The 59,920-nt window shown below is 37.6% G+C and overlaps 2 protein-coding genes across 2 annotated transcripts; one reads left to right on the forward strand and one right to left on the reverse strand.

Annotated features, from left to right (window-relative positions):
- Positions 1 to 5,397: 5,397 nt before the first annotated feature.
- LOC131930163 (involucrin-like) lies at positions 5,398 to 6,144 on the reverse strand. The gene has a single exon (XM_059286582.1). It carries the CDS (start codon positions 6,142 to 6,144, stop codon positions 5,398 to 5,400), a length of 747 nt encoding a protein of 248 aa, XP_059142565.1.
- Positions 6,145 to 12,704: 6,560 nt separating this feature from the next.
- LOC131930278 (retinal-specific phospholipid-transporting ATPase ABCA4) lies at positions 12,705 to 54,850 on the forward strand. Its single transcript, XM_059286694.1, has 28 exons — positions 12,705 to 12,788; positions 13,600 to 13,834; positions 15,320 to 15,490; positions 16,742 to 16,920; positions 18,426 to 18,554; positions 21,398 to 21,515; positions 21,673 to 21,827; positions 22,634 to 22,789; positions 23,410 to 23,620; positions 23,970 to 24,067; positions 24,525 to 24,676; positions 24,782 to 24,844; positions 26,224 to 26,277; positions 26,860 to 26,889; positions 29,384 to 29,419; positions 29,930 to 29,973; positions 30,605 to 30,939; positions 33,291 to 33,437; positions 35,807 to 35,992; positions 38,294 to 38,579; positions 39,115 to 39,273; positions 41,041 to 41,170; positions 44,691 to 44,824; positions 49,943 to 50,172; positions 52,080 to 52,267; positions 53,703 to 53,873; positions 54,092 to 54,296; positions 54,626 to 54,850. The coding sequence occupies exons 1-28, from the start codon at positions 12,708 to 12,710 to the stop codon at positions 54,797 to 54,799; spliced, it is 4,257 nt and encodes a 1,418-aa protein (XP_059142677.1). The 5' UTR covers positions 12,705 to 12,707; the 3' UTR covers positions 54,800 to 54,850.
- Positions 54,851 to 59,920: the final 5,070 nt, after the last annotated feature.

Here is a 59,920-nt window from a genome sequence, read left to right on the forward strand (position 1 = left end):
ATAAAATAGCAAGAAAATAAAAATAAAATTAGCGTCAGAGAAAAACATTACCACAGTCAAAATAGATGAAACAAAAACCAGGAACAAGAAGTGTTGTATGGTACAGAAAGGGCAGATACTGCCTAGTGTTTACATAGGGCAGATACTGCCAGGTGTTTACATCGGGCAGATACTGCCTTGTGTTTACATAGAGCAGATACTGCCAAGTGTTTACATAGGGCAGATACTGCCTAGCGTTTACATAGACTTACACAGTTCTGCTACTAAAGTCCCCCAAGATCGTGTTTTGATGATTAAGTTTTTCCATAGTAAGGCGTTGAGTTGATGCTTGACTCCCATTTTTTGTCAATCAATGACGCACCGTTATGACACTTATTAATTGACCTATAGATCTATATACTGACTCTCATTGACGGACCATCATATAACTAATTATAATTTTCTATTTTTAAAAAAAAATGGGAATTTGATTTCAAATTTGCTTTATTTTTTAAAGATGCAAACTTTTTAATGAAATAATGCAGGCGCATTATTTGTGTTTAGTGCTGAATCCGAACAATGCAAAACAAACGGTAAAACGCGAATGTTTGTGTAAATAAAGTATGTTTTTCTATATAAGCTACTAGCTGCATAACCGTGCTCCGCCAGGGATAATCTTTTTTTAAAATGTACCATCCTGCGAACAGAAAAAACCAAACGCAAACACAAAAGAACCCAATAACACAACCAAAAGAAAAAAAAAAACGCTAAAGCAAACGTAACACGCAAGCACAAACACAAAAGAAAAAAAAACTAAAAAAAAACACAAACACAACGCAAACGCTAGCACAAACACAATGCAAACACAAATGCAAAAAAAACAGCAAAAAAGCACAAACACAAACAAAAAATCAAAAACAAACGCAAACGCAATGCGTAAAACAAATACAAACATAAAAAAACACAAACGCAAACAAAAACACAAACGCAAACACAAACACAATGCAAACACAAAAGCAAACACAAACGAAAATGAAAACGCAAATACAAACACAAACGCTAACGCAAACGCAACTCACAAACACAAACAGAAACAAAAACATTTCTTTTCTAGAAATATAAGCGAAAATATTTGACATTGATCTGTTTAAGATGTTTTAGCAAAGTGCGTGTATTTTATTTTTTCTTCCTGTTGTTTATTTAAGTCGTTACATAAATAGACCCTACTCCACTCCTTATAATAAGACGCTGCGATGCAAGTAAAATGCACGGCTTGCGTTGTTTACTTTTATAGTTCTAGAATCTCTAGCGATGACGGAATGACTGACAGACACACTACCAGCAGCCTTTTATTATAGATGCTAGTTTTTAACTAAGTCGCAAGACAGGCGCAAAACAACTTGTTTTGTTAGGTTGTCAGCTTTTTCTAGGTCAGCTAATAAGGAAATTATTCGATTTAAAAAAAAAAATTTAAAATTTAACGATTTTTGTGTCAATTTTTTACTACAAAATAAAACATGCACATTCTTGTTTAGAGGAAGTATTGTAATCGCGCACAATAATCATATGAAATTGTTACAGTTTTAAGCGTTTTACACCCAGTACTCCACATATATGGATTATAGGGGACTTATTTTAATCGGGCAAAAATTATAAATCCAGATTAATCAAAATCTCGGCATTTTACGCGCAGAGGCGTAGCGATGGTGGGGGGGGGGGGGGGGGGCAGGGGGTACATATGTCCCCGGGCGCCAACCTTAGGGGGTGCCAAAATGGGTTGTAAAAACAAATTAAAATGTCATTTTAGCTGCATTTTTGCAATTTAAGGGGGGGGGGGGGGGTGAAAATCGAAAGTATGAGGGGAGAGGGTGCAAATCGAAAATTTGCTCCCGAGGGGGGCGCCAAATTGAAAGTTTGTACCCGGGCGCCGGGAAGGGTCGCTACGCCTCTATTTACGCGTCATCAATTCGGAAAAACTGGGCCTTGTGTGTGTCTGTGAACACGATACATTTAGTTTGACGAAATTTTATATATAAGTGTTACATAAAATACGTAACTTTGTATCAACTTTTCATATATTTCAAGTAACCTTCAATTTTTTTGCGTATATTGCAAAGCTCATTTCTCTGTGAAAAAAAGTTGACCGGGTCTTCCCGATATCCGCACCAAACTAGATCGTTTTTGACCTTTGTATTTTGGTATGCAATCCCGCTAATGTTTTCTAGATTTACTTTAAAAACGACAGAAAACTAGACTAGTTGTGTTCAAAGTAGGTGAATGTCGGTCTAGATTTTTCAGAACATGGGATTGTCGCAGCAGTTCTTCGCTTTGTTATGGAAAAATTGGAAAATAAAGTATCGCTCTTGGGGCAGTATTTTGGCTGAGCTTAGTAAGTGTTTATGTTGGCCCACACATAACAAAATGTGAATTATAATGATGGATGGCCAACGTTTCAAACAGTTGGCAATGTTGGCCCACACATAACAAAATGTGAATTATAATGATGGATGGCCATGTTTCAAACAGTTGATAATGTTGGCCCACACATCACGAAAATCGTATTATTTGTCGAAATTATTAACATGACATACTAAATGTTACTTAAAATATCGTGAACATCCTGAACTGAATGTTATTTATAATATCATGAACATCCTGAACTGAATGTTATTTATAATATAATGAACATCCTGAACTGAATGTTATTTATAATATCATGAACATCCTGAACTGAATGTTATTTATAATATCATGAACATCCTGAACTGAATGTTATTTATAATATCATGAACATCCTGAACTGAATTTTATTTATAATATCATGAACTTCCTGAACTGAATGTTATTTATAATATCATGAACATCCTTAACTGGATGTTATTTATAATATCATGAACATCCTGAACTGGATGTTATTTATAATATCATGAACATCCTGAACTGGATGTTATTTATAATATCATGAAAATGAATGTTATTTATAATATCATGAACATCCTGAACTGAATGTTATTTATAATATCATGAACATCCTGAACTCAATTTTATTTATATAATCATGAACATCCTGAACTGAATTTTATTTATAATATCATGAACATCCTGAACTGAATTTTATTTATAATATCATGAACTTCCTGAACTGAATGTTATTTATAATATCATGAACATCCTGAACTGAATGTTATTTATAATATTATGAACATCCTGAACTGGATGTTATTTATAATATCATGAACATCCTGAACTGGATGTTATTTATAATATCATGAACATCCTGAACTGGAAGTTATTTATAATATCATGAACATCCTGAACTGGATGTTATTTATAATATCATGAACATCCTGAACTGAATGTTATTTATAATATCATGAACATCCTGAACTGGATGTTATTTATAATATCATGAACATCCTGAACTGAAAGTTATTTATAATATCATGAACATCCTGAACTGGATGTTATATATAATATCATGAGCATCCTGAACTGGAAGTTATTTATAATATCATGAACGTCCTGAACTGGATGTTATTTATAATATCATGAACATCCTGAACTGAATGTTATTTTTAATATCATGAACATCCTGAACTGAATGTTATTTATAATATCATGAACGTCCTGAACTGAATGTTATTTATAATATCATGAACATCCCGAACTGAATGTTATTTATAATATCATGAACGTCCGGAACTGGATGTTATTTATAATATCATGATTATCCTGAACTGAAAAGTTATTTATAATATCATGAACGTCCTGAACTGGATGCTATTTATAATATCATGAACATCCTGAACTGAATGTTATTTATAATATCATGAACGTCCTGAACTGAATGTTATTTATAATATGAACATCCTGAACCGAATTTTATTTATAATATCATGATTATCCTGAACTGAAAAGTTATTTATAATATCATGAACGTCCTGAACTGGATGCTATTTATAATATCATGAACATCCTGAACTGAATGTTATTTATAATATCATGAACGTCCTGAACTGAATGTTATTTATAATATGAACATCCTGAACCGAATTTTATTTATAATATCATGAACATCCTGAACTGGATGTTATTTTTAATATCATGAACATCCTGAACTGGATGTTATTTATAATATCATGAACATCCTGAACTGGATGTTATTTATAATATCATGAACATCCTGAACTGGATGTTATTTATAATATCATGAACATCCTGAACTGGATGTTATTTATAATATCATGAACATCCTGAACTGGATGTTATTTATAATATCATGAACATCCTGAACTGGATGTTATTTATAATATCATGAACATCCTGAACTGGATGTTATTTATAATATCATGAACATCCTGAACTGGATGTTATTTATAATATCATGAACATCCTGAACTGGATGTTATTTATAATATCATGAACATCCTGAACTGGATGTTATTTATAATATCATGAACATCCTGAACTGGATGTTATTTATAATATCATGAACATCCTGAACTGGATGTTATTTATAATATCATGAACATCCTGAACTGGATGTTATTTATAATATCATGAAGATCCTGAACTGGATGTTATTTATAATATCATGAATATCCTGAACTTGATGTTATTTATAATACCATGAACATCCTGAACTGGATGTTATTTATAATATCATTAACATCCTGAACTGGATGTTATTTATAATATCATGAACATCCTGAACTGGATGTTATTTATAATATAATGAACATCCTGAACTGGATGTTATTTATAATATCATGAACATCCTGAACTGGATGTTATTTATAATATCATGAACATCCTGAACTGAATGTTATTTATAATATCATGAACATCCTGAACTGAATGTTATTTATAATATCATGAACATCCTGAACTGGATGTTATTTATAATATCATGAACATCCTGTACTGGATGTTATTTATAATATCATGAACATCCTGAACTGGATGTTATTTATAATATCATGAACATCCTGAACTGGATGTTATTTATAATATCATGAACATATTGAACTGGATGTTATTTATAATATCGTGAACATCCTGAACTGGATGTTATTTATAATATCATGAACATGCTGAACTGGATGTTATTTATAATATCATGAACATCCTGAACTGGATGTTATTTATAATATCATGAACATCCTGAACTGGATGTTATTTATCACTACATAGTTGACGCGTGCGTTCTTTACTTTTGCAAGAGTAGATAATTGATTAATTACCTAGTCAGATCTTATGACCCTCCGCGATTTCCCGACGGTGAGAACGTTGTTTTTTTTTTTTTGTTACCTTCTGGGGTCGGTGTACGACAAGGCGGCATAGGGTGTCGTCCGGTAAATGTTTATTCTGATACACAAGATGACTTTGGCTCGCGGTCACGTTTTTCCATCCGAGGGCCTAGAGTCTGACCAACAAGTGTTCCATACGACCTGTTTGTTGTTCTAGGTGCATGCGAACATAAGCCAGATTGACCAACAAGTGTTCCATACGACCTATCCATTGTTCTAGGTGCATGCGAACATAAGCCAGATTGACCAACAAGTGTTCCATACGACCTATCCGTTGTTCTAGGTGCATGCGAACATAAGCCAGATTGACCAACAAGTGTTCCATACGACCTATCCGTTGTTCTAGGTGCATGCGAACATAAGCCAGATTGACCAACAATTGTTCCATACGACCTATCCGTTGTTCTAGGTGCATGCGAACATAAGCCAGATTGACCAACAATTGTTCCATACGACCTATCCGTTGTTCTAGGTGCATGCGAACATAAGCCAGATTGACCAACAATTGTTCCATACGACCTATCCGTTGTTCTAGGTGCATGCGAACATAAGCCAGATTGACCAACAAGTGTTCCATACGACCTATCCGTTGTTCTAGGTGCATGCGAACATAAGCCAGATTGACCAACAATTGTTCCATACGACCTATCCGTTGTTCTAGGTGCATGCGAACATAAGCCAGATTGACCAACAATTGTTCCATACGACCTATCCGTTGTTCTAGGTGCATGCGAACATAAGCCAGATTGACCAACAATTGTTCCATACGACCTATCCGTTTTTCTAGGTGCATGCGAACATTAGCCAGATTGACCAACAATTGTTCCATACGACCTATCCGTTGTTCTAGGTGCATGCGAACATAAGCCAGATGCACATAGGGTTGGTACCCCGTTTTTCTAGGTGCATGCGAACATAAGCCAGATGCACATAGGGTTGGTACCCCGTTTTTCTAGGTGCATGCGAACATAAGCCAGATGCACATAGGGTTGGTACCCGGTTTTTCTAGGTGCTTGCGAACATAAGCCAGATGCACATAGGGTTGGTACCCCGTTTTTCTAGGTGCATGCGAACATAAGCCAGATGCACATAGGGTTGGTACCCCGTTTGTCGCAGAAATTAAAATCATTATATAGGACAATATGACTAGTCAGCTTTGGCCACTGTAACAATTTTTCCATATGGCCGATTCATTTACCCAGGTATATGGAACAATCAACCAGTCAGTCGAGGTCAGTTTTTTATCCCTTGTAGTTGGCTTGGTGGCCAATCGGCAGTTAAGTGCTCAAAATTTGAAACGCTAACCGGCACCCAATCATTTGTCCTTATGGATATATATATATATATATATATATATATATATATATATATATATATATATATATATATATATATATATATATATATATATATATATATATATATATATATACTAGCGTACCCGTCCCCGCTCGTTGCCGCGGGGATAGAAGAAGGCTTTCATCCATACTTTACCATTCCTATATTCTTAGATGCGTAACCTTTTTTTCTAAAAGGGAGTTATTTAAATGTAAACAATGCCTGCGCTTGGATCATAAATACCGGGACACGGGTTTACCTACACTACCGTATGAAAACCTTTAGTGTACATTAATCACTCACCGAAATAATCAGGTAGAACACACTTCGGTGACCACCCATGTGTCAGGGACGTAGAGGGGCGCTCTCAGGAGTACCCCCCCCCCTCGATTACACTACCGCATAGGCGCCACGTACGGCCCCTGGCTCCTTAAAACAAACTGGCGCCATTGTGCCAAATAGCATCCTGTTAATAATGATGCAGATTGCGTCATTCGCTAAAGTGACACAAACGAACAGGATTTTTTTCTTTAGCACGTAAAAAATTATTTGACGTGTTTTAAACATCAGTGTGACTGATGCAATATGTTAGCATTACTAATGGTCTATTATTACATGCTCGATCTCAATTTCTGATTGTATTGTCTAAAAATAGATGCTAATATATATATATATATATATATATATATATATATATATATATATATATATATATATATATATATATATATATACAGTGGCGTAGCGAGGTCGGGTGTCACCCGGTGCGGCACTTAATGGTGTCACCCCCCCCCAGAGGCGTTGCGACCCTTCCCGGGGACAAACTTTCATGTTTTCGATTTGCACCCCCCCCCCCCCTCAAACTTTCGATTTGCACTCCCCCCCCCCCGCAAACTTTCGATTTGCACCCCCTCCCCTTAAGTTTCTCTCTATATATTTTGCTATTTTTTGCCTTGGTGTCACCCCCCTAATTGGTGTCTCACCCGGTGCGGTCCGCACCCCCCGCCCCCCCCTTCGCTACGCCCTGTATATATATATATATATATATATATATATATATATGTATATATATATATATATATATATATATATATATATATATATCTATATATATATATATATATATATATATATATATATATATATATATATATATATATATATATATATATATATATATATATATATATATATATATATATATATATATATATATATATATATATATATATATATATATATATATATATATATATCTATATATATCTATATATATCTATCTATATATATCTATATATATCTATATATATATATATCTATCTATATATATCTATATATATCTATATATATATATATCTATATATATCTATATCTCTCTCTCTCTCTCTCTATATATATATATATATATATATATATATATACACTTCTTACTAACTCATAGACCCCCTTTTCTCAGTTTTCCCGTTGCTGCTGAGCATCCTTATCTTTTATACTCACTACGATCAAACTGTCGACCATACGGAGCGGACAGTAACATTCGACCCCTTGTGGTCAAACTACCGACAGGAACCAATATTTGTCGGCACGCCAAGTTCATCCGCCATTGAAACACTTGTTCGATCACAGATGACCGGAAAATGTAAGTCAAATTTGTTTGACTTCAGATGGTCGGCAAATGCAAGTCCAGTTGATCACAGATTATATATATATATATATATATATATATATATATATATATATATATAAATATATATATATATATATATATTTATATATATACATGTATAAGAAAAAGTATTGAACTGCCCCATGGGTCTGTCATTGTGACCAATGCACTAAACCTAAACCACACATAACACATTTCACAATGTACACACGTGCCCTCAGTTTATACCTAATTAGCTCTAACTTTCACTTCAAACACGTGAGCAGTAAGATGTTTGCAACAGCTAGAATGGCCTTTATAAATTAACATGGTTTTTCTAAACATGGCTTTCAGATTCAGCTGTTCACATGTTCCCGACGGTGGAACAGGCTACGGAATTTTCCCGAACCTTACGTTGGCCAAACATCAGCACACCGGTCGTGAGCTTTGAGCTGGATGACGTCACCACGGTTCCACATCACCTCAAGTTTAAACTCAATGTGGCATTTAATTACTATCCCAACGAGATCTATGGAGAGGCATTGTGTGAGTTATAAAGCCGTGGCCGTCTGTATAGACCGGCATGACGTGAGTTATAAACCGGCTGTATAGACCGGCTGTATAAACCGGCATGACGTGAGTTATAAACCGCCAGTATAGACCGGCTGTATAGACCGGCATGACGTGAGTTATAGACCGGCTGTATAGACCGGCTGTATAGACCGGCATGACGTGAGTTATAGACAGTCTGTATAGACCGGCTGTATAGACCGGTTGTATAAACCGGCATGACGTGAGTTATAGACAGTCTGTATAGACCGGCTGTATAGACCGGCTGTATAGACCGGTTGTATAAACCGGCATGACGTGAGTTATAGACAGTCTGTATAGACCGGCTGTATAGACAGTCTGTATAGACAGTCTGTATAGACCGGCATGACGTGAGTTATAGACAGTCTGTATAGACCGGCTGTATAGACAGTCTGTATAGACCGGCATGACGTGAGTTATAGACCGGCTGTATAGACAGTCTGTATAGACCGGCTGTATAGACAGTCTGTATAGACCGGCATGACGTGAGTTATAGACAGTCTGTATAAACCGCCAGTATAGACCGGCTGTATAGACCGGCATGACGTGAGTTATAGACAGTCTGTATAGACCGGCTGTATAGACAGTCTGTATAGACCGGCATGACGTGAGTTATAGACCGGCTGTATAGACAGTCTGTATAGACCGGCTGTATAGACCGGCATGACGTGTGTTATAGACAGTCTTTATAGACCGGCATGACGTGAGTTATAGACCGTCTGTATAGACCGGCTGTATAGACCGGCATGACGTGTGTTATAGACAGTCTTTATAGACCGGCATGACGTGAGTTATAGACTGTCTGTATAGACCGGCATGACGTGAGTTATAGACCGGCTCTATAGACCGGCTGTATAGACCGGCTTGACGTGAGTTATAGACAGTCTGTATAGACCGGCATGACGTGAGTTATAGACCGGCTGTATAGACCGGCTGTATAGACCGGCTTGACGTGAGTTATAGACCGGCTGTATAGACCGGCTGTATAGACCGGCTTGACGTGAGTTATAGACTGTCTGTATAGACCGGCATGACGTGAGTTATAGACCGGCTGTATAGACCGGCTGTATAGACCGGCTTGACGTGAGTTATAGATCGGCTGTATAGACCGGCTGTATAGACCGGCATGACGTGAGTTATAGACCGTCTGTATAGACCGGCTGTATAGACCGGCATGACGTGAGTTATAAACCGCCTGTATAGACCGGCTTGACGTGAGTTATAGACCGTCTGTATAGACTTGCATGACGTGAGTTATAAACCGCCTGTATAGACCGGCTGTATAAACCGCCTGTATAGACTTGCATGACGTGAGTTATAAACCGCCTGTTTAGACCGGCTTGACGTGAGTTATAAAACCGCGACCTAAAGCCAAAATAATTTCTTCACAATGATAATGACGTCGATATCAAAAACTAAAAACCAACCCGGAAGAAAATGTGTAACATGTGTGCTTAGTTGATCACAGGGGCGTAGCAAGGGGGGGGGGGGAGCGGGGGTGCGGATCGCACCGGGTGACAGCATTTAGGAGGGTGGCAAAAATAGCAAAACATATAGAGAAAAATGACATGATTAATCCGAGTGTTAAATAGTCTTTTAAGAGGTGCAAATCGAATTTTTCTTTTGGGGGGGGGGGGGGGGTGGGGGGGGGTGGGGGGGGGGGGAAGGTGCAAATCGAAAGTTTGAGGGGGGATGCAAATCGAAAATTGAAAGTTTGTCCCCGGAAAGGATCTCTACGCCTCTGGGGGTGACACCATTAAGTGCCGCACCGGGTGACACCCGACCTCGCTACGCCACTGGTTGATCAGTGACGGAGGTTTCAATGTCGGGGATGTGTTAAATCTATAAAGACTAATTCTCGGGTTCTTCAATAATACAGGACGGATGTGTTCATACCCGTTAAATCTATAAAGACTAATTCTCGGGTTCTTCAATAATACAGGACGGATGTGTTCATACCCGTTAAATCTATAAAGACTAATTCTCGGGTTCTTCAATAATACAGGACGGATGTGTTCATACCCGTTAAATCTATAAAGACTAATTCTCGGGTTCTTCAATAATACAGGACGGATAATTTTAGATACCGATGTCCGATAGTAGACTATTACATAAAAAAGGGTTGTTGGGTTGTAGTATTGTAATCTCGTCTAATTTTATGGTTTTATTAGGGTTAGGCGTATGTTAGGACTAGGGTTGGGTTTAAGGTTAGGGACAGGGTAAGCATTGCCATGAGACAGGCATGCGTGTATTTAGTTAACTACCAGTTACCTAACACCCTTTTTTATAAGAAGATTTTATCATCGAACACTGGTATAAAAATTGGCCCAATACAAGCGATAGATAATACAAAAACAAAGGATCCAACAGTACTTACAGTAGTTACAGCACCCTCGTCCTCAACACGTCCTCTTGATGTCCACACACCCTAGCACACGTCATCCCGTCAACTGACACACCTCACGTGAACACACCCTAGCACACGTCATCCGTCAACTGACACACCTCACGTGAACACACCCTAGCACACGCCATCCCGTCAACTGACACACCTCACGTGAACACTTCTCGCTCCATGTAAACACACTCCACCAAGGGCTACAACTCCATACAAAAAGAAGGTACTTGTCGTCTTATCAAACAACACTAACACAATCAGGGGAAGCTAGATATACATATAGAAAGAGTTTCTTCCAGGCATATTTTCGGGGAGGGGGGGGGGGGCTAACAGTATGCTATATACTTTTAACATTTTTAGACCGCCCCCTAAACTCCCCCTCCCCGGAGAAAAGAGTCTGGAAGAAACACTGCATATAGATATAACACTTATTCAATTTGGGCAGTACAATCACTCTCCCCTCTCTTTCTCTTTATCAATATATATATATATATATATATATATATATATATATATATATATATATATATATATATATGTAAATATCATATAATTATAATTTTATAATATTATATATATATATATGTAAATATCATATAATTATAATTTTATAATATTATATAATATTAATATAATTATAATTTTAATTACACCGTGCGATATTTTAAAAATATTTCATGAGTCTCTCGAATAGTTTCGAGACTATTCTCGGGTCCATTAGCCGACGTGACCAGAATTTTTGGACTGCCTGTGTCATGTCTGGGTCATGTCTGGGTCAAGCCTGGGTCATGTCTGGGTCATGCCTGGGTCATGTCTGGGTCATGCCTGGGTCATGTCTGGGTCAAGCCTGGGTCATGGCTGGGTCATGCCTGGGTCATCTCTGGGTCAAGCCTGGGTCATGTCTGGGTTATGCCTGGGTCATGTCTGGGTCATGCCTGGGTCATGTCTGGGTCAAGCCTGGGTCATGTCTGGGTTATGCCTGGGTCAAGCCCACTATGCCGGAAACAGTTGTATGCATAGGTGAGGGTGTATGCTATAGAAGTATGAACAGTTGTATGTGTGTGTTACAGTTTTATGTACAGTTGTTAATGTATGTTATAGTTGTATGTACATTTGTATGTGTATGTTACAGACTTATGTACATTTGTATGTGTATGTTACATCCTTATGTACATGTGTATGTGTTACAGACGTATGTACAATGATATATTTATGTGCGGCAACCGTTGTTTGTTGCGAGCTCTGCAGCGCGCTGCCATTTTGTTGATCTTCCCGAGCAGGGCTGAACTTATACAGCGTGCCAGAGACCATGCACGGGGTCACCATGATGTTCATCAACCACTGGCAGACCCAGAAAGGCGGCCCACCCAGCCATCTGCGCCTGGAGCTCGTCGAGATGCCCAAGCTGGTCACTAAGCAAAGTAACTCGAGTTTGGTACACCTCTCGATGACCTACGGCCTGCTCTTCATGGCTTTGTTCTGTTTCACAACAATCACCATCGTGGACGAACGCGAATCTAAGATCAAGGTCAATTCAAAATTAAATTATTTAGTTAACGGTAAACTAAAAGTTTAAATCTTTTCTTTACCTAGTTTTATACAAAACAAATAAGCGAAACAAGTCTAATGCATTTTCTTCACGGATGTTTGAATATAACAGATTTCCGGCATGTTCAACTGTCCCCACCATCGCTTAACTCCCGTGGGTTAAAATATTAAACTCCACCTGCCCGTGGTTTAACTCCCCTGGTCTGTCATGTTAAACTCACCTGCCCGTGGTTTAACTCCCCTAGTCTGTCATGTTAAACTCACCTGCCCGTGGTTTAACTCCCCTGGTCTATTATATTAAACTCACCTGCCCGTGGTTTAACTCACCTGGTCTATCATGTTAAACTCACCTGCCCGTGGTTTAACTCCCCTAGTCTGTCATGTTAAACTCACCTGCCCGTGGTTTAACTCCCCTAGTCTGTCATGTTAAACTCACCTGCCCGTGGTTTAACTCCCCTAGTCTGTCAACTTCCCCCTGCCCGTGGTTTAACTCCCCTGGTCTGTCATGTTAAACTCACCTGCCCGTGGTTTAACTCACCTGGTCTATCATGTTAAACTCACCTGCCCGTGGTTTAACTTCCCTGGTCTGTCATGTTAAACACACCTGCCCGTGGTTTAACTCTCCTGGTCTGATATGTTCAACTTCCCCCTGCCCGTGGGTTAACTCTCCTGGTCTGATATGTTCAACTTCCCCCTGCCCGTGGGTTAACTCTCCTAGTCCGATATGTTCAACTTCCCCCTGCCCGTGGGTTAACTCTCCTGGTCTGATATGTTCAACTTCCCCTCCCCAGGAGTCCATGAAGCTGATGGGACTGGGCGAGTTGATCTACTGGATGTCCTGGTTTGTCATGAACTTCATCTACGGCCTGTACATCTGCATCCTGGGTTGGGTGGTCATGTGTGTCGACTACTCGCCGGTCGGTCGGCTCTTGAAGTCATCCAGTCTGCTGTTCGCCATCTTTGAACTGGTGTTTACGGTCAACACAATCAGCGCGGCCTTTCTGCTCGGCACATTTTTTAAGAGAGGTAATGTAGCATTACATACAAGGGTAGCACGCTTAATGTAGCATTACAGACAAGGGTAGCACGCTTAATGTAGTGTAGCCTTACAGACAAATATGTTTTTCCTGTAGAAAACTTTAGGGATTTTAAGGATTAAAGATATAATTTTGCTGCACGTGTTTGAAAATAAGTTGTGTGCAGCGAACAAATGTTGCAGGGATTTTAATGATACGTTGAGTGTAGGCCAAGCCATGATCTGCTGTGTAGACCATGACATGTTCGACTACCTAAATCATGACATGTTAGAGTACCTAAATCATGACATGAGCTCATGTATTGAATGTCTTGTGTACACCATGATATGTTCGAGTACCTAAATCATGACATGTTCGAGTACCTAAATCAGGACATGTTCGAGTACCTAAATCAGGACATGTTCGAGTACCTAAATCAGGACATGAGCTCATGTATTGAATGTCTTGTGTAGACCATGACATGTTCGAGTACCTAAATCAGGACATGTTCGAGTACCTAAATCAGGACATGAGCTCATGTATTGAATGTCTTGTGTAGACCATGACATGTTCGAGTACCTAAATCATGACATGTTCGAGTACCTAAATCATGACATGTTCGAGTACCTAAATCATGACATGTTCGAGTACCTAAATCAGGACATGTTCGAGTACCTAAATCAGGACATGAGCTCATGTATTGAATGTCTTGTGTAGACCATGACATGTTCGAGTACCTAAATCATGACATGTTCGAGTACCTAAATCAGGACATGTTCGAGTACCTAAATCAGGACACGAGCTCATGTATTGAATGTCTTGTGTAGACCATGACATGTTCGAGTACCTAAATCATGACATGTTCGAGTACCTAAATCATGACATGTTCGAGTACCTAAATCAGGACATGTTCGAGTACCTAAATCAGGACATGTTCGAGTACCTAAATCAGGACATGTTCGAGTACCTAAATCAGGACATGAGCTCATGTATTGAATGTCTTGTGTAGACCATGACATGTTCGAGTACCTAAATCATGACATGTTCGAGTACCTAAATCAGGACATGTTCGAGTACCTAAATCAGGACATGTTCGAGTACCTAAATCAGGACATGTTCGAGTACCTAAATCAGGACATGAGCTCATGTATTGAATGTCTTGTGTAGACCATGACATGTTCGAGTACCTAAATCATGACATGTTCGAGTACCTAAATCATGACATGTTCGAGTACCTAAATCAGGACATGTTCGAGTACCTAAATCAGGACATGTTCGAGTACCTAAATCAGGACATGAGCTCATGTATTGAATGTCTTGTGTAGACCATGACATGTTCGAGTACCTAAATCATGACATGTTCGAGTACCTAAATCAGGACATGTTCGAGTGCCTAAATCAGGACATGAGCTCATGTATTGAATGTCTTGTGTAGACCATGACATGTTCGAGTACCTAAATCAGGACATGAGCTCATGTATTGAATGTCTTTCAGGCCGACTTGCTGGAATCATATCTATAATCGTGTATTTCGCCATCCCCATGGCTACCTCCAGTCTCATCGAACAGAAAACTGCTCGCATTTTGCTGTACGGGGTTGGTGTTTTCTTGTACAGGTTTGGCTTTGAAGTAGCCAGGCAAGTTCTATATGACAACGAAAACGCTGGTAAATATGTGTAAATATGTGTAAATATGTGTAAATATGTGTAAATATGTGTAAATATTGCTGTCTTTCAAGGGAGGTGGTGCTAGCATTGCTGTCTGTGATGGGGGTGGTGCTAGCATTGCTGTCTGTGATGGGGGTGGTGCTAGCATTGCTGTCTGTGATGGGGGTGGTGCTAGCATTGCTGTCTGTGATGGGGGTGGTGCTAGCATTGCTGTCTATCAAGGGAGGCAGTGCTAGCATTGCTGTCTGTGATGGGGGGTGGTGCTAGCATTGCTGTCTTTTAAGGGAGGCGGTGCTAGCATTGCTGTCTTTTAAGGGAGGCGGTGCTAGCATTGCTGTCTGTGATGGGGGTGGTGCTAGCATTGCTGTCTGTGATGGGGGGTGGTGCTAGCATTGCTGTCTATCAAGGGAGGCGGTGCTAGCATTGCTGTCTGTGATAGGGGGTGGTGCTAGCATTGCTGTCTTTTAAGGGAGGCGGTGCTAGCATTGCTGTCTTTTAAGGGAGGCGGTGCTAGCATTGCTGTCTGTGATGGGGGGGTGGTGCTAGCATTGCTGTCTTTTAAGGGAGGCGGTGCTAGCATTGCTGTCTATCAAGGGAGGCTGTGCTAGCATTGCTGTCTTTTAAGGGAGGCGGTGCTAGCATTGCTGTCTTTTAAGGGAGGCGGTGCTAGCATTGCTGTCTTTCAAGGGAGGCGGTGCTAGCATTGCTGTCTGTGATGGGGGGCGGTGCTAGCATTGCTGTCTGTGATGGGGGGTGGTGCTAGCATTGCTGTCTCTGATGGGGGGGGTGGTGCTAGCATTGCTGTCTATCATGGGAGGCGGTGCTAGCATTGCTGTCTATTATGGGGGGGGGGGGGGGTGGTGCTAGCATTGCTGTCTATCAAGGGAGGCGGTGCTAGCATTGCTGTCTGTGATGGGGGGCGGTGCTAGCATTGCTGTCTATCATGGGGGGATGGTGCTAGCATTGCTGTCTATCAAGGGAGGCGGTGCTAGCATTTCTGTCTATCATGAAGTGCGGTGCTAGCATTGCTGTCTATCATGAAGTGCGGTGCTAGCATTGCTGTCTATCATGGGGGGGGGGGGGGGGGGGGGCTAGCATTGCTTTTTTATCGTGAGAGGCGGTGCTGACATATAAGTGTATCACAAGGAGGTTGTGTAAGAGTTGATTTAGTTGTATTTTTAGAATAGTAATCTCTAAAAAGCTACCCACATCAACATACATAATAAGATGTGTTCATATAAATGTCCTAGAGAGACCGATTTACCTATCAACCCTAGCAGTCAACGAATTAGATCCGAATAAAAATGTCTTGGATGGTCTAACCATTATGATACTGAATACTGCTTTCAATGTTTTCTTCGTCTGGTACATAAGCAACATTTTCCCAGGGGACTTTGGCATTCCAAAACCATTCAATTTTCTGTTTACTGTAAGTTATGTCAGCGTAGAAGAAAGTATGTATGTATATATATATATATATATATATATATATATATATATATATATATATATATATATATATATATATATATATATATATATATATATATATATATATATATATATACACATGTATGTATGTACGTATGTATGTATGTATGTATGTATGTATGTATGTATGTATGTATGTATGTATGTATGTATGTATGTATGTATGTATGTATGTATGTATGTATGTATGTATGTATGTATGTATGTATGTATGTATGTATGTATGTATGTATGTATGTATGTATGTATGTATGTATGTATGTATGTATGTATGTATGTATGTATGTATGTATGTATGTATGTATGTATGTATGTATGTATGTATGTATGTATGTATGTATGTATGTATGTATGTATGTATGTATGTATGTATGTATGTATGTATGTATGTATGTATGTATGTATGTATGTATGTATGTATGTATGTATGTATGTATGTATGTATGTATGTATGTATGTATGTATGTATGTATGTATGTATGTATGTATGTATGTATGTATGTATGTATGTATGTATGTATGTATGTATGTATGTATGTATGTATGTATGTATGTATGTATGTATGTATGTATGTATGTATGTATGTATGTATGTATGTATGTATGTATGTATGTATGTATGTATGTATGTATGTATGTATGTATGTATGTATGTATGTATGTATGTATGTATGTATGTATGTATGTATGTATGTATGTATGTATGTATGTATGTATGTATGTATGTATGTATGTATGTATGTATGTATGTATGTATGTATGTATGTATGTATGTATGTATGTATGTATGTATGTATGTATGTATGTATGTATGTATGTATGTATGTATGTATGTATGTATGTATGTATGTATGTATGTATGTATGTATGTATGTATGTATGTATGTATGTATGTATGTATGTATGTATGTATGTATGTATGTATGTATGTATGTATGTATGTATGTATGTATGTATGTATGTATGTATGTATGTATGTATGTATGTATGTATGTATGTATGTATGTATGTATGTATGTATGTATGTATGTATGTATGTATGTATGTATGTATGTATGTATGTATGTATGTATGTATGTATGTATGTATGTATGTATGTATGTATGTATGTATGTATGTATGTATGTATGTATGTATGTATGTATGTATGTATGTATGTATGTATGTATGTATGTATGTATGTATGTATGTATGTATGTATGTATGTATGTATGTATGTATGTATGTATGTATGTATGTATGTGTGTGTGTGTGTATGTATGTATGTGTGTGTGTGTATGTATGTATGTATGTATGCATGTATGTATGTATGCATGTATGTTTGTACGTGCGTATGTACGTGTGTGCGTATGTACGTATGTACGTATATACGTATATATGTACGTCAGTTTGTGTGTATGTATGTATGTATGCTTTAATGACTTGTTATCAATCTATGAACAGCGGAGCTACTGGGTCCCAACTGCTGTAGAAGAAAAGGAGTTACCAGACATCCCCCCTGAGGAGGAAAAATACTTTGAGACGCCGAACAGCGATTGGAAAGCCGGGATCCAAGTCCGAAACTTAATTAAGGTAAAATTGTAGTACAACGAAATAGTGTGACATATAAGCCAACACATGCAAGCACCGTGTAAACAGAGTGAGGGTTAGATTTCTCGGGTCATAGTTGTTGGTTGCTGGTTTATCCATAGTTGTTGGGTGCTGGTTTATCCATAGTTGTTGGGTGCTGGTTTATCCATAGTTGTTGGGTGCTGGTTTATCCATAGTTGTTGGGTGCTGGTTTATCCATAGTTGTTGGGTGCTGGTTTATCCATAGTTGTTGGGTGCTGGTTTATCTATAGTTGTTGGGTGCTGGTTTATCCATATATGTTGGGTGCTGGTTTATCTATAGTTGCTGGGTGCTGGTTTATCCATAGTTGTTGGGTGCTGGTTTATCCGTAGTTGTTGGGTGCTGGTTTATCCATAGTTGTTGGGTGCTGGTTTAACCATAGTTGTTGGGTGCTGGTTTATCCATAGTTGTTGGGTGCTGGTTTATCCATAGTTGTTGGGTGCTGGTTTATCCATAGTTGTTGGGTGCTGTTTTATCAATTTGCCGCTGAGAATCCAGGTGTATGTTAATTACCCTCCTTATTATTCAGGTAGAACACGGACGTCACGGGACGATTTATCTAACAATTATATTGCCGTATCCATAATGTATCGCACTCTTTAAAATAAACATAGGTGCCATAACTTTCACGGGGTAGCCGGGGTGCCAAATCTCATCCTGCAGGGGCGCCACCCTACCGAAATTATTTTTTCCTTCGCAATAACTTGCAACAAATGTTCATGTATTTTGGATGAACTGAGCAGTAATACATAAAAGACAAACACACCCACAAACACTCATACGTACATTTATTTACATATATATTGTTACGATCACACGGGATCTGTACCTGTGTTGGCCTTATCTGAGGGGAAACGACCTGACGCCCATAAACTAAGGAGACGGGTGACCAGCGCTCGAATAGCCGGGCAGGAATTAAAATGAAATGTGGAGGCATGTTCGTGAACTGAGCGGTCCGGCCAGAGCTATGATGTATGGCCGTGAGAAACCCGGGAGGCCGGCCAATCAGATCGCTAGATTGACGCTGTGTATAGGGACGGTCTATAGATTATGACTTGAACGCTCAAAGGACTGGTCAGTATTGACCGAGGGAAGCTTGGGGGTGGTCTAATAAGATTTTGACACCAGTGTTGGTGCACAATTACGCCTGCACCTGGTGGACCTGGACTTTCGTTATAGGAGGGGTTAGAGACGGTTAAGGGTAGACTGGGGACAGAGACATACACGGATAGCTAGGGTAAGGATACTCATGGGACGTCTCTGTTAGCTGGCGGCAAGCCACGAGATGTCTGTTCTGTAGTAGACCTAGCATAGGGACAAAGTAGAGTAGTCGGAATAAGGACTTTAGTTATTGGAGATATTTTTCTGTTTTCATGTGGTGGCGGTTAATTGTTATTGTGGTAATTGTCGTGAGACTATGTTGTCTGAGACAATGTTGTGAGACAATGTTGTGAGACAATGTTGTGAGACAATGTTGTGAGACAATGTTGTGAGACAATGTTGTGAGACAATGTCGTGAGACAATGTTGTGAGACAATGTTGTGAGACAATGTTGTGAGACAATGTTGTGAGACAATGTCGTGAGACAATGTTGTGAGACAATGTTGTGAGACAATGTTGTGAGACAATGTTGTGAGACAATGTTATGAGACAATGTTGTGAGACAATGTTGTGAGACAATGTTGTGAGACAATGTTGTGAGACATTGTTGTGAGACAATGTTATGAGACAATGTTGTGAGACAATGTTGTGAGACAATGTTGTGAGACAATGTTGTGAGACAATGTTGTGAGACCATAAAATCTAGTTGTATATTTTAGCTAATGCCGGTGTAAACTAGAAATGGTCAAGAAATTCGTCAAGCCCTAAACGTTTCATCATATCACTGTAAACATTAATTAGATTAAGAATATTTTTTAATCACGTTTGTAATCATCTCAAGATGTTGCATGGTTAACTGTATTCTTTCTACTGTTTATAGATCTACTTTGCTTATACCACTAGTATTTTTTCGTTTATACTGCTACTACTGTTTGTAGTTTATTTATACTACAAATACTGTTTGTAGATTTTTAAACTACGCTAACTGTTAGTAGTTTTTATACTGCTCCAATTGTTTGTAGTTTTTATACTGCTCCAATTGTTTGTAGTTTTTATATTGCTTCTACTTATTGTAGTTTTTATACTACTACTTGCTGTTTGTAGTTTTTATATTGCTACTTACTGTTTGTAGTTTTTATACTGCTACTTGCTGTTTGTAGTTTTTATACTGCTTCTACTGTTTGTAGTTTTTATACTGCTACTAACTGTTTGTAGTTTTTATACTGCTACTACTGTTTGTATTTTTTTGCTGCTTCTACTTTTGTAGTTTTTATACTGCTTCTACTTTTTGTAGTTTTTATACTGCTACTTGCTGTTTGTAGTTTTTATACTGCTACTTGCTGTTTGTAGTTTTTATATTGCTACTTACTGTTTGTAGTTTTTATACTGCTACTTGCTGTTTGTAGTTTTTATACTGCTTTTACTTTTTGTAGTTTTTATACTGCTACTTGCTGTTTGTAGTTTTTATACTGCTACTAACTGTTTGTAGTTTTTATACTGCTACTACTGTTTGTATTTTTTGCTGCTTCTACTTTTGTAGTTTTTATACTGCTTCTACTTTTTGTAGTTTTTATATTGCTACTACATTTTGTAGTTTTTATACTGCTACTTGCTGTTTGTAGTTTTTTATACTGCTACTACTGATTGTAGTTTTTATACTGCTACTACTGATTGTAGTTTTTATACTGCTACTGCTGATCTCCAGATGTTTGGTAAAAATGTCGCCGTTGCTGGAACAAATATGGACGTGTACGAGGGGCAGATAACCGTGTTGCTAGGTCATAACGGGGCAGGGAAGACAACTACAATCAACATGATCACAGGTGGGTCAGTGTTCAAATACATTAGCGTTTAATTATGTGTGGGGAATCAAACTCCCAGCCATGTTACAACCACATGTATAATCTGTGTGGGAAATCTTGAAGCTAAACTCTTCAGCTTAAAGCCAGCTTATGTATAAACAAAATTTCAACTTGTTAGGTTTCCTGCCTCCCACAAGTGGAACCATTACCGTACATGGTCTGGACATGCGTAAGAATACTGACGCTGCCAGAAAATCTATTGGCTTTTGTCCTCAACACGACATCCTGTTCGCTAAACTCACATGCAAGGAACACCTCATCTTTTTTCTCAAGGTAATGTAGAGACTTTAATTAAACAGGTGATTAGCTAGAGGGTTGTCGTGAGTTTCTGACTCACCGAGCCAGGCGCCACCCGACACAGTGGACTCTAGACTAGTGAGGATGTTTACACTATGTTTGTAAATGTTGTAGGCCACTGATGCTTGTAAATGTTGTAGGCCACTGATGCTTGTAAATGTTGTAGGCCACTGATGCTTGTAAATGTTGTAGGCCACTAATGCTTGTAGGCCACTGATGCTTGTAGGCCACTGATGCTTGTAAATGTTGTAGGCCACTAATGCTTGTAGGCCACTGATGCTTGTAGGTCACTGATGCTTGTAAATGTTGTAGGCCACTGATGCTTGTAAATGTTGTAGGCCACTGATGCTTGTAGGCCACTGATGCTTGTAAATGTTGTAGGCCACTGATGCTTGTAGGCCACTGATGCTTGTAAATGTTGTAGGCCACTGATGCTTGTAGGCCACCGATGCTTGTAGGCCACTGATGCTTGTAAATGTTGTAGGCCACTGATGCTTGTAAATGTTGTAGGCCACTGATGCTTGTAGGCCACTGATGCTTGTAGGCCACTGATGCTTGTAGGCCACTGATGCTTGTAAATGTTGTAGGCCACTGATGCTTGTAAATGTTGTAGGCCACTGATGCTTGTAAATGTTGTAGGCCACTGATGCTTGTAGGCCACTGATGCTTGTAAATAATGTAGGCCACTGATGCTTGTAGGCCACTGATAATTGTAACTGTTGTAGGCTGACTGAACTCTAACACTTGTTATCTTAATGTAACAATTGCCTTTTATCCAACAGATAAAAGGAAAATACAAAAAGGAATTGATGCCTGCGATTATCGAGCGCTTGAACTCTGTCGGTCTGGGTGGAAAAATTAACGATTATTCCAGTCAACTGTCTGGTGGTCAGAAGCGGAAGTTGTCACTAGCCTGTGCATTCAGTGGTGATACACAGGTAAGCCTTCGTAAGTTGTCACTAGCCTGTGCATTCAGTGGTGATACACAGGTAAGCCTTCGTATGTTGTCACTAGCCTGGCATTCAGTGGTGATACACAGGTAAGCCTTCGTAAGTTGTCACTAGCCTGTGCATTCAGTGGTGATACACAGGTAAGCCTTCGTATGTTGTCACTAGCCTGTGCATTCAGTGGTGATACACAGGTAAGCCTTCGTAAGTTGTCACTAGCCTGTGCATTCAGTGGTGATACACAGGTAAGCCTTCGTATGCTGTCACTAGCCTGGCATTCAGTGGTGATACACAGGTAAGCCTTCGTAAGTTGTCACTAGCCTGTGCATTCAGTGGTGATACACAGGTAAGCCTTCGTATGTTGTCACTAGCCTGGCATTCAGTGGTGATACACAGGTAAGCCTTCGTATGTTGTCACTAGCTTGTGCATTCAGTGGCGATAGACAGGTAAGCCTTCGTATGTTGTCACTAGCCTGTGCATTCAGTGGTGATACACAGGTAAGCCTTCATATTTAAGTATTAGAAATTCTTTAAAACAATGCAAGTAAAAGAGTTTAATTATTACTACAATTAAAAACGTGTATTCTATTAATTTTACGCATATATAAAAGGTCGTCTTTCTGGACGAGCCATCGACCGGCCTTGACCCCGCCGCCAGACAGGAAATGTGGGCTTTCCTAAAGACAATGAGAGAAGGTCGAACCATCCTTTTAACGACCCATTACATGGACGAGGCAGATGTACTGGGCGACAGAATCGCCATCATGGCGGAGGGGAGAGTTAAATGCTGCGGCACACCAATGTTTTTAAAGAGGGTTTATGGTGAGTAAATTAGATGGTTCAGTGTTGTAGCACACTCATGTTTTTAAAGAGGGTTTATGGTGAGTAAATTAGATGGTTCAGTGTTGTAGCACACCCATGTTTTTAAGGAGAGTTTATGGTGAGTAAATCACATGTTTCAGTGTTGTAGCACACCCATGTTTTTAAGGAGAGTTTATGGTGAGTAGGGCATCAAATTTAAATTAAAGCTAAAATTTAGAACACGATTGTTTTGCTCTGATAAAAAATGATCTGAATATTCTTGCATTTTTAATTATATTCGCTGTTATTGAGTTTAACCCACAGTGCATCAGATGTTCTCATTTCAAATGTTAAATGCTTACATACCCAGGCGCTGGGTACAGGTTGAAGATTGTCAAGCAGCCTGGCTGTAACACTGACGCTGTCACTCAACAGATCAATCAGATACTCCCTCAAGCTAAATTTATGGTAACTGTCGGAACGTAGAAATAGAGATTCTAACTATTAGAAACGGTTGAAATTCAAATCATTGTCGTAATGAAGACTAAACTTCTGATAACACCAACACTTCTCACCAAAACCAACATTGATTCATGTATTGATGTATTCCTGTAGAACATATGTTAGACCATCTATTGTTGTATTCCTGTAGAACAGATGTTACACCATCTATTGATATATTGCTGTAGATGTTACACCATCTATTGATGTATTCCTGTAGATGTTAGACCATCTATTGATATATTGCTGTAGATGTTACACCATCTATTGATGTATTCCTGTAGAGTGTAGATGTTAGACCATCTATTGATGTATTCCTGTAGAACAAATGTTACACCATCTATTGTTGTATTCCTGTAGATGTTAGACCATCTATTGATATATTGCTGTAGATGTTAGACCACCTTTTCATGTATTCCTGTAGAGCGAAACCAACTCTGAGATAGACTACCTGTTGCCTGAAATCGTGACAGAAAAGTTCCCTCAGCTGCTGAAGATTCTAGAAGACGACACACGGAGGCTACAAATAAACGGCTTTGGGCTCACAGCAACATCAATGGAGGATGTTTTTGTTAAGTTCGTTCAACCTGTTCATTATTTCTGCTGTTTGTGGTGATGTATTTTTTGTTTTATCTTTACTTGTTTTACTGCCGCTGAAATGTATTACTAATATTTTTATAGAGTAGGAGAGGGTGTGACTGCTGAGGATATAGCGGCAGCTGTTGAAGAGGAGGTCCCTCTAGCGTAGGTGATGTATGAATCTTACACTAAACAATAGATCAAACAATTCATAACGACACAGGAATCTTACACTAAACAATAGATCAAACAATTCATAACGACACATGAATCTTGCACTAAACAATAGATCCAACAATTTATAACGACACATGAATCTTACACTAAACAATAGATCAAACAATTTATAATGACACATGAATCTTTAAACAATAGATCCAACAATTTATAACGACACATGAATCTTACACTAAACAATGGATCAAACAATGTATAATGACACATGAATCTTACACTAAACAATAGATCCAATAATTTATAACGACACATGAATCTTACACTAAACAATAGATCCAACAATTTATAACGACACATGAATTTTACACTAAACAATAGATCAAACAATGTATAATGACACATGAATCTTACACTAAACAATAGATCCAACAATTTATAACGACACAGGAATCTTACTCTAAACAATAGATCCAACAATTTATAAGCAGACATGAATCTTACTCTAAAAAATAGATCCAATAATTTATAACGACACATGAATCTTACACTAAACAATGGATCCAACAATTCATAAAGACACAGGAATCTTACACTAAACAATACATCCAACAATTTATAACGACACAGGAATCTTTCACTAAACAATAGATCCAACAATTTATAACGACACATGAATCTTACACTAAACAATAGATCTAACAATTTATAACGACACATGAATCTTACACTAAACAATAGATCAAACAATGTATAATGACACATGAATCTTACTCTAAACAATAGATCCAACAATTTATAAGCAGACATGAATCTTACTCTAAAAAATAGATCCAATAATTTATAACGACACATGAATCTTACACTAAACAATGGATCAAACAATGTATAATGACACATGAATCTTACACTAAACAATAGATCCAACAATTTATAACGACACATGAATCTTACACTAAACAATAGATCAAACAATGTATAACGACACATGAATCTTACAATAAACAATGGATCAAACAATGTATAATGACACATGAATCCTGCACTAAACAATAGATGCAACAATTTATAACGACACATGAATCTTTAATCAAGAGATCGAACAATTTATAACGACACATGAATTTTACACTAATTAATAGATCCATTAATTTACAACGACACATGAATCTTACACTAAACAATAGATCCAACAATTTATAACGACACATGAATCTTACTCTAAACAATAGATCCAACAATTTATAACGACACATGAATCTTACACTAAACAATATGTTGATATGCTTTTAAATTACAACATTTGAAGAAAATTAAACTACAAACAGCTTTTAATGTAAGAATTTGTGCACACATTTTTTTTTACACAGCGCCAATGAAGTCCACAATGTCGAAAAAACATCGAAGATTGATTCTGGTACAATGTAGGTTGTCTGCATTTATTTACATATTTATTAAAATATTTAACAAACGAAAAATCAAAACATGAAACATGTTTTATAAATAATTAACTCTCACGTAATATTTGAAGGCAAATAAAATGTAAGTTCGCTAGTTTAGGTGTAATATATAGTTAGTCGAGGCATATTTTGATTTCCAACGTTAGATATTGCAAAATCGTGACACAACACAAGGATCGAATACAGTTTTATTGTATCGATGTTTTAAATTATAATTTCTTGTTTAAATTTTAAATAGTATGAGAAAGTTAATTTTCTACACCTATACCAACACCTGCACCCAAACCCACACTTACACCTACACCTACACTTACACCTACACCTACACCTACACTTACACCTACACCTACACCTACATCTACACCTACACCTACACCTACACCTACACCTGCACCTACACCTACACTTACACCTTCACCTACACCTTCACCTACACCTACACCTACACCTACGCCTACACCTACACCTTCACCTACACCTACACCTACACCTATAACCTCACCTACTTGATAAAGCTTCATCCCCCACCACTTTCTCTCCTGACAGAGTAATTGATATGGCTGCGTCAGACCCAAGGTAAATCCTACATTCATTATTTTATCCAATTTATTTCCCCACAAATGTCTGATAGCTGCATGTCTTGCTGTAGAAAAATAGCACAGGTCTAGCTGTAGAAAAATAGCACAGGTCTAGCTGTAGAAAAATAGCACAGGTCTAGCTGTAGAAAATAGCACAGGTCTAGCTGTAGAAAATAGCACAGGTCTAGCTGTAGAAAAATAGCACAGATCTAGCTGTAGAAAAATAGCACATGTCTTGTATTCTGTGTTCGAAATGGGCTGAACAGAGCTCCCAATTTCGTAAAACACAAAATAACTCTAAAACCTAAAAGTGACAAATTTAAACATTATTAGATGCAAGGCAACGGAAGATGTAAGGTTGTGTTAGGTTGAAAGACCCCTGCTAAAAATGGAATTTAATTACAACCTGAGAATAATTAACGATAGAAAAAGTTTCTAAATATATTTTTTTATAAATATTGTGCCGTGGTTGAAGAAAAAACAACGGATTTTTAATGTAAAAAAACTAGTTATTCAAATTCTATAATTGGTTATTGTCCAAATAACTGTCCAAACTGTACAACTCTAGATAATCAAATTACGAATTGAACTATATATATATTATATATATATATATATATATATATATATATATATATATATAATATATAATATATATATATATATATATATATATATATATATATATATATATATATATATATATATATATATATATATATATATATATATAAATATATATATATATATATATATATATATATATATATATATATATATATATATATATATATATATACTAGCTGCATCCCGTGCTCCGCCGCGGTAAATCTTTTTTAAATGTACCAACTTTGGAACAGAACAAAACAAACAAAAACATAACACAAACACAAACAAAACACAACCACAACACAACACAACCACAACACAACACAACAAAACAAACAAAAACATAACACAAACACAAACAAAACACAATCACAACACACCACAACCACAACCACAACACAACCACAACCACAACGACAACACAACCACAACATAACCACAACACAACACAACCACAAACACAACCACAACACAACCACAACACAACCACAACATAACCACAACACAACACAACCACAACACAACCACAACACAACACAACCACAACACAACCACAATACAACCACAACACAACACAACCACAACACAACCACAACACAACCACAACCACAACACAACCACAACAATAGAATCACCAACGAACAACACGCTTTTCTTAGGCATCCGCGCCCAGAGAGAGCCTTTCCAGCATTCTCTATACTATAATTCTAAATTTTCACCATCTGTTAACACCGAAAAACAAAAACAAAAAAATAGTGATTTTGAGAGATCATAGTCTAATTAGAAAATAATGTAAATAATCTTAACATTTTTTCTATTTTACTTAACATATAATAATCAATGTGGAAGTAATAAAAAAAATTAACTTAATTTATTGAGAGTGAGTTTAATATTTAAAAAAAAAACATTTTCCCATACGTCCGCGCTCAGAGAGAGCCTTTCCATTATTCTCAAAAAGTCTAATTTCACCATCTGTTTTCATAACACCGAAAAACAAAAGCAAAAAGATAGTGATTTTAGAGAAATCATAGACTAATTAGAAAAAAAAAAAAATAATATAAAAAATCTTAACATTTTTCTCTTTTAATTATGAACATTAACATATACTAATCAATGCGGTAGTAATACAAAAAAGATTAACTTAAATTATTGTTGAGATAAATATATTTTCAAATTACCTCCCTTGAAAAAAATTACCACAAAAAAAAGTTGAATTAATTAGTTTTTTCGACCTACTTTTATGGAAATGTATCCATTTTTTCTAGGAATATAAACTAAAATGATATTTGACATTGATCTTTTTAATATGTTTTAGCAATGTGCGAATATTTAATATTTTCATAACGTTATGCAAAAAAGTAAACACAGTGTCATTTATAAAATAGCTCTATGCCGCTATATAAACAAACCCTACTCTAACACTTATAATAAGACACTGCGGTGCACTGAAAAGCACAGCATGTTGCGTAGTTTACTTTTATAGTCCCAAAATCTATAGCGATGACGGACGGACGGACGGACGGAAGGAAGGAAGGACAAGCACAGCCCGCTTATATTATAGATATATATATATATATATATAAATATTGTTACAATAACTAGATCAGTAGTTTTAAATATTTAACGACTTGACTAGCTTGTTGCTATAAAATTTCAAACTTTAAAGGCTTGTTATAATATTATTTTCAAATACTTGACCAGCTAGTAACAGTATTGTTACAAATAGTCGACCAATTTGTTGCCGTATTGTTACAATGTCGAACAACTTGTTACAGTATTGTAACAATGTCGAACAACTGGTTACAGTATTGTAACAATGTCGAACAACTGGTTACAGTACTGTTACAATGTCTTCCAACTTCTCACAATAACATTTTTTTCAGATCCTCAAATGTGGATTTGTCACAGAATAATACCAAGTAAAGCAGCAAAAACTTGTTGTATTGTTGTATTTTTGTATTTTTGTATTTTTGTATTTTTGTATTTTTGTATTTTTGTATTTTTGTATTTTTGTATTTTTGTATTTTTGTATTTTTGTATTTTTGTATTTTTGTATTTTTGTATTTTTGTATTTTTGTATTTTTGTATTTTTTGTATTTTTGTATTTTTGTATTTTTGTATTTTTGTATTTTTGTATTTTTGTATTTTTGTATTTTTGTATTTTTGTGTTTTTGTGTTTTTGTGTTGTTGTGTTGTTGTGTTGTTGTGTTGTTGTGTTGTTGTGTTGTTGTGTTGTTGGGTTGTTGTGTTGTTGTGTTGTTGTGTTGTTGTGTTGTTGTGTTGTTGTATTGTTGTGTTGTTGTATTGTTGTGTTGTTGTGTTGTTGTGTTGTTGTGTTGTTGAATAATACGCTTTAATTACATTTTGGTGGAAAAATATTCTTTAAGATCATACGTATTTAATTAAGCTAATTAATTTTTTAATTTCAGACCTCGTGATGAAACGGTGGTTTCACAGTCCCAGCAACAGACAGGTTTGTATGGGTGGGGTGGGTAACAACAGACAGGTTTGTGGGGGTGGGGTGGGTAACAACAGACAGGTTTGTGGGGGTGGGGTGGGTAACAACAGACAGGTTTGTGGGGGTGGGGTGGGTAACAACAGACATGTTTGTGGGGGTGGGGTGGGTAACAACAGACAGGTTTGTGGGGGTGGGGTGGGCAGCAACAGACAGGTTTGTGGGGGTGGGGTGGGCAGCAACAGACAGGTTTGTGGGGGTGGGGTGGGTAACAACAGACAGGTTTGTGGGGGTGGGTCATATTGCCTAAATATTTATTAGATATAAGATCTGCTTACACATCTGTCCCTGAATTTCCTAAGTTTTCTTTTTTTTTTAATTGTGCTAGCATCATTTTAGAATGTTTAGTGTATTGTTGCTGCATGTCATCAAGTTGTTCATTTTGTAATATAAGTAGCTGGCAATATACACGATCCTTGGTCAAGTTATACACATTTATATAATGTGCATGTATTTGGTCAAGTTATATACATTTATATAATGTGCATGTATTTGGTCAAGTTATACACATTTATATAATGTGCATGTATTTGGTCAAGTTATACACATTTATATAATGTGCATGTATGTATTGTCTTCACTGTTCTAGACAAAATCTTCAAGATGTTTCACGTGTGTAAAAGTGGTTCAAAGCTTGGGGTCTTCGGCCAACAGCTGCGGGGGATCGTCATCAAAAAGTGGGTCCTGTTCAGACGGAACCTGATCTCCTCTCTTGTTTTAATTGCCTTACCCTCCATCATCCTCGGCATGGGGATTTACTCAGACAAAAGCAAAACCGAAACCTCCATGGAACCTATGGTATTCAGCGCTGAACATTTGACCAACGTTATCACGCCTATTGAGTCGAACGAACAGACAAACCAAGAACTGGTGAAAGAATTCAAGAAACAGTTGCCATCTTCTGAGTTCCCTGTACACGACACGGTAATCTTACATGTTCACTGCACAGTAATCTTACATGTTCACGACACAGTAATCTTACATGTTCACGACACAGTAATCTTACATGTTCACGACACGGTAATCTTACATGTTCACGACACGGTAATCTTACATGTTCACGACACAGTAATCTTACATGTTCACGACACAGTAATCTTACATGTTCACGACACAGTAATCTTACATGTTCACGACACAGTAATCTTACATGTTCACGACACGGTAATCTTACATGTTCACGACACGGTAATCTTACATGTTCACTACACAGTAATCTTACATGTTCACGACACAGTAATCTTACATGTTCACTACACAGTAATCTTACATGTTCACTACACAGTAATCTTACATGTTCACTACACAGTAATCTTACATGTTCACGACACATTAATCTTACATGTTCACGACACATTAATCGTACATGTTCACGACACAGTAATCTTACATGTTCACGACACATTAATCTTACATGTTCACGACACATTAATCTTACATGTTGACGGCCGAGGTGAATGTAATACGGGCACTAAACACGAATAAACCAAAAAGTAATTTTTTGAAGAAAAAACACTGTTGTCAAAAGATGACCTAAACATAACATGCATAGGCTTAATCCAAGGAGTCAAAACTAAAGATATCAAATTCACACATACACATACAGAGGGGAAAAACACTTCTTGTAAAATATTCACTAATTAAGCAATTATCTAACAATTAGTTAAAACTAAATAAAAATCTTTAAATCAAGGGTGAGATAATTATCACTTCTATTGATTGGGTCTTTAAATCAAGGGTCAGATAATTATCACTTCTAACTATTGATTGGGTCTTTAAATCAAGGGTCGGATAATTATCACTTCTATTGATTGGGTCTTTAAATCAAGGGTGAGATAATTAACACTTCTATTGATTGGGTCTTTAAATCAAGGGTCAGATAATTATCACTTCTAACTATTGATTGGGTCTTTAAATCAAGGGTCGGATATCACTTCTAACTATTGATTGGGTCTTTAAATCAAGGCAGAGATAATTATCACTTCTATTGATTGGGTCTTTAAATCAAGGGTCAGATAATTATCACTTCTAACTATTGATTGGGTCTTTAAATCAAGGGTCAGATAATTATCACTTCTAACTATTGATTGGGTCTTTAAATCAAGGCAGAGATAATTATCACTTCTATTGATTGGGTCTTTAAATCAAGGGTCAGATAATTATCACTTCTAACTATTGATTGGGTCTTTAAATCAAGGGTGAGATAATTATCACTTCTAACTATTGATTGGGTCTTTAAATCAAGGGTCGGATATCACTTCTAACTATTGATTGGGTCTTTAAATCAAGGCTGAGATAATTATCACTTCTAACTATTGATTGGGTCTTTAAATCAAGGCAAAGATAATTATCACTTCTATTGATTGGGTCTTTAAATCAAGCGTCAGATAATTATCACTTCTAACTATTGATTGGGTCTTTAAATCAAGGGTCGGATAATTATCACTTCTATTGATTGGGTCTTTAAATCAAGGGTGAGATAATTAACACTTCTATTGATTGGGTCTTTAAATCAAGGGTCAGATAATTATCACTTCTAACTATTGATTGGGTCTTTAAATCAAGGGTCGGATATCACTTCTAACTATTGATTGGGTCTTTAAATCAAGGGTCAGATAATTATCACTTCTAACTATTGATTGGGTCTTTAAATCAAGGCAGAGATAATTATCACTTCTATTGATTGGGTCTTTAAATCAAGGGTCAGATAATTATCACTTCTAACTATTGATTGGGTCTTTAAATCAAGCGTCAGATAATTATCACTTCTAACTATTGATTGGGTCTTTAAATCAAGGCAGAGATAATTATCACTTCTATTGATTGGGTCTTTAAATCAAGGGTCAGATAATTATCACTTCTAACTATTGATTGGGTCTTTAAATCAAGCGTCAGATAATTATCACTTCTAACTATTGATTGGGTCTTTAAATCAAGGGTCAGATAATTATCACTTCTAACTATTCATTGGGTCTTTAAATCAAGGGTCAGATAATTGTCGTTTTAATACGCTAGCTTAAACAATAAATTAATTTTGTTTTTTTAAAAGAGTTTGTCAGTTATAAATTCTGTTACACATTTGAGCCACCAAAGTTTTTAATAAACCAAATAAGTTAAATATTTATTTATCAAATTTCGTTTAGTTGTATAGTGATGTATGTTAATCTAACTACTTTAGGTGGGTAATGGTTGATGTTTATGAGACTACATCTAATCGTGTATTGATTGATGTTTAGTTATCTAAATTGATGTGTGTTTGTCTTAACTTTACCCAGTTGGACCCAAACGAGTACTTTTTGAGGTGGCTGAAAGCGAATGGAAAAGAAAAGTATGATAAAATGGTGCTGGGTGTGGTGTTTGAACAGCACGACTTTGTACATCTGTATTTCAATGGTCGGATCAGGCATGCGCCGGGAATAGCGGTACGTTTTCGGCTTACGGGTCGTCCATAAACGACGTCACAGTTGTAGGGATGAAGGGGGGTTAGGGAGGGGGGTCAGTAATTTTGTGACGGTGTGTGATGAGGGGGAGGGGGTCAGATGGTGTGATGTCACACTTTTGCATTATAAGAAAGCAATGTTAGAAAACGAATTTTAGCCGTTATTTCGCGTTTTGGAAAACTGTTTTGATAAATTGTAATAGGAATTGATTACAATACTCTATGTTGACAGAGTTCAGACACGATTTTGGAAAAAATATCGTATTTAAAAAAAAATTCATTTGCTGTTTTGAGGGGGGGGGGGGGGGGGGTGGTTGTAGGCTGAGGTGTGACGTCATTTTGGGAGTGGGGTCTGGCTTTCATGACGATGTGTGACGGAGGGGATGGGGAAAGATAAAAAATCGTCAAAAAAAGAGTGACGTCATTTATGGATGACCCCTTATCGCCCCTGTCTATTTAGCTACTGATTCGAGTAATTATTTTATAACCCCTTTATTACCTGTCTATTTAGCTAACTTTTAACAATTACTACTCAATTAATTATTGATGCATTTACTTTCCGCACTTAAATAAAATTTACACTAATATTAAAAAAGCTTAAGCTCAAATGAGCTTAATTCATACGTGACCTTTGACATTTGGAACTTGCATAAGTCGTGTCTAAAACTCATAGACTTCCCTGTGGACTCTAAACTAGATGGTCTTTAAAATTATTAAATTAGTAGAGTCAGGGGCGGAACTACAGTGCCGCCAGACCCCGCAATGCGGGGGGGCCCACGCCATTTAGGGGCCCACAGCCGACCATAATATTTTTTTATAGTTAAAAAAAATAATTTTTTAGCATTTTTTACTTGATGGTTGTTTTGCAAAAAGATTACCGTAGCTGCGGTTGGATTATCTTTATTCTATACCACCCCAGGCTCATGTATATTCTTTTTCCCTTTGTTTTTAAACCACAGTGAAAGCCGAGTCCTCTTTCTCCTACAATCAAACTTATCAAAGATAAGCAAACGTTCAAACCACTTCCATGACTTATTTCCCTTTTTTAAATAGTTAAATAGTGGTGCTCATAAGCTCCTTTTAATATATTTGTGTTAAACAAATTAAAAAGGAATTACTTCTCTTAATTATTATTCATCATAAGTATTGACTAAAGAATGATATTGTACAAAAAGGAAACGAATTTAAAATTAATAATATAAATACAAAAAAAAAAAACATAACACGAGACACCATTACTTTTACAAAGCTTTCATGTTTTATATTCTTTAACCGACTAGAGTGAAGTCTTATAGCAGAGTTAAAATAAAACTAATTTTCACAAAACAAACTGACTAACGCACTTACACACATGACATGATCTTGTAATTTGTTTTGATTGAAATTTTTTTGTCTCAAAACCCGAACAGGCCAGTAATGAGTATCATATGTTCGTATTTATATGTTTGTATATATATATATATATATATATATATATATATATATATATATATATATATATATATATATATATATATATATATATATATATATATATATATATATATATATATATATATATATATATATATATATATATATATATATATATATATATATATATATATATATATATATATGGGGGCCTAAAAAAAATTTTGCGGGGTTGCCCTTTTTTTCTAGTTCCGCCACTGAGTAGAGTATTTAATTATATATTTAAAAAAAATTATTTTCTACTTTTTAGTGCATTGCTACATAAAAGCTTGTTACTAAAACGTCTTTTATGAATTTTTTTTAAGTAGGCCTACTTTAAAATTTATTTTTAAAAATAGATTTTCATGACTAAAATCTATTGCTCACATAATAATCATGATAAAGCGCGTATAACGTGCGGAATAGTTGGATGAGACTGCCTACTAATTTAGACAAAATTTTAATTCATTCATTAAAAAATAATTAGGTATCCAATTAAGTCAAATTTAATGTCAGATTGCATTGTCTTTATTTCTTGACTCACTTGCCAACTTTGAAACGAATCTGTCAGTTAGAAGTGCCCGAAATTTCGCTTGGGCGTTTCAATCTATGACGACAGACTGTCGACAGATTGACGATGATGCAAGTTAAAGAAAAGCTTGTAAAAATTACGTAGTGTTATATAAGAATATTCGAAAAAGTTTAGGGGAAATTACTCTCGGTTTATTAATCATTTCTTTCAAGTGCCAAATTTGGGGAAAGCAATTAAAATGCTTTAGATGTTACAGAGGAAAAAATATTTAAAAATTGAGCAAATTCCCTTAATTAGTTGACCTACTTAATGTTTTGACCTACTTAATGTTTCAACTTACTTAAAGTTAATGTTGTGACCTATTTCAGGTGCAGCTAATGCTGAACGCCGAGGTAAAGAGAGTGCTGGGAGAGGAATTCTCCGTCCAATCTGGACTGAGGTACTTCTCATCAGACCTAGCTAATGAAGAGTCGCTCAAAACTTTTATGGCCTTGAACTTTGCAATGGCTCTTGTTCCTGTTGTGTTTATCTACAGCCTCATTGTAGAACGGGCAGTGAGTACACATTCAACTGAACTAATATGCTAAACTCTTCCTGTTTACATGAACTAATATGCTAAACTCTTCCTGTTTACATGAACTAATATGCTAAACTCTTCCTATTTGCATGAACTAATATGCTAAACTCTTCCTATTTACATGAACTAATATGCTACATTCTTCCTATTTACATGAACTAATATGCTACACTTTTCCATTTTACATGAACTAATATGCTACACTCTTCCTATTTACATGAACTAATATGCTACACTCTTCCTATTTACATGAACTAATATGCTAAACTCTTCCTATTTACATGAACTAATATGCTACACTCTTCCTATTTACCAATATTACAATTTTCGTTTCACGGGTTTTGTGTGATAATCGCTTTATTTTCAAGACACAAGATGCTTCAGTTCTTAATCACAACCATCTTGTCTTCTATCTCATATCTTCTGTCTCGCGATTTGTTTTCTCAATTGAGTCATCGGTCTTTTGTCTTCTGTCTATTTTCATGTCTTGTCCTCCGTCTCGTGATTTGTGTCTTGGGTCTCTCGTGTTTTGCTTTATGCTATTGGTCTACTGTCTTCTTCAGTTCCATTGTACCTGTCTGTGTTATCCGACTTGTTATGCCTTTGTCTGTCTCCAGTCTTGTGGCTCATGTTTTCTGTCATCAGTCTGTCTTGTGTCTGATGTTTTCTGCCTCCATCCTTGTGTCTTGTGTGTCTCATGTTTTCTGTCTTCAGTCTTGTTTCTCGTGTTTTCTGTCTCCATACTTGTGTCTGATGTTTTCTGCCTCCATCCTTGTGTCTTGTGTGTCTCATGTTTTCTGTCTTCAGTCTTGTTTCTCGTGTTTTCTGCCTCCATCCTTGTGTCTTGTGTGTCTCATGTTTTCTGTCTCCATCCTTGTTTCTCGTGTTTTCTGTCTCCATACTTGTGTCTGATGTTTTCTGCCTCCATCCTTGTGTCTTGTGTGTCTCATGTTTTCTGTCTTCAGTCTTGTTTCTCGTGTTTTCTGCCTCCATCCTTGTGTCTTGTGTGTCTCATGTTTTCTGTCTTCAGTCTTGTTTCTCGTGTTTTCTGCCTCCATACTTGTGTCTTGTGTGTCTCATGTTTTCTGTCTTCAGTCTTGTTTCTCGTGTTTTCTGCCTCCATCCTTGTGTCTTGTGTGTCTCATGTTTTCTGTCTTCAGTCTTGTTTCTCGTGTTTTCTGTCTCCAGTCTTGTGTCTGATGTTTTCTGCCGCCATCCTTGTGTCTTGTGTGTCTCATGTTTTCTGTCTTCAGTCTTGTTTCTCGTGTTTTCTGTCTCCATACTTGTGTCTGATGTTTTCTGCCTCCATCCTTGTGTCTTGTGTGTCTCATGTTTTCTGTCTTCAGTCTTGTTTCTCGTGTTTTCTGTCTCCATACTTGTGTCTTGTGTGTCTCATGTTTTCTGTCTTCAGTCTTGTTTCTCGTGTTTTCTGCCTCCATACTTGTGTCTTGTGTGTCTCATGTTTTCTGTCTTCATTCTTGTTTCTCGTGTTTTCTGCCTCCATCCTTGTGTCTTGTGTGTCTCATGTTTTCTGTCTTCAGTCTTGTTTCTCGTGTTTTCTGTCTCCAGTCTTGTGTCTGATGTTTTCTGCCGCCATCCTTGTGTCATGTGTGTCTCATGTTTTCTGTCTTCAGTCTTGTTTCTCGTGTTTTCTGCCTCCATCCTTGTGTCTTGTGTGTCTCATGTTTTCTGTCTTCAGTCTTGTTTCTCGTGTTTTCTGTCTCCATACTTGTGTCTGATGTTTTCTGCCTCCATCCTTGTGTCTTGTGTGTCTCATGTTTTCTGTCTTCAGTCTTGTTTCTCGTGTTTTCTGTCTCCATACTTGTGTCTGATGTTTTCTGCCTCCATCCTTGTGTCTTGTGTGTCTCATGTTTTCTGTCTTCAGTCTTGTTTCTCGTGTTTTCTGCCTCCATCCTTGTGTCTTGTGTGTCTCATGGTTTTTGTATCGTCTTGTGTGATGTATTTTAACATGATCTAGCAAACAGTAATCCTTTCCAATCGAAGAATTTTATTTTCATCTTTAGACTGGCGCCAAAGTTTTATATTCATCTTTAAACGGTTTCGTGACAAATGATCTCAGGACAAATGATCTCAGACAAAATATCTGAGACAAAATATCTCTCGGACAAATGATCTCAGGACAAATGATGTCACGGACAAAAGATATCAGGACATTTGTCTGAGATCATTTGTCTGAGATCATTTGTCTGAGATCATTTGTCTGAGATCATTTGTCTGAGATCATTTGTCTGAGATCATTTGTCCTGTCACCCTATAGACTGGTGCCAAACACCTCCAAACACTGAGCGGCGTCCACCCTATTGCCTATTGGTTAGGGACGTTTGTCATAGACTTCCTGGTCATGCTGCTCTTGATAGTACTCACGCTGTGCCTGCTGACATTGAACCCAAAAACCTTCATAGACAACGACCGCTGGTTGGTGCTGTTGATCGGGTTTCTCTGCTTTGGCTGCACCACGTTTCCCTTCCTATACCTCGTGCAGAATATTTTCTCCTCCCCATCCCGAGGTATCGTGGTCCTTCTCATCGCCAACGTCGTCATCGGTAAGTTATTGTTTCTCTTAGCATCACCAACGTCGTCATCGGTAAGTTACTGTTTCTCTTAGTTCATGTGGATATGTTCTTAGTTTTTTCAACTTATAGCTGTTGATATTATAGGTTCATGTGGATTTCTGTTTAGTGTTTTGTCAGCTTATAGCTATCGATATTACTTTTTTTTCAATATGAGATATGCAACAGAGAGCATTATTGCATGGATTTAGATAATGACCGTTTGACAAATTCTATTAAAGTTTGCACTGGTCAGGTCAAATTTATATGTATGATGATGGGTCAGGGATTTATTTTGGCTGAATTTCTGGCATGTCCATCTGGTTAATGCTTATATCGTTATGTGAACTAGCACCAAATGAACATGAATGTTTTATTACAGCTAATCCCATTATGTGAACTAGCACCAAATGAACATGAATGTTTTATTACAGCTAATGCCATTATGTGAACTAGCATCAAATGAACATGCCTTAGTCTACCATTCACTTATAAATTTTGCTTGCTCATAGTCCTGTTTCTATTTCAGGTGTGGTTATCGGCCTTATTATTGGTATGCTTAAAATGATGGGAGTCACATTGACTGGCATGTACTTCTATCTCGATCTGGCCTTCGGCTACATTTCTCCAAGTTACTCGCTGTCCGTCATTCTAACGACAGTACTGGGAGTCAATTCAAAGATTGCAAGTACGTCTATGGTGACAATTATGGGAGGATGGTTGCAGTGTGTAGTCTGTGAGTTCAATTTGAGGGCGGAGGTTGCAGTGTGTAGTCTGTGAGTTCAATTTGAGGACGGAGGTTGCAGTGTGTAGTCTGTGAGTTCAATTTGAGGGCGGAGGTTACAGTGTGTAGTCTGTGAGTTCAATTTGAGGGCGGAGGTTGCAGTGTGTAGTCTGTGAGTTCAATTTGAGGATGGAGGTTGCAGTGTGTAGTCTGTGAGATCAATTTGAGGGCGGAGGTTGCAGTGTGTAGTCTGTGAGTTCAATTTGAGGGCGGAGGTTGCAGTGTGTAGTCTGTGAGTTCTATTTGAGGGCGGAGGTTGCAGTGTGTAGTCTGTGAGTTCAATTTGAGGGCGGAGGTTGCAGTGTGTAGTCTGTGAGTTCAATTTGAGGGCGGAGGTTGCAGTGTGTAGTCTGTGAGTTCAATTTGAGGGCGGAGGTTGCAGTGTGTAGTCTGTGAGTTCAATTTGAGGGCGGAGGTTGCAGTGTGTAGTCTCGGGTTTTGATACTAATTTAAATGCGGATGTTTGTTGTTATAAGCTGTTCACTTATATCTTTGCGTATCTACTGGGGGGGGGGGGGGGATGTAATTAATTTCATTTTAACGACTAAAAAAATATTTTATACCTAAAAGAATGCTATTTTTAAATCAAGGAGTGACCTTAGTTATATATAGAACCACAACGTCGAGGTCGGAAACAACCTTTATTTCCACTTGATACGTGGAACATGCACACGTTGATGCTAGCGTAGAAGTTTCCAACCCAATATGGGATGTTGCCACTCAAACATTTGGAAATTTATTGACTTTATTAAAAATGAATGATCGCTCCGAAAGGTTGATTGAACACACATACAATCAGGACACTGTTTACGAAAACAGAAAAAACATAATTTCGATAGCAGCGTTCAAACATTGACTGTTGTTAAAAGTTTTAATGAGCACAACATAATAAAGTATTTGCGAGGCATGGCTCACAATCTCTATTTTTAATATTATAATTTTAATAAAACACTGGTATTTTTTCCCGTTTTTTTTTTAAATTAATTATTTTGGTTCTCATGGTCTTTGCTTTTTCCTTATATAAACCTTTATTGGGGGTTTGTGGGTTTATATCAAGGGGTTTGTGTCAGTGGGCTTATGTCAGGGGGTTTGTGTCAGGGGGGTTGTGTCAGGGGGTTTGTGTCAGGGGGTTTATGTCAGGGGGTTTATGTCAGGGGATTTGTGTCAGGGGGTTTTTGTCAGGGGGTTTGTGTCAGGGAGTTTGTGTCAGGGGGTTTGTGTCAGGGGGTTTGTGTCAGGGAGTTTATGTCAGGGGGTTTATGTCAGGGGGTTTATGTCTGGGGCTTCAAAGGAATAAATCAATGAATAGAATCTAACACATCACAAACCTTACGTCTGAGCTACAAACATGTCTACAAAACTAGCGCTACACCTGCAATCTCAGATAGAGACTGTGGATAACTCATTAAGGACTAACCTTTAACAACACACATGGTCACGTCGATAACCTTTAACAACACACATGGTCACGTCGCTAACCTTTGACAACACACATGATCACGTCGATAACCTTTGACAACACACATGATCACGTCGATAACCTTTGACAACACACATGATCACGTCGATAACCTTTGACAACACACATGATTAGTGCCCTGACCACCGACCTATATGGAGATGCACATGACATTTAAACTAAATATTCTCCTTTTTTTTGCTTTCACCCAGAGAACTTCACCGAAATGATGGATTATAACAACCAAATATTGCCTGAAGTCTTCTACAAGTTTCTGGGACAGGCAGCCGTTTCGTGGATACTTATTTTGTTTATAGAATACAAGCTCCACAGATTTATATGGTAACATTTTCTCAATTGACCAACTTTTATTCCACCCGAATCATTTTCTTAATTGACCAACTTTTATTCCACCTAAAAAATTTCTCAATTGACCAACTTTTATTCCGCCTAAAAATTTTCTCAATTGACCAACTTTTATTCCACCTAAAAATTTTCTCATTGGATCAACTTTTATTCCACCTAATCTCATGTTTGTCAAGTCTTCTTATTTAATTATAATCACCGTCGACATAATTCATGTGGATCCATTGTGGAGCATAGGGACGGCACCTCTCCATGACAAGTTGGCTCCACGCCATCCGCCCGCTTCTCCTACAGCTGACCTTATATCAGGTTGTTTTAGCCTACCTAATTTCCCCTTTCCTTTAGGATTCCAATCTAGTACCTGTCTATTGGTATTGATATAGTTGGTTTACGCAAGGTGTGTCCCATCCATTTGCGCTTTTATATTTCTTTGCCAACAGGATCTCGCCCAGTTTTTCTCCACAGGTCGGTATTTGTTATCGTTTCAGGCCACTTAATGTTCAACAAGCGACGCAAGCATACGCTAATGGAAGAACACGTTTTACATTGCTGTTGAACAGTCACGTTTTGTAAGGTGTAGACCAGTGGTTCCCAACCTTTTTCGAGTGGCGACCCCCTTTTATAAAAATTAAGTGACCCGCGACCCCCATAGAATTAAAAAGTCGAAATTAGTATGAAAATTAATAAGCACTAAAATAAGATTTTCTATTAGACTTTCAATATGAACTACTCTTGATAACTATTTTAATAGCATGATTAAAATTGCATACTATTCACTAAACCTTCGTGGTTAAGTTTTTAATTAACAACCATTTTTGTTAACGCCAACCTATGTCATTATAATTATCTTAATTTTGTTTTTAATCAAAGAATAGTGTTGAAAATATATTCTCGAAAAGTCAATCAATTTTACGTTTGGGTATGAATGGTGAATACTACACCGAAATTGTGTATACAGTTTTTCATTTTACGCGGAATCATTCTGTAAATCAGATAATAATAATCTTGTAATTCATCGGGAACGCTGGCAACATCAAGGGAAGAAGAGAATGGGTAATGCGTCAATGTAGATTCTTCTTTTTTCAGCTCAGAGAAATAGCGATGCAGTTCGTTTTCAAGAGATTCAAGATGCCCAGAAATCGCTTCTTTCAAAATTTTAATTATCTCACAATCAGATTCATCTACCACACCGCAGAGTTTCTCAAATTTACAATATTTCCAAGATTTATTTTCTTTACCGATTTTACAGCTTTGATAAAAATGCCCCGAGATTATCATGGAAAGTTATAATATTCGTTCATTTTCCCTAAAGCTTCAGGTTAAGCTTATCTTGATGTTCGAACACATCTGCTAGGTATGAAACTCTCTCCAATCACTCTATGTCGTTTTAAGTATACCAAAAAGTCTTGTTTCCTTTGCACTTCCAAGAACAATTTGATTTCAGATTTCGTTTGACAGCCAGCGTACTGCAGTGTAGAAGAGCAGAACCTCGTGATCTATATCAATGTTTTTGCTCAGTTCTTTGAAGGCTCCAGATTTTATATAATTTACGACTTATACTAGCAATGGACTATTGGTGTCGATTGGTTAGGGCAGTGGTTAGGGAGCTAAATCTTTTCTGCTTTCTGAAAGCCCGATTTTGAGCTAAACATAGATGGCGCACCATCCGTACAAACCCACATAGCCGTTCTAACCCATTTTAATCATCCAGTTTCAAAAATGGTATTTATTTTCTCCATGCTATCTTCACAAAAGAGCAACTCTTCTTTGCTATCATCCGCATGAATATAGACATAGACCAGCAACTGCGAACACGAACTCACGTCTGTTGATTTATCAACTTGAAAAGCAAACAATGGTGAAAGCTTAATTTCGATAAAAATGTGTTATTTAACATTTACGTACATGCAGCGTTTGATGAGATTTTCCCTTATTGTTTTTTTTTTGCTTGGCATTTTCTATCGCGACTTCATTTGATGCTTGCACTAATGTTGGTGAAAACTTCCAGTTCGATCAAGTCTCTGGCGTTTGCAACTAGCTTCTTGCCGACGAAAGAACTCCATATGTTTTTGGTGTGTTCCGAATGACTCGTCTCAAATGGAGTTTTAGTTTTGAAGATTTCATAGATTCGTGACTGAGAACAACTTTGTACAGTGCGCTTTGTTTCTTCTCTATTACATTTCCAGTGATGTTAATGAAGCCGAATTTTAAAAAATCTTCTAAATATTTATGTTTTGTTTCAAATTACTGAGGTTTAGTATACCAGTTGGCGACCCCCCAGAAAGACCTTCGCGACCCCCAGGGGGGTCGCGACCCCCAGGTTGGGAACCCGTGGTGTAGACAGTGCTCTCGACGTCCAGATTGAGCGGATTGTTTTTGAAAGCATACACGGCCTGGTGCGGCTTGTGATGTCCTCATCTGCTCCCCATCCTTGCTTACTGTCTAGATATGTGAATCCATCAATCTCTCAAACAGTTGTTTCTTGTATCCTAAGTGGGAGCTTCTGTTTGTTGTTAATTCTCATCACCTCTGTTTGCCCCAGTTGATCCTGTCTAAAGTCCTTCTTCGAATCTTATTTAATAATCTACTTTCATAATATCTAAACGTCGACATAGACGGAAAGATTTGTTTTGATTTTTATTTCAGGTTAGTTAAAATATTTTAACGGTAGCCTTTGTGACTTTTCACGTGCTAAAATATTAGTTTATACTAGACTACATGTTATCCTTGGATAACTATGGATTTCGGGGGTCGTCCTACTAGTTTATATGAATTTTTGTTTTTTTAAGAGTCCGTTTTCAACTTTTATTTACATAAGCAATTCCTTCCAAAAGACTTGTTATCTATGATGTCGTTTAATCAGAGAACTCGAGAATCTGAAAAACTGGCTGCTGATACAGCTAATATTTTGAAAACCAATGATAATGAATTGAAAAAACCTAAAAATATGACAGTTGAATATATTCAGTTGTAAAGACAGAAAGAAGTATGCTTTGGGTGATCAGAGAGCGCGTGCTTTGATATTACCATGCATAAAAAGAACAAAAACATCCGGTTAAGGGTATAAGGTTGGGATAAAAAAATAATTTTTTAATGCTAGAGAGCAAACAATTTTTTCTTTCCATTAACAATAATTGGTGGGAAAATTTTGGTTACACCATGAAAACGGCGGCCATCTTTAAAAAGTAACGTCTTCATAGGATGTCCACTATTCATAAAGTGTTATATTTTAAGACCAATAAACAATCAATTCATAACCTACCATATTTTGGGGTACTCAGCTAAAAATGTTTAGGGCAGATCGACAAACAAATTTATTATGAAATTTCAAATTTTGCGTCCGTTAAAAACACTAAATTTTGGGAACTTTGGGGCGGTAAATGAGTTTGAAGATATGCAGTTACAATTTTTAGCTGAGTAGGCCCTACCCCAAAATATGGTAGAAATTCATAATCTGGACAAAACCGTTGCTCTATGTTGATCTAACTTCATACAGGTACAATATACCGTGTCTTGGGTCACTTATCTGTAAAGGAAAATCTCAGGAAACGGTGGCAAAAGAAGACGATGACGTCAGTAATGAGCGAAAAAGAGTACATGGATCCAAAAAGGAAGATCTTGTCAACAAAGGTAGATCTAGTTATTCTATCAAACGCAGAGAGATTTTCCCTTTTTCACATTCTCTTTATCGCTTGCAAATCTGACGAAATAAAGTCTAGCTTGCCTGGTATTAATTATTGTTTATAGTCATTTCAAAAGTAAGGCCTTATAAATAGTCACCATCACAATCTGTTTTATAAATACATAATACAAGCGACTCACGGATTACACAGTGTCTTCCTACACACCTACACAATGTCTTCCCACACACCCAACATAATGTCTTCCCACACACCCAACACAATCTCTTCCCACACACCAAACACAATGTCTTCCCACACACCAAACACAATGTCTTCCCACACACCCAACACAATGTCTTCCCACACACCAAACACAATGTCTTCCCACACACCAAACATAACGTCTACCCGCACACTTAACACAATGTCTTACCACACACCCAACACAATGTCTTCCTATACAACAAACACAATGTCTTCCCACACACCAAACACAATGTCTTCCCACACACCAAACACAATATCTTCCCACACACCCAACACAATGTCTTCCCACACACTTAACACAATCTCTTCCCACACACCCAACACAATGTCTTCCCACACACCAAACACAATGTCTTCCAATACACCCAACACAATGTCTTCCCACACACCAAACATAACATCTACCCGCACACTTAACACAATGTCTTCCCACACACCCAATACAATGTCTTCCTACACACCAAACACAATCTCTTCCCACACACCAAACACAATGTCTTCCCACACACCAAACACAATGTCTTCCCACACACCAAACACAATGTCTTCCCACACACCAAACACAATGACTTCCCACACACTTAACACAATGTCTTCCCACACACCAAACACAATGTCTTCCCACACACCCAACACAATGTCTTCCCACATAATTAACACAATGTCTTCCCACACACCAAACACAATGTCTTCCCACACACCAAACACAATGTCTTCCCACACACCAAACACAATGTATTCCCACACACCAAACACAATGTCTTCCCACACACCAAACACAATGTCTTCCCACACACCCAACACAATGTCTTCCCACATAATTAACACAATGTCTTCCCACACACCAAACACAATGTCTTCCCACACACCAAACACAATGTTTTCCCACACACCAAACACAATTTCTTCCCACATAATTAACACAATGTCTTCCCACACACCAAACACAATGTCTTCCCACACACCAAACACAATGTCTTCCCACACACCCAACACAATCTCTTCCCACACACCCAACACAATGTCTCCTCACACACTTAACACAATGTCTTCCCGCACACCCAACACAATGTCTTCCCACACACCAAACACAATCTCTTCCCACACACCAAACACAATGTCTTCCCACACACTTAACACAATGTCTTCCCACACACCAAACACAATGTCTTCCCACACACCAAACACGATATCTTTCCACACACCAAACACAATCTCTTCCCACACACCAAACACAATGTCTTCCCACACACTTAACACAATGTACTCCCACACACCAAACACAATCTCTTCCCACACACCAAACACAATGTCTTCCCACACACTTAACACAATGTCTTCCCACACACTTAACACAATGTCTTCCCACACACTTAACACAATCTCTTCCCACACACTAAACACAATGTCTTCCCACACACCCAACACAATGTCTTCCCACACACCCAACACAATCTCTTCCCACACACCAAACATAACATCTACCCGCACACTTAACACAATGTCTTCCCACACACCAAACACAATGTCTTCCCACACACCAAACACAATGTCTTCCCACACACCCAACACAATGTCTTCCCACACACCAAACACAATCTCTTCCCACACACTTAACACAATGTCTTCCCACACACCCAACACAATGTCTTCCCACACACTTAACACAATCTCTTACCACACACCAAACACAATGTCTTCCCACACACCCAACACAATGTCTTCCCACACACTTAACACAATGTCTTCCCACACACCCAACACAATGTCTTCCCACACACCCAACACAATGTCTTCCCACACACCCAACACAATGTCTTCCCACACACCCAACACAATCTCTTCCCACACACCCAACACAATGTCTTCCCACACACCCAACACAATGTCTTCCCACATAATTAACACAATGTCTTCCCACACACCAAACACAATGTCTTCCCACACACCAAACATAACGTCTACCCGCACACTTAACACAATGTCTTACCACACACCCAACACAATGTCTTCCTATACAACAAACACAATGTCTTCCCACACACCAAACACAATGTCTTCCCACACACCCAACACAATCTCTTCCCACACACCCAACACAATGTCTTCCCACACACCAAACACAATGTCTTCCAATACACCCAACACAATGTCTTCCCACACACCAAACATATCATCTACCCGCACACTTAACACAATGTCTTCCCACACACCCAACACACTGTCTTCCAACACACCCAATACAATGTCTTCCCACACACCAAACACAATGTCTTCCCACACACCAAACACAATGACTTCCCACACACTTAACACAATGTCTTCCCACACACCAAACACAATGTCTTCCCACACACCAAACACAATGTCTTCCCACACACCCAACACAATGTCTCCTCACACACTTAACACAATGTCTTCCCGCACACCAAACACAATGTCTTCCCACACACCAAACACAATCTCTTCCCACACACCAAACACAATGTCTTCCCACACACCCAACACAATGTCTTCCCACACACCAAACACAATGTCTTCCCACATAATTAACACAATGTCTTCCCACACACCAAACACAATGTCTTCCCACACACTTAACACAATGTCTTCCCACACACCAAACACAATGTCTTCCCACACACCAAACACAATGTCTTCCCACACACCAAACACAATCTCTTCCCACACACCAAACACAATGTCTTCCCACACACCAAACACAATCTCTTCCCACACACCAAACACAATGTCTTCCCACACACCAAACACAATGTCTTCCCACACACCAAACACGATATCTTTCCACACACAAAACACAATCTCTTCCCACACACCAAACACAATGTCTTCCCACACACTTAACACAATGTATTCCCACACACCAAACACAATGTCTTCCCACACACCAAACACAATGTCTTCCCACACACCAAACACAATCTCTTCCCACACACCAAACACAATGTCTTCCCACACACTTAACACAATGTCTTCCCACACACTTAACACAATGTCTTCCCACACACTTAACACAATCTCTTCCCACACACTAAACACAATGTCTTCCCACACACCCAACACAATGTCTTCCCACACACCCAACACAATCTCTTCCCACACACCAAACATAACATCTACCCGCACACTTAACACAATGTCTTCCCACACACCCAACACAATGTCTTCCCACACACCCAACACAATGTCTTCCCACATAATTAACACAATGTCTTCCCACACACCAAACATAACATTTACCCGCACACTTAACACAATGTCTTCCCACACACCCAACACAATGTCTTCCCACACACTTAACACAATCTCTTACCACACACCAAACACAATGTCTTCCCACACACCCAACACAATGTCTTCCCACACACCCAACACAATCTCTTCCCACACACCCAACACAATGTCTTCCCACACACCCAACACAATGTCTTCCCACACACCCAACACAATCTCTTCCCACACACCCAACACAATGTCTTCCCACACACCCAACACAATGTCTTCCCACACACCCAACACAATGTCTTCCCACACACCCAACACAATGTCTTCCCACATAATTAACACAATGTCTTTCCACACACCAAACACAATCTCTTCCCACACACCAAACACAATGTCTTCCCACACACCAAACACAATGTCTTCCCACACACCAAACACAATCTCTTCCCACACACTTAACACAATGTCTACCCGCACACTTAACACAATGTCTTCCTACACACCAAACGCAATCTCTTCCCACACACCAAACACAATGTCTTCCCACACACCAAACACAATGTTTTCCCACACACCAAACACAATGTCTTCCCACACACCCAACACAATGTCTTCCCACACACCCAACACAATGTTTTCCCACACACCCAACACAATGTCTTCCCACACACCAAACACAATCTCTTCCCACACACCAAAAACAATGTTTTCCCACACACCAGATACAATGTCTTCCCACACACCCAACACAATGTCTTCCCACACACTTAACACAATCTCTTCCCACACACCCAACACAATGTCTTCCCACACACTTAACACAATCTCTTCCCACACACCAAACACAATGTCTTCCCACACACCAAACACAATGTCTTCCCACACACTTAACACAATGTCTTCCAACACACCAAACACAATGTCTTCCCACACAGCCAACACAATGTCTTCGCACACACTTAACACAATCTCTTCCCACACACCAAACACAATGTCTTCCCACACACCCAACACAATGTCTTCCCACACACCCAACACAATGTCTTCCCACACACCAAACACAATGTCTACCCGCACACTTAACACAATGTCTTCCAACACACCAAACACAATGTCTTCCCACACAGCCAACACAATGTCTTCGCACACACTTAACACAATCTCTTACCACACACCAAACACAATGTCTTCCCAACCACCCAACACAATGTCTTCCCACACACCCAACACAATGTCTTCCCACACACCCAACACAATGTCTTCCTATACACCAAACACAATGTCTTCCCAACCACCCAACACAATGTCTTCCCACACACCAAACACAATCTCTTACCACACACCAAACACAATGTCTTCCCAACCACCCAACACAATGTCTTCCCACACACCAAACACAATCTCTTACCACACACCAAACACAATGTCTTCGCACACACTTAACACAATCTCTTACCACACACCAAACACAATGTCTTCCCAACCACCCAACACAATGTCTTCCCACACACCCAACACAATGTCTTCCCACACACCCAACACAATGTCTTCCCACACACCCAACACAATGTCTTCCCACGCTAAAAAATGAATGTGTTCCTCTCTGTTTCAGACGCCCTTCTTCTGATCGACCTGAAGAAAGTCTACTGTGGTCTTTTCGGCTCGACAAAGACGGCGGTCCACCCCGTTAGCTTTGGGGTGCCAGACAAGGAGTGCCTAGGGTTGCTGGGACAGAATGGAGCTGGGAAGACAACCATCTTTAAAATGTTGACAGGGGACATCACTTTATCTGCAGGAGAGGCTTACGTAGGCGGCTATAATATCAAATCACACCTCAAAAAAGTGAGTTCTGTTTTTACTTGTAAAATGTTCAAATTTCCCCTTTCTTCTACAAGTTGTACCATCACCCAGACGACGATTTTGCTTAAATTTTAACCCATATCTCATAGATAAATTGACCCAATCGTAAACCCCTAACCCGCTTGACATTTGCACACATGACTCTTGGCATCATGGGACGGAGTGGTCTAGAGGTAGAGAGCTGGACTGCTAACCCGTAAGTCTCGAGTTCGAATCCTGGTTCAAGTCAGTAGATCGTCCCTGAGTCCACCCAACTCTGATGGGTACCTAACTCACGTTAGGGAAAGTAAAGGCGACTGGGCATAGTGCTGACCACACTATCTCTGCCTATGCCCAGGTCACAGAAATAAGTGAACTCTACTTCACTTGCCCCATAGACCGTCAGGTTTGAATGGAAACTTTTGCCCTTGGCATCTCATCGTTATAGTAGGAGAAAATAAACTAGCAAAGAATCAAAGTGTAATCTAGTTTTCATAGTCATATTAATAGTCTATGATGAGTTACTGCCCTTAATGTTACAGGTCCAGTCTATGATGAGTTACTGCCCTTAATGTTACAGGTCCAGTCTATGATGAGTTACTGCCCTTAATGTTACAGGTCCAGTTTATGATGAGTTACTGCCCTTAATGTTACAGGTCCAGTCTATAATGAGTTACTGCCCTTAATGTTACAGGTCCAGTCTATGATGAGTTACTGCCCTTAATGTTACAGGTCCAGTCTATGATGAGTTACTGCCCTTAATGTTACAGGTCCAGTCTATGATGAGTTACTGCCCTTAATGTTACAGGTCCAGTCTATGATGCGTTACTGCCCTTAATGTTACAGGTCCAGTCTATGATGAGTTACTGCCCTTAATGTTACAGGTCCAGTCTATGATGAGTTACTGCCCTTAATGTTACAGGTCCAGTATATGATGAGTTACTGCCCTTAATGTTACAGGTCCAGTCTATGATGAGCTACTGCCCTTAATGTTACAGGTCCAGTCTATGATGAGTTACTGCCCTTAATGTTACAGGTCCAGTCTATGATGAGTTACTGCCCTTAATGTTACAGGTCCAGACTATGATGAGTTACTGCCCTTAATGTTACAGGTCCAGTCTATGATGAGTTACTGCCCTTAATGTTACAGGTCCAGTCTATGATGAGTTACTGCCCTTAATGTTACAGGTCCAGTCTATGATGAGTTACTGTCCTTAATGTTACAAGTCCAGGCTATGATGAGTTACTGCCCTTAATGTTACAGGTCCAGTCTATGATGAGTTACTGCCCTTAATGTTACAGGTCCAGTCTATGATGAGTTACTGCCCTTAATGTTACAGGTCCAGTCTATGATGAGTTACTGCCCTTAATGTTACAGGTCCAGTCTATGATGAGTTACTGCCCTTAATGTTACAGGTCCAGTCTATGATGAGTTACTGCCCTTAATGTTACAGGTCCAGTCTATGATGAGTTACTGCCCTTAATATTACAGGTCCAGTCTATGATGAGTTACTGCCCTTAATGTTACAGGTCCAGTCTATGATGAGTTACTGCCCTTAATGTTACAGGTCCAGTCTATGATGAGTTACTGCCCTTAATGTTACAGGTCCAGTCTATGATGAGTTACTGCCCTTAATGTTACAGGTCCAGTCTATGATGAGTTACTGCCCTTAATGTTACAGGTCCAGTCTATGATGAGTTACTGCCCTTAATGTTACAGGTCCAGTCTATGATGAGTTACTGCCCTTAATGTTACAGGTCCAGTCTATGATGAGTTACTGCCCTTAATGTTACAGGTCCAGTCTATGATGAGTTACTGCCCTTAATGTTACAGGTCCAGTCTATGATGAGTTACTGCCCTTAATATTACAGGTCCAGTCTATTATGTGTTACTGCCCTTAATGTTACAGGTCCAGTCTATGATGAGTTACTGCCCCCAGTTTGACGCCCTCCATGACGTGTTGACAGGACGAGAGACCCTGTACCTGTACGGCAGGTTGAGGGGAGTCAGGGAACACTGCCTGCATGAAATCACTGAAATTATTATCGACTTTATCACTCTTCGACCACACGAGGATAAAATAACATCTGCTTACAGGTACCCAATCACAAGCATTTGATGTGTACATCTTGTACAATCTGTAATGGACTGCCAAGCATTTGATTTATCAACTAATTTAAACACAATAAACATATGGGACTAACAGCTCTGTCTACTTTTATTATAATTTAGACAAGTATTTTGGTAAAGTTAACGGTTTAGGGGACGGGTTACATTTAATGGAACCAAATGCCTCAGTCTTGAAAGGGGTGGGGGAACGGTTATTTAATGGAAACAAATACCTAAGGATTATAAAATGTTATATCTCGACTTCAGGGGACATGCTCCATTTTTTTTTTTTACAATTTAAGATGTAAAGCCTTTTGAATACTTAAACATTTTCGGCACATGAAACTAAGAGGTAAACAGCAAAAAAGTGTCATGGTTGTCATGGAAACACAAAATATACTCCTCCTTTTTGAATTTTTCGGAACTAAATATGCTAAGGCTTTTTATGTATGCACTTAAAGCAATCAAATGTAAAATGCTTAGATCTCAGTAGGGCCTATATATTAAAACTTTTGTCACGACAACTTTTTGAATAGCTACTAGTCAGAATTTTACAAGATCTAAAAAAGTGTACCCATTTTAGTTTTCAAAAGTTTCATAATCTGCTTTATTAACAATAATTTTTTTTTATGAAAGCCATCACAATTCCCTTGCGTTTTATTCTTGCATGAAGAACAATTAATGAAAAAATTGGCTGGCATTGTTCAATAAATTTTTAAAAAGTAGTAGGCTTTGTTGTATTAAAAAGGTACGAACTGAGAAAAACAGCAAAAAGTAATATAAAGTTGTCATGAAAATTACATATCTGTGTAATTTGTAAAGTCAATTGTAAGCTTTTGGGTGTTTTCGAGATGATTTAAAATACTCTTACCAAATACATGAGAAATATAGCTTTACTATACTGCCAAATACAATATGATGACGAATATAAAACGTTTCGTAGAGAGCTTGTAGGATTCAGAAAAAATAATATTTTTTTAATTAATAGGGTCATAAAAATGATATTTTAAACACATTTTTTTCATTAAGTTTATTATTTTCTAAATATAAAAATAGACCAAGTATCCAATAGTGAAAAAAACATCATGACGAAAAAGAAGAAATTTTGTGATTTTCGTAAGGAGCGTATCCCTTTAACTTAACCGTTTCAAACAAAACATTTTTAGCAAGTCTGTTAGAATATGCGCCATGCTATTTTGTCCCCCAACTTCTAAAAGTTCGTTCATCAGTTGTCCTTAATTTTGCTGGAACGTAAAAAAATGTAACAGCCGCGCTAAACACTTCTCTTACTTTTTTACATGTTGTATTTGTTTTATAGTTACAAACGTAACGCTGGATTTGCTAGGCTACTCAGTTTAATATTTACATGTGTAATAAAACAAAGTTTAAAGTTTAGAAATGATTTATCCATTCATTATTTCAGTGGCGGTAATAAAAGGAAGTTGTCCATAGGGATAGCCATCATCGGTGACCCCCACTTTATAATGCTAGACGAACCGACAGCTGGCATGGACCCCATCTCTAGGAGAAGTCTTTGGAAATGTCTGCATATGATCAGGTCAATGGAGAGAACCTTGGTGCTGACCTCACACAGGTGAGAGGTCAATAATTGACCAGAGAACTTCAGATGGGTATTCTATAAATATTCTTGTAAATAACATTGTACTATTGTAAAATAATATTTAAAATACATTAAATATGCAATAAAGTATCACTAAATAAAATTGAAAAAAAATCGCAAAGTTTAATAGAATTAGAATATGTTAACCATAGAATACAGTAAGAATGTTATCGGATCTCGTGATGTTTCAGCATGGAGGAGTGTGAAGCGCTGTGCACGAAAATTGCGATCCTCAAAAGAGGGCGGTTGATGTGTCTGGGCAGCACGCAGCACTTGAAGAACAAATTTGCCCAGGGCTATACCGTCATCCTCCACGCTAAACATCAAGAGGACGGAGCCATCCTTCCACTGAAGCCTGCGGTAGATTTCCTGATCTCATCCATCCCTGGAACTACGGTATGCGAGTTAATACAAATGGCACGTGGGACAACTAACACAGTTTAATATAGAACACTTAGAACGAGTTTAAGATACCTCCCGAAAGATTCATATCTAATTTTCCGTTAGTCGTAATTCAGATTTTCAACGTCCAACGACCATACAAACAAACTTTATTCTATCCTAACTTTGTGTTTGTTTATCCTCAGGTTTTCAACGTCCAACGACCATACAAACAAACTTTATTCTATCCTAACTTTGCGTTTGTTTATCCTCAGGTTTTCAACGTCCAACGACCATACAAACAAACTTTATTCTATCCTAACTTTGTGTTTGTTTATCCTCAGGTTTTCAACGCCCAACCCTCGTACTACCACCTACAAGTTCCAGAGACTGCCCGTTTGTCTGAAATCTTCAGGCTTTCATTAGAGGCCAGGTCGACATTTGACCTCCAACATTTCACGGTCCAACAGACGTCCTTAGAGCAGGTCTTCTTGCTGCTCATGAAGGACGAAAAGTGATGAATGAGTTTATTAAATATTGTGTTCAAAACAATGAGAGCAGTATGTCATTAATTTAATAGTTCTACATTAAATCTTATTATGTATATAATATACTTCTCTTTTCCATTTTATCTGACTGTACTTCGAATCATATAAAGTAATTACTTCCTTTGTATTTTTTATATTTTTTACTTTCTCGTATATACGAAGTATAGAGAAAGTATTGTAATCGTGCAAAAAAAAAATCGAGAGTTTTGCAAATCTCGACGTTTTACACCTCACTGATACGGAAAACATCATTTGCAATCTTGTCTGTGTGTCTGTGTGTGTGTGTCTTTGTGTAAACACGATTACTTGAGTACCGTTACAGCCAGGTTGATGAAATTTCATATATAAGTATTTTATCAAAATCGTAGATCCGTGTAAACTTTGAGCGATTTCCGATTTCCGATAACCGGAACTGGTACTTTTTCTACTTTGAATTTTTCAAAAGCCTATAACTTGAGTACTATTTCAGATAGATAAATGAAATTTCACATGTAAGTAAAAGATCTAATTCTCTACCTTCTATCAAATTTTGAGTAATTTCAGTTGACCGGAAGTACTAATTAACGCAATTTCCGATTTCTCAAAAACGCATGTAAATTTATAAAGTACTAATAATATTGCGCACTATTATGCACATTTTGTTTTGGCGTTTGCTTGGTTCGCAATTCATTTTTCTACTAGATTTTATTCTATTTTTAAAAGTTTAAGTAAACAAAAAAAAATTCATAAAAAAACGTTTTAATAACAAGCTTTTATGTAATAATGCACTAAAAAGTAGAAAATAAATTATAGACTACTATTAAAATAACTATAAAGAAAAGCGTGGGTCACTTTAGTACCTATTGGATACCTTTACTAATGTTAAGGAAGACACCCACGCTTTTCTTTATAGTAATTTAAATAGTAGTCCAAATTTTAATTAATTCATACAAAATTAATTAGGCATCCAATTAAGTCAAATTTAGTTTCAGATTGCATTGTCTTCATGTCTTGACCCACGTGCCAACTGTGAATCGTGTCGGTCAAGTAGAAGTGTCCGAATTTTCACTCCAGCGTTTCGATCTAGACTTACGACTGACGACTGGCGACTGACGACTGGCGACAGACAGAGGAAGTGAGTTAAATAAAAGCTTGTAAAAATCATGTCTATATTCCGAGTTGCCATCCCATGTAGTGTTATATTAGAATATTCGAGAAAGTTTAGGGGAGATCACTCCCGGTTTATTACGAGATTCCATTCTATTATAAAAAGTTTAAGTAATTAAAAATGGATTACAAATATTGTCTATGTCCTGAATTGCCATCCCTCGTAGTTTTATATAAGAATATCCGAGAAAGTTTAGGGGAGATTTTACATTCGAATTTATCTTTGAATTTTACTAACAATTGGAACAAAAAGTTTTTGTTTACATTTGTTTAAAATAGTAGATTTTTTCATTACGAATAACTCGTTTGAAATAACTAATTAATACATTTCAAAACCTGATAATCATTGACCTATCAACAACTAAAGAAGGACGACCAAAGAACAACAAACTCAAAACAAACCTGGAATGGAAACGCGGAATTGAATAGAATGATTTTTAAGTTTTAAAAACTGTTTTTTTTTTTTTGTTTTTTTTTTTAAATTAAATGTTTAAAGGAAATTCAATTTAAATATTTCATACAATAAAATAACACTAATAAACATGGCAAGGTCATAATTAAATATCTATAACTAGCCCACTACTTAACACCCGAAAGTCAACAGTAAACAATAACATAGGTTTCACCATAAACTATTTAACATAAACATCGACCCAATCGTTTCTTGCTAATCCCTACATATAAAAGTGAAAGTGGTGGTGGGATAGGGGGAGGTATATCCTTTATGCATTACTATACTTTTCATCCATTAGCCGTTAAACTTTGGGAGTTAAGAGAAAACTTCAGAAAAGTTTTATGGGGGGAAAAATTTCGGTCCTCAATGTCTCAAACACGCCACCGCGGGCACCAGAATAAAAACTATGAATATTCGTGAATTCAGAGAATATTCATGAATTCAGAGAATATTCATGAATTCAGAGAATATTCATGAATTCAGAGAATATTCATGAATTCAGAGAATATTCATGAATTCAGAAATATTCATGAATTCAGAGAATATTCATGAATTCAGAAATATTCATGAATTCAGAGAATATTCATGAATTCAGAGAATATTCATGAATTCGGAGAGAATATCCATGAATTCAGAGAATATTTTTGAATTCAGAGAATATTCATGAATTTTGAATATTCAGAGGAATTAGTCAAGCTTCGATTATGTTGAATTTTTTTTTTAAATTGGTTGTTTCACTTTGTCCATAAAAATTCTAAAATAAAAACTAGGATGGGACTACCGTTCTAATAAACCGGGAGTAATATCCCTTAAAAATCGGAAATAGCGTAAATTACTACTTCCGATCAACAAAAATTACTCAACATTTGTTAGAAGGTAGAGAATTAGATCTTTTACTTACATGTGAAATTTCATTTATCGTTCTGAAATAGTACTTAAGTTATAGGCTTTTGACAAATTCAAAGTAGAAATAAAATCCACTTCCGGTTAAAGGAAATCGCTCAAAAGTCGATACGGATCTGAAAAACGTATCTGTAAAGGACCATAACTTGTGTGTTTAGTAATCAGCATTTTTCCGGCATTGCCCACCCTAACCACAACCAACCAAAGCACACAAAAAACGCAAACATAACACTAACACAAAACAAACACAAACGAAAACACAAAAACAAACGCAAAGACAAACCCAACCACAAACACAATGAAAACACAAACACTAACGCAAACAAAAAAGCAAACGAAAACAAAACCAAACGCAAACACAAACCCAACCACAACCAAACAAAACCAAAACAAAAACAAACCAAAAACAAACAACGCAAACATAACACAAACGCAAATACAAACACAAACGAAAACACAAAAACAAACGCAAACACAAACACAATCACAAACGCAAAGAAAACACAAACGCAAAGAAAAAAAAGTAAAAGAAAACACAAACGCAAAGAAAAAAAGCAAACGAAAAAAAAAGCCAAACCAAACGCAAACACAACCAGAAACGCAACCCCAAACTCAAACACAAAGAAAACACAAACGCAAAGATAAACTCAAAGTGTCCACAGTCTAGCTCGGAGCGCCAAATCGCACCATGACGACGAGCGGCGTAACCGCCTGATTCAACTTAGTAAACGACTATAGTACCCAACTTATTCATAGTCTTTTGAACTCACTTACGCGAACGTAGGTACCCTAGCGTACACGGGAAGGCCCGGGGCGCCAAATAGCACCCTGTCGGGGTGCCGGAGGACGCCCGGATTTGATTCACTTACAGACTATAGTAACCTTTCTTATCCATAGTCTATCGCACTTTTTAAAACAAAATTATGCAGCATAGCGTTCACATGATAACCCAGGGCGCCAAATCGAACCGTGCAGTGGCGCCGGCGGACGCGCCTGTTTCAATTTAGTGAACAAAATTATATTACTCCAAGCTTATCCGAAAATGGAAAGAAATAAACATATAGGATTTGTAGGACCTGGCTTATTAAATGTTATTGATTTAAAAAAATAATTAGTAAACAGTATGTTCAGAGTATAGAATAAATAAAAGGCAGTATTAAAAATACCAACGACATTGCACTTAATCAATCCCCGCTAATTATGTTTTTTTTTCTTAACACCAAAACAAAGTAATAAAAAGTAAATTCTTTCTTCCCCGATTTAATGGGTTTTTTAAACGGAAGTAACTGTGTTTTCCAAATCAAGGGACGTTATGAGAACTGAAGGACAAAATGCAAATACATTTCAGACACAATTTTAGAAATTTTATAAACGTTTATACACTTTTTAAAACTTTTATGTAATGTTCATAATTGAAAATTATTATTCTAATTATTAAAATGAAAATTGTTTTTAAAGACTTTCAATAGTAATTTTTTTAACTCATTAATTTGGTCCTAGGTGCTTTGACAACAGGTGCTTTGACCATGGTCAAACCCCCTATGGTCAAAGCTCCGCTGTGGTCAAAGCCCATCTGTGGTCAAAGCCCCGCTGTGGTCAAACCCCTATGGTCAAACCCCCTATGGTCAAAGCACCTGTGGTCAAAGGTCCGCGCACCATTAATTTAGACCATGAGCACTATAATAATCTAACACTTAAATCCATCGAAGTATCCACGACAAACATTTTACAAACATTTTACAAACAAACATACAGAATTGAACTTTATATATTAGATTTCATCAACCTAGCGAAATGGTACTCAAGTTATTGTGTTTAAAGACACACATACACAAACACACACACACACACACACACACACACACATACAGACATACGGACAAGATTGTTTTTCCGACTCACGGAGCTGTAAAACGTCGAGATTTGCAAAAATCTCGATTATTTTTTTTGCACGATTATAAGACTTTCTCTATACTTCGTATATAAGAGAAAGTAAAAATAATGATTAGTAATACCTAACATACAAATCTTGAGTTTCCTCAGAAAAATTACATCTCTCATAATAGCAATCGGTAATCTATCTAAGCATATAAAAATGAAAGTATGTTCGTCTGTGTGTTTGTTTTTATGCATTACTCAGCCTTTGTGAAGTTGATGAGAATATTCATTGGTACGTTTCTGCAAAAAAAAAAAACTATAATTCGAAGTGACCGCGCCCCATATTTAGTGCCCCGAGCTCCCCTTCGAGCACCATGGCGCCTACATTTAAACCGCACAATACGATAGGGACACGGAGGCACGTGCAAGAGTTAAGCTGAACCCGGCGCCCCTGCGGTTGTGTAACTGGCGGCTCCCCAGAGTGCGCTGTGACGCCCTTGACACAGGGGCGGTCGCCAAAGGGTTTCTATCTCACATTTACAGAGGGTTACTCAGGACTTTCATACAGCACGCAAATGAGCGTCTGGGTGGTAACGTGGACAAACCAGCGCCATAACAACTCAGATCAAAGAAATATAGAGACTGCTTTCTTACATTTTAAAATAAGTAAGCACAACTTAAACAAAAATCATAAATATTAAAAATTATCG

The sequence above is a fragment of the Physella acuta genome, unplaced genomic scaffold (genome assembly GCF_028476545.2).
Source record: "Physella acuta isolate Inbredline_101_S28 unplaced genomic scaffold, ASM2847654v3 ptg000098l, whole genome shotgun sequence".
In the NCBI taxonomy this organism is placed as follows: domain Eukaryota; kingdom Metazoa; phylum Mollusca; class Gastropoda; family Physidae; genus Physella; species Physella acuta.

Bases quoted from the DNA above. Each gene is read 5' to 3' on its own strand.
- LOC131930163 (XM_059286582.1), bottom strand. From the start codon at position 6,144: ATGCACCTAGAACAACGGATAGGTCGTATGGAACAATTGTTGGTCAAT.
- LOC131930278 (XM_059286694.1), top strand. From the start codon at position 12,708: ATGACCTACGGCCTGCTCTTCATGGCTTTGTTCTGTTTCACAACAATC. The intron at 26,890-29,383 runs GTAAATCCTACA...CATTTTTTTCAG, and splicing joins ATGGCTGCGTCAGACCCAAG to ATCCTCAAATGTGGATTTGT. The intron at 41,171-44,690 runs GTAACATTTTCT...AACTTCATACAG, and splicing joins AAGCTCCACAGATTTATATG to GTACAATATACCGTGTCTTG.